General features: G+C 42.4%; 1 protein-coding gene across 2 annotated transcripts; it reads left to right on the forward strand.

The window, feature by feature from the left end:
• The first annotated feature begins 6,768 nt into the window (after window positions 1–6,768).
• LOC126191398 (uncharacterized) lies at window positions 6,769–59,644 on the forward strand. 2 transcript variants are annotated; one of them, XM_049932262.1, is made up of 4 exons: window positions 6,769–7,055; window positions 54,415–54,502; window positions 56,670–56,900; window positions 59,124–59,644. In XM_049932262.1, the coding sequence occupies exons 1-4, from the start codon at window positions 6,838–6,840 to the stop codon at window positions 59,238–59,240; spliced, it is 654 nt and encodes a 217-aa protein (XP_049788219.1). In that variant the 5' UTR covers window positions 6,769–6,837; the 3' UTR covers window positions 59,241–59,644. The 2 variants fall into 2 exon arrangements, with proteins under 2 accessions (XP_049788219.1, XP_049788220.1); XM_049932263.1 differs by having other exon boundaries at window positions 6,772–6,929.
• The last annotated feature ends 12,445 nt before the right edge of the window (window positions 59,645–72,089 follow it).

The raw sequence follows: 72,089 nt of genomic DNA on the forward strand, positions 1-72,089 counted from the left end.
CACTGTCGATCATGGCACAGCACATCAGATCAATTCAAGTCATGTGATTTCAACTCACCTGGCTGTCCTCAATTTTTTTTTTCAGGAACCGTGATATTCGCAGCATGATTTTCAACTCTTTTCATACATGAAGTGCACTTACACAATGCAGTAGTTTACATACGTTGTTGCTGGAGTCCACATTTGTATGAAAATGACATTTATTGTTCTCAAATGATATGTAGTTTACAGGGATAGCTTGTACGTTACCGAAGGAAAACAGAAGTGCAGAACAAAACACAAAAATAGTGTGGTTCCAAAAACATATCATTACATGGTACAGATGAGGAATTTCACACATTATATGAGGTGCTCAAAGAAGAAGAATCTGAATTTTATAAGTATTTTAGAAAGTTGAAGCATTAGTTTTTTATTTGTTATATCAAATTTCACCCAGAGTTACTAAATGGAACACAGTGTTATGAGCTGCCACTACACCACATGAAAAATGGTTAAGCTGCGAATCCAATACACATTTCTGTGCAATAGGCACATCTCCCTCAATACTTTTCCCTTTAAGGTTTATAGGTTTCCTTTGCGTCTAGTATTTCGCTTTTAATAGTTCAAGTGCCTTACTTGTTTTGGGGTTAGCTAGTGAAACCACATAAATATTGAGCACTGATGGTTGCAAAACTTTTCACACATACAGCCCATAGAGCTACTTAACAATAAATAAACCTGCCACAGAAACAAATTTACATAAACAATACTAATATATTACTTGATTACTTGATATACACATACACATAAAAATCATTTTCGCACTGTTGCAGAGTCTGCAGGTTTCTGTCCATTTGTTTTTGCAGCATTTACAAATGTCTGACAACATACAAATAAATTCCACTTACTAATCAATCTGATTCTACCCACAGTACTTTTTTCACTTCAAGTTGCAGCCATATTGCAGTCCATATCATCATAAAATATTAAATAGTCTATAAAAAACCACTTCATAAATGTAGCGGACTGCACGTAATTTAGTACACTCGTGTCATACAATTCAGACAGCTGCCTCACTGCTTCAGTTAATGTTTCGTCTCTCATTGTAAAATTAAAAATTTCAATGAAAGAAATAACGAAACGAAACAGTTTCTAATACATTTAAACGCCAATTCATAATGGCCATCATGTCATGTCACATCACATCCCATCAAAGCATTCTGCAATGCATTTCAAATGGTGACGTCCACACTGTCCATCCCATCACGTCACATCACATCACGTCACGCCAAGTCACCATCAGGTTTGCATGGAAAGAAAGTTCTGATGGCTGACATCATCTGTCTGTTGTTGAGCGTGTGACCCCCAAGCTCATTTACTCACAATAGATGGTTATGCGCACATTTCCATATTTCGTTTCATCATGGTTTTCGTAATTGATATAGTTGTTTGTTATTCAATACTTTTGTTATTCGTCAAAAATTGTTTCGTCTCGTTAAAATTTATAATCTTATAATAAAAGACAAAATTATAACGTGTGGGCTTTCACGGCTGGCGTCATCATTAGTTAAAACTTCTTAGCTGAGACGCCATTGTCGATCTGACATTTCGACGCCAACTGCAGGCAACATCTTCCAAGATGAGTCAAGGACTGGCTGCCGGCGGCGGAGTCATATCATGGTGGACATTTCTTGCTCAGTAGGATCTGAAGAGCAAGTGGACTTCACCAGTTTGCCTTCTGTCATGATCTAGGGCGCTTTGAAATGACGGTTTATTTGCTTGAGTTATTTGTGTTTGTGCATGTGTTGTTCAAAATGGTTCAAATGGCTCTGAGCTCTATGGGACTTAACAGCTGAGGTCATCAGTCCCCTAGAACTTAGAACTACTTACACCTAACTAACCTAAGGACATCACACACATCCATGCCCGAGGCAGGATTCGAAGCTGCGACCGTAGCAGTTGCGAGGTTCCAGACTGAAGCGCCTAGAACAACTCGGCCGCTCCGGCCGGCTGCATGTGTTGTGTTATGAGTGTGCTACACTCTGAAGTGTTTAGTTATCGTGTTTTTCGGATGTCTGTAGTTGACGTGAAAGGGATCTGACCTGAGTGAAGAAATGAGATGATGTGGAGAATTTTCATAACGTGTAGAATGGTTCAAATGGCTCTGAGCACTATGGGACTTAACATCTCAGGTCATCAGTCCCCTAGAACTTAGAACTACTTAACCTAACTAACCTAAAGACATCATACACATCCTCCCCCAAGGCAGGATTCGAACCTGTGACTGTAGCGGTCGCGCGGTTCCAGACTGAAGCGCATAGAACCGCTCGGCCACCAGCGGCCGGCAACATGTGTAGAATGACTGGGTTTTCTGTTGAATGAGTGTGTTGACTTCCATATCTTTAGTTTAGTCCTAGTGGTCAGGCCATTGCCTTTTAGCAGTGGATATAGGTTGTAAATGCTGCCCAAACCTCTATTATACGCATCAGTAATGTGGGAGTTCCACGGCAGTTTGGAATCTATTTTTAGGCGTAGGTACTTTAGCTCGATACACCAGAGAAGGTCACTATTGGCTGCCAGTCCATGGAAGTCCCGTTTATATACAGCTCGTAGCGAGCACTGCCATATGTCACGTAGGGCCGACTGTAAGTCTATCTCTGACTAACATCATTATTCTCGATTTACGGTAATCGATTGTGCAAAGTCGACCGTCATATCTTAAGGCCCGTCCACACGCAACGATCTGTCTGCGCAAATGTCTGCGCACATAACATCTGCGCAGACGGATCGTTGCGTGTGGACAGAAGATTTGCACCAACCTGAGGTGTGTGCAAACCTGGAAGTTGGAGTTGGAGGTTTGAGCTAAACCTCTCAAATCTGTGGGTTCAAACCACAACTGCGCAAACTAGTTGGAGCGTGTGGACAGGAGATCGCCGCAAATCTGGCGCGAAACAGCTATTTGCTCAGTCTAGTGTTTGTATTTGTGCGCACAGGGCATTAAAATGGCTGATACTCGTCAGTGTTCTCGAGAGTTTGTAAGTGAATTCATTGAAATATGTAGAAACCACCCATGTTTGTGGAAGATTAAAAGTAAAGAATATAGTGACCGGTGACCGAGACAAAAAGACAGCAGCACACAATGCTCTAATTGAAAAACCTGCGTGCAGTTGACGCCTTGGCAAACAGAGAAACAGTAATAAAAAAATCCTTGCGAACTGTTTACCGAAAAGAGTTATCCAAAGTTCAGAAATCTAGAAGATCTGGTGTAGGAATAGATCAAGTATACCAGCCAATGTTATGGTATTTTGATCTGCTTGGCTTTCTTAGTGATCAAGAAACGCCAAGACCAAGCAAGAGTACAATTGAAGATGAAATTGGAGTGTCAATGTTTCCGCCAGCCGTTCATGAGGGGAAATTGCCCTTCTCATACAAGCATTTTTCCTCATAATATGAAGGGTTACAAGCATTAAGAGATAATTATAAGTTTCGACATCGTTCCGCAAATAATTTCGCCAGTCGTTAGGTTCGCCCTGCAACTCTCGCAGTAAATTTACGTGAGAAAACTGCTTTCGCTTTAGCAGCCACTGTCTACACCATTTTGCCCGCTTTCTCTGTTTCCTGCGGTTATTCTGAATGTTTTTTGCAACACAAATTGCGAACACAGACCACAACAGAACTTCCTCCATTTCTATATTTCAAAATAACTAAATTAAATTTTTGACGTTTACAGGGAGCGTAGTCACTTGCCACTGATATTTCTTTTCAACACCGGCAGATGGCGGGCGAGTAGTAGTTTGGGGTTTGTGTCGTGTGAACACACCACATTTGCAGCGATCTTTTGCATGTACAGACATCTGCGCCGATGTCTGCGCAGACAGATCGTTGCGTGTAGACCGGGCTTATCTAAATTTAAGCCTTCCTCTTTTCTACAAAAATTATTGTGGTGTCTGAGTCTCTATAGTTTCTCTATACATACGTGCAAAATAATGCGACGGTGTGACACGCTCGTCTCTCCAAATTTTATTTCATGATCACCGTCTTTAAAAACATGTTCCGCTACAGCTGATTTGTCGGTATGTCCCAGTCGACACTTCCTTTGGGTTCGGTTAAGCAGGTATTGACACTTCTTTCTGTTGTTCCAATATAAACCTTCCCACAGCTACACGGAATTTTGTAAACACATGGAGTTGCTAAGAGGTCTTGAGCGTCTTTCGCCGATCTTAAACACTCACTCAACTTCTTGGTGGGTCTAAAGATCGTTTCAAACTGAAACTTGGCGAGAACTGACCCAGAATGATCCCTAATATTGTAAATAAATGGAAGAAAAACTTCTCAGCTGACAGTTGTTGTTGCTGAATGACTCTTTTCTTCTGGGGTGGAGTGCTCGATCTCTGCTAGAATGATAGTTCGAATCCTTATGGAGGTAATAGTCGGTGTGTGTATCTTTTCTATACACTTTCAATTTCACGTAACAGATAGAAAAACTGGTGTTTAGACTTTCTAAAATACTTACAAAACGCAGATTCCTCTTCCTCGAGCTCCTTACATAATGTGTGAAATTCTCCTTCTGTACTATGTAATGACATTTTTTGGATCCACACAGTTTTGTGTTGGTTTGCACTTCTGATTTCCTGTTCTTATACACGAACTATTCCTCGAAGCTGCAAATCATTTGAGTCAAATATATTTAATTTTCATACAAATTTCGACTCCAGCATCAATGTAAATAAGGTACTTAGTTGTGTATGTGGATTTAACAGGTGAAAGAAGTTGAAAATCATTTTGCATAGATCGCTGTTCCCGCGAAAACAACAGTTGGGGACAGATATAAGAGTTGAAATCAAGTGACTTGAACTGACATGACGTGCAGTGCTCTCGATGTGACAGTGCCGTGACAGCCAGAGTGAATTGTCCATGACAGCAAACTTGCCGCATATTTTTCAAATCTCGTTTTTGGATGATCGTTTGACCATCGATTAATCGACACGGTGAAGTAAGATTGATACACTGATTGCATAAATATATACTGAATACAAAACAATTTATATTTAACATGGCGTCGCGTCACAACTCACGTCGCCCTTCTCTCGTTGTTTCTTTCTAGAATGTGGTCGTATTCATTTTCGTTCCGCATAATCAGAATAAAATTTCCTTTGATGATAGCACAGTGGAAAAGTGGCGATCTGCGATGATTGTGGTTGAGCCCAAAGGTATTAAATCGCTGGAGATAAATAACATTCTTTGCTTTGTCCTTGGTGTACCAGCATCTACGAAAGAATTTTTTCTCTGCAAAGCAATAAGAGATCTGATGATAGGAACTGTTGTATGTGGACTTAATAAAAGCAAAGTTACAAATAAGTGTTAATTTTGGTTACACATGAGAATAATTTGTTAAATTTGTAAAGAATGATCTCCAAAAAATGTAATCAAATATAGCTTTAAGTAAAAAAAATGCTGTAGCCCGTCAGTTTGTAATTGTTATAAAGAACTTTTTTGATTGGGTGAGCAACAAACCTGTTTTTCAAATATTAAAATATTGCATTAGGCTTATTCATTCTGTCAGGCCGAAGTCTCCCTTATTTTGACAAAAACAAAAAAAGGTTGGCAACTTCCCCCATGCATATCACTCCCATAGGGATCATAACGATAAGATTAGGCTAATTACAGCCTGCACCAAGGCATTTAAATGATTATTTTTTCCTATTCTCCACATGTGATGGAACTAGAAAAAGACAGTGGATTGTTCCCTGTATCAAACACTTCACAGTGGTTCGCAGAATATAACTAGAGGTTCCTTAATGTGGTTGAAAGCATTTAAGTTTACAGTCCATCGAAATCCAATTCCTCTCTTGTAAACAATGCCCCAATAGTTTCCACAAGTTAATCCAAACAACAATGCCCGGACAACACGAAAGGTGACCACTAGATTTGTAATGTTGCTTAAAGACTTACTCACCTGATGCGAAGATAAAAAAAAACTAGTTGTATAATGGGCACAATGCTCTTTTTGCTCGACGCTAAACCATGACAGCTTTCAAAAACAAACGACAAAAGAAGCTATCCAAATTTGTGATAATCGTGAACATTCCAGGTCTGAAGATCAGGACTGATGAAGTAGAGTATTGTATTGTATTGTTTTTGTATTCGTCTCATAACATACATTTTACAGATCGTGTGATTGCATTGTACTGGAGACACATCAATTTTCTGCTCATAATATTCATAGTTACATACTTTTTAACTTTAATTTTACCTGCTCAGGCATTTGTTGAACACATTATTAGACTGAGAGATTGAAACTTTGTGTTGGGTAGTTACCTTGGCACTACAACAGAACCTCATGCCTTATCTACCGTAAAATTAACTTCCCTTGTATGCTTCAATTTTATTTACAATTATGAACAGTGCCAATAAGAAAAACTTTCTTCATAAAATTAATTATAAAAAAGTTATTTTGCACTAATAAAAAATTACATGTTATTGGAAATACTGCCAAATTACCTTATCTTACCCGACAATATCCCTCTAAGAGATGTCAAAAATGAATACAACTACGATGACTATAGAATAACTTAACAGGAAAATTGATTAAGTAAAAACGAGAACTTATATTTTGTTTATTACACATAGCTTCCTGTTTAAAGCGTGGATTTGCATGTTAGTCATTTCATGCTTTTAAATTCGTCACGTGCGTCTTGACCGATTACTTAGCTACTCAGAAACGGAAGGGAAAAATTGTAGAAGGATATTAGAGCTGTACAATAGTTCTATGTTGGCTAACCTGCGTGTCAAAATGTGGCATACATGCGCTTTCTTTAAATGTTCAGGCTAATCGATCGCCGGTGGTAGCTGTTACAGATGTCATCAGAAATTGAATTAATTTGGAAATGCGTGACGTCTTCCATGCCAAAATCTGTTGTGGATGAGTGGTGGAGCAAAATCATCAAACAGTTTAGTGAAGAACATAGATATTACCATAATTTTAAAAATATTCAAGAGAAATTCCGTCATTACGAGAAAGTTAAATCGATATTGAGAGACCCAGATGCTGTAGCGTTAGCACTGTTTTTCCAGTAGTAAGTCTCTTTAATAGATTTGTTTACATGTTTTGCTGGGCGCTGTTATTTTTGTTATTTTTGCGAGATTGGCTAGAAACCACGCAAAATTAAGTCTTTGTAGCAATTAGAATTTTGTATCTGGTAGTCGCGGCAGACCATACTTTTTTTTTTATTCATTTAGTTATGCCCGTTACAACACACACACATTTTTGTTCTATAAATTTAAAGGTTTTACAACGGTCTGCGAGATTCGGTACCTTGCGAACATCCAATTTATCACATGTCACTTTATGATAGATCATCGTCATTGCTATATTTTCTGTATATTTGAATGTATAGATGCAATTTGTTAATCTGTTAAATACAGTATCTGTTGCGAATAATATATATCGTCTACTTTCATTGAGGAAGTATAACAACGTTAAGTATTAGCTGTTAAATACCTTTAACTTTATTTTTGTTTTGTTGACAAACCATTTAAAAATGTTTACCGCAATATGCATCCATCAGAGTTGTAGGTTCACCACGTTTCTACGTTATTTTGTCTGATGAATTTTGTGATGGTTAATCAAGCTTCATGAATGTAGCGTAAATTTTGTGCACGCTGCTTCATAATAGATTGTCTTGTAATAAGATGAGAAACTATTTTCTAAATTTTGTACACAAATTAAACGATATATCTGAAAATGCTGCTTTGGTAACTACCAATGGGGGTGGACTATATAAAGCGAACAGTGAAGTCCTATACATTCACATGCTGTAACTGAATGAATTTTCAGTGTTGGAAAAATGTTTAGACGGTGTCTCCAAAACTGCGTTTTACTTAAACTTTGAGTGTGGCATTGATTATTCTTTCATTCTATTTCATTATCCAACTGTTTCTATATGGAACAATACTGATTTACATAATGTCACATGTCTATTGTTGCAAGTATTTATGGTATTTCTAGGCAATTTCAAACTAAACAGAAAACATTGAAAATAAAACACACCTGTGAATATGTTACAAGCAGTGTACACTGGCCGAAACAAAGGCAAAGTGATTGCCTTAATGTTATTATTACACTGTAAAATCACTTTGTGAGATATATTGTGTAAAAGACCTATTATAAAAGGTTTTGTGGTGTATTTTTATCATATATTGTAAAAGCTGGAGTGTCCTCCTAACTTTTAACAAAAGATTGGCAAAAGATATTTGATAGTGTAATAGAAACTTAAGAGGCCAGTTGGATACAACCATTTATTCATGCATTCATCACATTCTGTAGACAGCAACAAGTAGTGAACCACTCACGGATGTGAAATAAATCAAGGTACACATGGAAAAAGGCAAGTATATTACAGAAATTTAATCTTTCTCTGAAGTAAAAATAAATTATCACTGTACTGCTTTGTGCTGTCCACATTTATGCTAGCTAAATTTAAATGCCGAAGAAGTAGCTGCTGTCTCCTCACTTCTAGTAGATAGATGCTGTTTAGCTCCTGTTTGTTTCTTAGTACTTACATGAGTGCATTGGTACATTTAAAAAAAAAATCAGTACCTATCTCTATAAATACAGAGCACTGTATCCAATACATGACTAGCTTTTTATTTATTTATTTAGTGCCCATATTATCACATTCATGATATTGCACTTGTCAACGTACAGAACGGTATAAAATATTACATATTACATCATGTACAAAATCTTATCATTGGTACCAACACATCTTTATAACAAAAACATTATTTTGCTTGTGTACATACAGATAGAAGAAAAGCTTGTGAAACCCGTTGTTTGATTTTACTAAAACTATAAAATACTAGTACTTCAGTTAACTAAGCATAGTAACATACAGCACATAAGCTAGGTGTGTAATTACATACATATATTGATGAAAGAAGTTTGGTTTTATCTAGGTATGGTTGATAATTATGAATTTTTGTTTGGAGAGTTATGAAGTAGATCTACAGAGTTGAGCAAAATTCCAGGTATTTAATGCTGTAGAAGCTGTTGTTTAGTAGTAGATTTCTTTTAGTTCTTTTTTTTAAAATGTATTACTGTTTGATATTTTTCTGTGCTATATGACAATGCACTGCACAGAATTTTTGGTTTGTAAACAGCACTGTCCTGATATATTTTCTGTGCACATCCCTGTGATAGTCATCCCTCTTCCTTGTTTGATAATGGTGGATCTCACTATTCAGAAGTGAAACTTGATGGTTTTTAATGAAGCATATGCTTTCAAATATAAATGTAGATGGTAAAGTCACGATTTTTAATTCCTTAAAGATACCTCTACATGGAGCTCTGTAACCAACATCACTTATTAATCTTAAAGCTTTCTTTTGGAGCTTAAAAGACTGCTTTGCAAAAGAGGTATTTCCCCAGATCACTATTCCATACTTCAGTAAACTATGCAGCAATCTTAATGCACTCTTAATATGTAACAGTACTTGCTTAACTTTTTGTTAAGCAGTTCTACTTGTTTTTCTCATCTTAGATGCTCATCCACCCATAATCGTAAAAATTTTGTGTGATTCTTTTGCTGAATTTGGCTGTTCGATAATGTGAATTTTACGTTGGTCCTATTTTTGTTCCTTATATGGTTGAAGTTCATCTGTACAGTTTTCTTGTCATTGGCAAGTAGACAGTTATCTTTAAACAATTTTTCTGCAGTTTTGTCAATTTCTTGCTGCATCTCATCATTCTTCCGTTTTATAACGAAGCTGGTATCATCAGCAAATAATATGGTTTCAGCTGTTGAAAACTGTTGAGGTAGGTCATTAATAAAAATCAAGAATAACAATTCTCCCAATACCGAGCCCTGGAGCACCCCATAATTAACTTTTTTTATATTCAGAATGGTACACATTTCCATCCTGAGTAATTTGTACCCTTTGTTTCCTTTCAGTTAAATATGACTTGAACTACTCATAGGAAACACCACGGACATCATAATTATACAGTTTTAAGAGCAGTAGATTATAAGATCGAATGCTTTGGGAAGGTCCAAAAACAACCCACAAGTCAGTTCCTTGTCCTCAATACCTTTGTAAACAAGTTTTAGGAAACTGAAGAGAGCTGTTTGTGTGGATTTGCTTTTCCGAAACCATTCTGTGCATTTACAAGAATTTTATTTTTGTTTAGAAAGTCTAGCAATCTATCATACATTATTCTTTCAATTATTTTCGAAAATACAGATAATAATGATAGAGGTCCGAAATTTTTAGTGTCAGCCACCACTTTTGTAAACTGGTATTACTGTTGACTGCTTAAGTTTACTTGGAAACACACCAGTTTCAAAGGAGTCATTGATTATGTCCACAAGTTGAGAGATGACATTATTGGTACTATATTTAATAATTTTGTCAGGGATACCATCAAATCCACAGGTCATTTTACTCTTTAGTTTGCTGACAGCCAATTGTACTTCTTTGGGTCTTACAGGTTGTAGATACATTGTCCTTGCATTTATTGGAGTTGTTACCTTTGTCTTTGGGTTATATTTATTGGTGATCAGGTTTTGGGCTACATTAATATAATGACCATTAAATGTATTAGCTATTAGAAGTGGATCATCAACAGTTCCATGTTTGTGTTTTATAGTGATTTTATTACTTGCACTTTCGTGTTTGCCTGTGTGATTATTAATAAACTTTCCACACAGATTTCATTTTGTTGTTACCCTTTCTGATATATGAATCATTGTGCTTCCTTTTTGCAGCAATTATAGCTTCCCTGTGCTTTTTCCTATAACACTTAGCATATGGTTTCAAGATAGTATTTTGCTTTGCACACTTATATAGCATTCTAAGGCTTTCTGATGACTCTTTGATTTCCATGAATTTGATTTTTTTGTTTATTTTAATTCTCTTCAGAGGGTATGAAATATCATAGCAGTATTTATAATTTGACAAGAACTTGTTGAATTTTATATCTACGCAACTATTGCTTTTCATGTCCCAGTTTACATTTTTTAACATTAAAGACTCTAATGCTGTCATCATTAATTAATCTTCTCTCAATATATGTCCTGTTTTCACTTTTCTCATGAGATTTATCTAAAATCAATTTAACTGCTTGATGATCAGAGAAACCTGTATCCAATACCTCAGATTTAAAGCCACAGTTTGATTTGTCAATGAATATTTGGTCTATAACACTTGCACTTTTGCTGCTGTATCTGGTGGTGTCTTCTACACACATGTCCATATTGTATGGTTTTAGTAGATTAACAAGTTTTTTCCCTTTTTTTACAATTGTCCTTGAAATTAATATTGAAATTGCTAAGCACAATTAATGTAATTTGACTGACAGATTACATAGTTCAGAAGATTTTCCAAATTTTCAGAGAATAATTCATAATTGACAGAAGGGGATCTATGTAAACATGAAATTATAATTTTACTATCTGTTAGTTCACATAAACAATATTCGAAATCTTTTTCAATACAGCAGACTTTTTAAGCCTAATTTCCTTTGATTTAATAGATGCTCTTACACTTCTTAATACTTTACTACAGCTTTACAACTATTGCTATTACTTGCAATGTAGTGTATAGAGTTTATTAATCCTGTAATCTAAATATTTTGTTAATTTGTATAAAGTATGGCTGAAGGTGTGTTTTATAGTTTTTTTGTGAGCTGATTGTGATTCTCAATTTCTTACTTATGTTAGATGAATGCTTGTTGAATACCTTTGCTGCACTAGAGTACTATCAATACTGCTTGCTTTCGCTGAATAAGTACTTTATTTACTTTAGGAGCATTGCTCCAGGAGAAAATCCCATAAGACAACAGGAGATTAAATGATAGGTCAACACAGTGAGATGCCCCTACAGGCAAAACATGCTGAATTGTGAAATCATCCAAATCTACTGATAACAGATGTTGACTTCATCCCTGTACCGTAATGATGATGTGGCATATGCCATCACATATATGTCAACAGGAAGAGAACAGAACACTGACAATGCTACTTTTGCATCTTTCTTTTTAGCCAGTGAATGTGAATGTTAATCTTAGTTGCTGTGGCATACTGATCTGTAGTGTAGCTTAGGCCCAGGTTAGGGTCATAGATGACAGTTTGATTGTGGGTTGGCAGAACAGTATCAAAGGCTTCAGTTGATCCCAACTGAGCTTCTTGACTAGTTTACTATGTGTTAACTCCATTTTCATTTCTTGTCCAGTCACACACCAATGTACTTCAGACTCAATGTTTCAGTCAATGTGTGACCATTAATATTAGCATCTGGTGCCTACTCCTACCAGGTCATTTTTGCTTGTTTGAAATATGAGTCTTTGTGAGATTAAAACTCTGGACAAACACATCAAAGCCATTGCCAACCTGCCAGTATCCAGGAACCTAAAGGAGCTCCAGTCTATTTTGGGCAAGATTTCTTATTATGCAAATGTCATTCCTCAACCCACGCACGTCTGCCATCTTCCGGCTACACCAAAAGACCAAGAGGATGTGAAATTCATGTAAGCTGTGGATGGTCAATGGTCTTTTCAGTCTCTCAAGTAGTGTTTGTTCTCCATTCCCAGTTTGGATTCCCAGATGCCAGCTAGTGTTAATCCTGCCTGCCAATGCATCCCAGGTTGGCATTGATGAGGTTCTGTTGCATTGGAACTCAGCTGACACCGAGCAGCCCATCACTTACACTTTAAAGACACTTTCTGCAGCACAAAATAACTGCTTGCGGATAGAAATGGAGGTGCAACATTAAAAATTGTGTTATTTTGTATGGTGCAAAGTTTCTGCTCATTACCAAACACAAGCCTCTGGTTTCCTGGTATGGTCCATTGCTCTAAGATACTGCATCCACGTGCCCACCAGTTGCAGAAGTGGGCCCTCTTCCTCACTAATTATTGCAATGAAATTTGTTGTTGGTTCACTGCCCAGCATTCTCTAATGCAGACATGCAATCGTGGTTGCCGGCAGGATCCAATCTGGAGTTTGCATGAGAGGAGGCACTAGTTTTCACGTTGTGTGGTACCTTGCCATAGACAGCACTGGGTTTTCCTTTGACAGTGCAAAATGTTGGGGCCACGATGGCTGCCAACCTGCTTTTTCCTGAAAATGTTCTAGTATTCCAGACGGGAGGGGCAGAGTGTGCTCCTTTGGGAGCATATTCAGTGTAGCATATGGTTTTGCTGCTGCGGAATCTGCTCAGCTTTGTTTAGGGATCCTCATGCTGGCCATGGTGGGGAAAAGCTGCATGCGGCACAATGGAATATGCCCCATTTGGAGGTTTTGATGTGGCATCACGTCTACCGGTTGGCGATCAGTTGAGATATCGAACATCTTGTGTGGGTCTTGCATGGCCTTTGCACAGAACCTGTCTGTGCCACCGCATCAGTTTTCTCCTTGACCAGTAACCAAGCACCCTTGCGACAGGGTGCACATCACCTTTGTGGGCCCTTTTTTGCGAAGCAACTGGTTGTTGGCGGTCTATGCGTCATCCTCCATGAAGTCAACTGCAATTATTTGCACATTGTCAGTCATTTTTATACAAAGGGCTCTTCTCAGAGCCTCGTCTCTGGTAACAATTGGCGATTGGTCTCATGAGCATTTGAAGATTTTTGCATTTGTGGTGGTATCTGGCATCTGACTCTCTCCCTGTTTCACACAACTCCTAACTCAAAGGTAGAGCAATTCATGTGAATGTTCAAAACCCAAATGAAGAAATCCGTCTCTCTCATCCCATGACAATGTGCTGTCTTTTTTTTTTCTCTCTCCATATACATGCATTGCTGATTAATAATGTGTGCTGTCCAGCAGAACATTGGCATGGACACCAGGTGTGGTGTCTCTGGGTCCATTGCACCCAACTCACATGCTCTGGACCATCGCAGCCCCCGATGTTTTTCTTGCAGGACTGCAATTTGGTCCCAGTCCTTCATCCGGCAGCAGAGATGGCTGCCAGGTGCCATAGTTGGCCATAAAGGCCAGCTTTTGTTTGTAGTGGATGTTGGTCAGGAGCTGACCCATAATTTCAATCAGTTACGCCCAAGACCTGTCAGACCATCAATGCTGCCATTTCTGAGCCGAATGGGTGACGGGATTAGTCTTTCAGGTGGGAGGCTTTCAATTGCAATAGTGTGCTGTCACGCTACCATTCTCAGTGCAGCTTCTGCTGTCCTATCTTCAACTGTGGAATAGGGTACTCAGCTCTTATGATTACTGAAACTGGGTGCACAGAATTTGAACCAGCGCCCTTCTTCCCCCACTTGCTATTGGATAAGGGCTTGCAGTGGCCTATCCCAGCAGATGCAGCGTTACCCTGACCTTGGCAATCTTCTGTCCCTACAGCAGAACCAGCTGCATCAGCATTGTCTCCTTCGGGGGTCAGTGCGCTGTAGGAAAATCATGTGCCCTCTTCATTTATGTGCTGGAGGTTGTGGCACAAACCTGGCCATTTTCTGCCCCATGTGGCCTTTACAAGAGGGTGGGATCACTGCAAGGAGATATTGAGATGGATGCAGATGAGGTGGCACTGTTATTGCACAGGAATAGTGCAGAATGCTGTCGTGGGTGCACAGGCAGAGCCACTGACTAGGATGTTTGCCGGCTGATGGCAGTAGGCCTGGACCGGCAGTTGTCACGTGGATGCCGACTACCTTGGACCTGGTCTTCACTCCCCAGCATGCTCTGTTTTCCATGATGATGTTGTTGTTGTTGTTGTTGTTGTTGTTGTTGTCTTCAGTCCTGAGACTGGTTTGATGCAGCTCTCCATGCTGCCCTATCCTGTGCAAGCTTCTTCATCTCCCAGTACTTACTGCAACCCACATCCTTCTGAATCTGCTTAGTGTATTCATCTCTTGGTCTCCCTCTACGATTTTTACCCTCCACGCTGCCCTCCAATGCTAAATTTGTGATCCCTTGATGCCTCAGAACATGTCCTGCTAACCGGTCCCTTCTTTTTGTCAAGTTGTGCCACATACTCCTCTTCTCCCCAATTCTATTCAATACTTCATCATTAGTTATGTGATCTACCCATCTAGTCTTCAGCATTCTTCTGTATCACCGCATTTCGAAAGCTTCTATTCTCTTCTTGTCCAAACTATTTATCGTCCATGTTTCACTTCCATACATGGCTACACTACATACAAATACTTTCAGAAACTACTTCCTGACCCTTAAATCTATACCCGAAGTTAACAAATTTCTCTTATTCAGAAAGGCTTTCCTTGCCATTGCCAGTGTGCATTTTATATCCTTTCTACTTTGACCATCATCAGTTATTTTGCTCCCCAAATAGCAAAACTCCTTTACTACTTTAAGTGTCTCATTTCCTAATCTAATTCCCTCAGCATCACCTAATTTAATTCGACTACATTCCATTATCCTCATTTTGCTTTTGTTGATGTTCATCTGATATCCTCCTTTCAAGACATTGTCCATTCAGTTCAACTGCTCTTCCAAGTCCTTTGCTGTCTCTGACAGAATTACAATGTCATTGCCGAATCTCAAGGTTTTTATTTCTTCTCTGTGGATTTTAATACCTACTCCGAATTTTTCTTTTGTTTCCTTTACTGCTTGCTCAATATACAGATTGAATAACATCGGGGAGAGGCTACAACCCAGTCTCACTCCTTTCCCAACCACTGCTTCCCTTTCATGCCCCTCGACTCTTACAACTGCCATCTGGTTTCTGTACAAATTGTAAGTAGCCTTTCACTCCCTGTATTTTACCCCTGCCACCTTTAGAATTTGAAAGAGAGTATTCCAGTCAACATTGTCAAAAGCTTTCTCTAAGTCTACAAATACTATAAATGTAGGTTTGCCTTCCTTAATCTTCCTTCTAAGATAAGTCTTAAGGTCAGTATTTCCTCACGTGTTCCAATATTTCTATGGAATCCAAACTGATCTTCCCCAAGGTTGGCTTCTACCAGTTTTTCCATCAGTCTGTAAAGAATTCGCGTTAGTATTTTGCAGCTGTTCTCCATATGTGTAGTTTATTCTGTTGCTCGAAGAACCATGTCGGCCATTATTTAGAAAACTTAAAATATTAACTCTTCCATCTTTATACATGTAAGAGATTATTATATTTTTGTACACCAGACATGAATTATTTGAGAAAAACCATTTTGTCCATTCACATGATACTAGGAACAAAGAAAATTTTATGCTCCCCATCAACTGCCTCAGACGGTATGCCCAGGGACCTCAATACATGGGCATGGAAGTTTGTAATGAATTAAAAGAAAACAAGTTGATGCAGATGAATTGCGGTTCACTTAAAAGAAAGTTATATGAGGTACTGACACTGAAGTGTTATTACTCAGTGGATGAATTCATACAGGACAAACTGGAAATTTGAGCTGAATACTATATGTTACATATTCCAAGAAATATCCTTATAGTGTTATTATTTACTGTAGTGCTATTATTTATTAATGTAAAAATAATTGTAACTGTATTATAAATTATTGATATGTCTGCTGTATTCAAACCAAATGGATTGCAAATGTACGTCATGAGATGAATAAAATACAGTTCACAATTCATTGTGTTTGGACTCTCTGCTCCTTCATAGATTGAATCACATATTGAATTTCGTTCCCACTTCCCGGGCTCAGCTCCCTGGGCTTTTAGTCGAACCACCATCTGCTGGTATAGTAATATTTTAATATTTTGTGTTAATAGTGACAGTTTACAGCATTGTCATGCCTATGCAGATACAAATGTAGTGCACAGAAAGAATGTAATGTAGAGTATATGCCACAATCAGGCACAGCAAGCTTAGTTTATTCTCTGAGTTAGGAAAAAAATGAAAGTTGAGTGTAACATACATGCTACATAAAGGCAGAGAAAGTTAATCAAAACCACTAGAAAGTGGCAGATGTAGCAGGCAATGACAATTTCCAGTTTACAGCATTGTCATGCCTATGCAGATACAAATGTAGTGCACAGAAAGAATGTAATGTAGAGTATATGCCACAATCAGGCACAGCAAGCTTAGTTTATTCTCTGAGTTAGGAAAAAAATGAAAGTTGAGTGTAACATACATGCTACATAAAGGCAGAGAAAGTTAATCAAAACCACTAGAAAGTGGCAGATGTAGCAGGCAATGACAATTTTGATTGTTTCTTCTAATATAACCCCACTAATTGGCAATGTAAGACTGTTTCTTCCTGGTGAGAGAATTACTTTCCCATAATAGAGCCACTGTGTTCAACTTAATCTCTCTCTCTCTCTCTCTCTCTCTCTCTCTCTCTCTCTCTCTCTCTCTCTAGCTTTACTATTTATTAATGAAATGTAAACAATCATATCGTGGGCCAGTTCAACCTTACACAACCTGCTTGACTACAGTGGCTGCTCCACAACCTGTGCCTTCTTGATCCCAACCTCCTCCCTCCCTTCCCCACCTTTCTCCTCCCCTAATCTGTTCCTCTGTGCTACATGTGCAGCAACTGTCTTTACAACACATCCTTCGATCTAGCATTCCTCTCCTGATCTTAATCTCTGCTAACCCCCATCCCGCATCCACTGTTGTCCCAATCTCCTCTACCCTACTCCCCTACTTCACTCTTTTTTACAGTTATACTCTCGTCTCCATCGTCTCTCTCTTCCTCTGTTCTATCTCCACCCCCCCCCCCCCTCCCAACACTTCTTACCCCTCCTCCCCACAACTCTTCTCTCCCCTCCTCCCTGAAAGTGTGCATCAATTACAATGCAACCAGTCAAGCTGTAGTGTAGATAGGATCAATCCACCCCAACACTTCCTATTCCAATCCTATCATAGAGTTATCCTATCCCATCAGAGGCCAGGCCACCTGTGACAACAGCCATGTCATTTATTAGCTCTGCTGGAATCATTGCACAGCTTTTTATGTTGGTACTACTACAAACTAGTTGTCCAACAGGATTAACTGCCTCCTCCAAATTGTGACAAAGAGCAGAGTAGACCACCCTGTGACACAACATGCAGCTGAAAATTACATATTTGATTTCATTGGCTGCTTCACAATCTGGGCCATATTTATCCTCCCCTCCACAACCAGCTTTTCTGGACTGGGCATATGGGAGTTATCTGTAAAACATGTTACCCACTCCCGAAATTAACCCAGTCTTATCCTAAGGTAACCTAATGCCACCCGCCCCCCCCTCCCCCTGCCTTTGACCAATATTTTCCACCCCCTCTGTCCTATCACCTGCTCCCTATTCTCGACACCTACCCTCTTCATGCGTCACCATCTGCCAATGCACTCACCTCGTCTTTCCCCTTCCCTGCTCCTCCCCTTTCGCACAACCTGTTTCACCCCATCTCCCTACCCCATAGCCTCCTGGCGCTGTGCCTAGTGCCAGTCCCGTCATTCCGCCTCCTAGTCCCTGCATGTTCCACCAGACAATGCTCTTTTTTCCCGTCAAGTACCCTGCTATCCCTTTCCTTTCCCCCCCAGGGGGTCCACAACTCTTTTGTGGATACATGTGTGGCGAGCACGGGGCCCCAAGCCATTGCAGCCTTCTTTCTCTCCAGGGCTGCATTTCCTTTCCCTTCCCCTCCTTGCTCCTTTCCCCTCGCCCTCTCCTCTCCCTCTCTTGGTGTCCTTGCTTAAGTTGGCCCCGCTATCCTCCTGGTTCTGTTGGTTTTCTAATTCGGCTTTGTTGCATAATCATCTCCTCCTTTTGGCATTCCTTGGTCCCCCCTCTGGGGTTTGACCTCCATTACAAAATTTCTCCTCCGTAGTGTGAGCCATTTGGGGAAGAGCACCTTACCTAGTGCCTCCGACGTGCGTCCTCCTCATACATTCCATCTTTTCTTTCACGTCGTTGTCTGATGCTAGGGTGCATAGCCAGCACGGTAGCCAGCCCGTATGGTGGGGTCGCTATGTACCTTTTTGGTTGAGCCCCCTGAACACACAGGGATCACACTTCTGATACCTGAGCTGTGACCTCCTCATGCATGCCTTGGAGTGGTTGCTCGTCCTCCTGGAGCATCAGAACTCCCGGCAATGGCCGCCGTGCCAGACGGCCCTTGCTGTGGCTGGGTGGCGCCCGTGAGGAGAGCCCCTGATCGGAGTGGGTGGTATCAGGGCGGACGCTATGCAAATGAAACGCATACAGGTCCAGAACTCTGGCTGTTCTTCTGCGGCCGCCTCTCTGCGTGGAACTGATTCCTCAAGTGCTGCTTCTCTTGCCCCTTCGGCCTTCCCTTCCATGGCTACCCCCTGGGAAGAGGGTCAGGCCCGTCGGCTAGGGGCAAAACCTTTCCCTCGTTACCTAGTTTGCACCAGGACTGATGGAGATACTTTCACCAATGCCAAACCTTTATTCTTTGTGGAACACATTGAAGACAAGTTTGGCGAAGTGGACTCCCTGAGCAAGATGCTGTCGGGTTCGTTGCTGATAAAAACTGCTTCAGCTGCCCAATCTGCGGCCCTTCGTGCCTGTACCCATCTTGGCACAATACTTGTGTCCATTACCCCCACCAGTCTCTAAATATGGTACAAGTTGTGATTTTTCACAGGGACCTCATCCTTCAAACTGATGAGGAACTTTGGGACAATCTTGGACGGCGGGGTGTTCACTTTGTTCGGCGTGTTCAGAAGGGTCCTAAAGACAATCGTATTGATACTGGTGCCTTTATCCTGGCCTTTGAAGGGGATACCCTCCCTGAGAAAGTTAAGATTATGGTCTATTGTTGTGATGTGAAGCCGTACATCCCACCTCCTATGAGGTGTTTTAAGTGCTTGCATTTTGGACACAGTCTTCCCGCTGTTCACAGGCCCCTCTCTGTGGTGACTGTGGACGTCCACTCCAGGAGGGGAGTCCCTGTGTTTCCCCTCCTGTCTGTGTAAATTGTCATGGTAGTCATTCTCAACGTTCACCAGATTGCCCAGTATATAAGAAGGAAAAAAAGATACAGGAGTATAAGTCCCTCGATCGTTTAACCTAAACAGAGGCCCGTAAGAAATATGCAGGACTCCACCTTGTGTCCATGACATCTAGTTACGCCTTGGTTACATCTTCACCCCTTCCTCCCCCTTCCTTACCCCCATCCCGGACCCCTCTCCTCCCCCCCCCCCACCCCTGCGGCTCCCACACCTTCTCCTACGGGCGCTGCTCCCCCTCCCCAGCCGGAGAAGTGTCCCACTCCTTCGACGTCTGCCGGTCAAGGGCACCTATCCTGGGATGCACCTTCCAGGCCAAAGGTCTGCTGCCGCGCGACGACCGCGAGAGCCGCTGTCTGTCGGCCCCCAGGTCGCCCGGTCTCTTTCTGTTCCTGATCTTGCTGCAGCTGGCTCCTTCATGCCACACAGCCCCCCTCGATCGCAGCCTGAACGGAAGAAGAAACATAAGTCCCGGGACAAAGAGCCTCTGGTGTCACCGGAGGTCCCTTCCCCGACTTCACAACCGGATTCTGACCTGTCGTTCATGGATGTCGCCCCTCCTTGTTGGTGACGGGTGGGGACCCGGCGGTATGACTGGATTTAAAGTGTTCAGCCCCCATTTAAACCATCGTTCTGTGGTTCTCCAATGGAATTGTAATGGATACTATCGCCACCTTCCCGAATTGAAATCCCTTCTTTCGTCCTACTCTGCAGCTTGTGTGGTTCTCCGGGAATCTCATTTTACTGATGCTCACTCACCGACCCTCCGTGGTTTCCGTGTTTTCTGTCGAAATCGGGTCGGACCCCTGCGGGCTTCTGGTGGCGTTTGTACATTGGTCCGTACAGACATTGCTAGCACGTGGATTCCTCTTCAAACTACATTGGAAGCGGTTGCTGTTAGGGTCCACTTTGGCTCTGCAATCACAGTTTGCAATCTTTATCTCCCTCTTGACAGGACTCTTACACCTGCTACCTTAACCGCCCTTCTTCAGCAACTCCCTCCTCCCTTCCTCCTCCTCGGGGATTTTAATGCTCATCATCCTTTGTGGGGCAATGCCTTTCCATCTAGACGAGGTCTTCTTATAGACCAATTTATTGCAGACCACGACCTGTGCCTTCTTAATGATGGCTCCCCTACTCATTTCAGTGCCGGTCATGGTACCTTTTCTGCCATTGATCTTTCTCTTTCTTCTCCCTCTCTCCTCCCTTCATTACACTGGTCGCCACACGACAACCTTTGCGATAGTGACCATTTCCCATTGATTATCACGCTCCCTTCCCACTCCCCAATGGACAGGTTGCCTCGTTGGTCTTTCCAACGTGCCGATTGGCCTCTATACACTGCACAGGTCGCGTTTTCTCCCTCTTTGTCGGGTTTTATTGATGACGTCCTACGTGACGTGTCTGACGTGATTGTTCGCGCTGCTAGCCTTGCTGTCCCGCGCTCATCTGGACTATTTCGTTGCCGGCAAGTCCCGTGGTGGAGTACGGCTATTGCCATTGCCATCCGTGATCGCCGTCGAGCTTTGCAACACTTTAAGAGGCACCCATCCGTAACCAGCCTTACTACCTTTAAACGCCTTCGCGCTAAAGCCCGTTATTTAATCAAACAGAGCAAGCGGATATGTTGGGAACGATTCGTTTCTTCCCTTGGTTCTACTGTCCCTCTGTCACGGGTATGGGCGTGTTCGCTCTCTCCAAGGTTGCCATCGGCAGTCCACCCTCGCAGGCCTTCACCTCCCGGGTGGCATTTGTACGGACCCATTAGTTCTTGCAGCACATCTAGTGACCCATTTTGCAGTGGCATCAGTGTCAGCCTCCTATCCAGCTGCTTTCCTTCATCAAAAACAGCGGGCTGAAGCTTCCACCTTATGTTTCACCCCTTGTGAGTCAGAATCTTACAACGAACGTTTTACTGAATGGGAATTTCTTTCTGCTCTATCTTCTTCTCATGATACGGCCCCTGGCCCAGATTCCATTCATAACCAACTGCTTCAACATCTCAGTGCTCCACAACGGCAACATCTTCTTCGGGTGTTTAACCGTATCTGGCTCCAGGGTGACTTCCCTTCTCAGTGGAGGGATAGCATTGTGGTTCCTGTCCTTAAGCCTGGTAAGAACCCCCTATCTGTTGACAGCTATCGGCCAATTAGTTTGACCAATGTTGTTTGTAAGTTACTTGAACGGATGGTAGCCTGTCTGCTCAATTGGGTCCTCGAATCTCGGGATCTATTGTCCCCTTACCAATGTGGCTTTCGAGAGGGACGGTCTCCAATCGATCATTTACTCCGCTTGGAATCCGCAGTCCGGCAGGCTTTTTCCCAGTGCCGCCATTTGGTTGCAGTGTTTTTTGACCTTCGCAAGACCTGTGACACGGCCTGGCGCCATCACATCTTACTTACCCTTCATCAGTGGGGTCTTCGGGGCCCACTCCCGATTTTTATCCGCCAGTTCCTGATCCATCGGTCATTCAGAGTCAGAGTTGGTACTGCTTTTAGTTCTCCACGGACCCAGGAGACGGGCATCCCACAGGGTTCTGTCTAGAGTGTCCTTCTTTTCCTCATTGCTATCGATGGACTTGTGGCCTCTGTCGGTCCCTTGGTCGCCCCTGCCCTGTATGTGGATGATTTCTGCATTTGGGTTAGTTCCTCCTCGATGGCATCTGCAGAACGGCAGCTCCAGGTAGCTATACGGCGGTGCCTCTGCATGGACCCTCTCACATGGGTTTCAATTCTCTCCTTTAAAATTGCGAGTGGTCCACTTCTTTCGCTGTACTACGATCCACCCTGATCCAGAGCTCTATCTTGCTGCACAAAGATTGCCTGTGGTCCCACAGTTTTGTTTCTTGGGTCTTATTTTCGACAACAAGCTCACTTGGCTGCCCCATATCAGACTCCTGAAGGTAGGATGTTTCCGTAAACTCAATGTCCTTCGCTTCCTTGTCCACTCCTCTTGGGGTGCGGACCGTTCCCTCCTCCTCCGTCTTTATCGTGCTCTAGTTCTGTCTCGCTTGGACTATGGTTGTCAAGTTTATGGTTCAGCTGCTTCTTCCACACTGCACATGCTGGATCCAGTCCACCATCGTGGTATCCGTTTGGCCACCGGTGCCTTCCCTGTTGATAGTCTCCTGGTTGAAGCTGGGGTCCTCCCTCCCCCCTTTCTGTTCGGCGGTCCCAGCTTCTGGTGTCTTGTGCACTCAGTATCCGTTCCTCTCCCACTCATCCTTCCTATTCTATCCTGTTCCCAGACCATGGACGTCGCCCACCCGACTCCCACCCTCGGGCGGGTTTACCAGTTGGGCTGCGCCTTGCGTCTCTTTGCCACGATTTTCAGCTTCCTTCTTTGTCCTGTCTTCCTCGCTCCCTCCCCTCTACCCCTCCTTGGTTAGTTCCTCGGCCTCGAATTCGGATGGATCTCCGGCGAGGTCCGAAAGATTCCATCCCCCCGGTGGTGTTCTGTTCCTTTTTCCGCCAAATTTTATGGGAGTTTCGGGATGCTGTTGTTTTCTACACTGATGGCTCTAAATCTGCTGATCATGTGGGGTATGCCTTCACGTCCTCTGTCGGAACAGAAAATCATCTGCTACCACCTACATATGGGGTGTTTACTGCGGAATTGATGGCAATTTCCCAGGCCCTTACCTTTATTAAACAGTCCCAACACAACCGCGTTTTGTTATGTACGGACTCGATGAGTGGCCTTCTTGCTATTGACCGGTGTTTTTCGCGCCATCCCTTGGTCTCTGCCATCCATGACCATCTCGCTGATATTCACCGTGCTGCTTGTTCCATTGACTTCCTTTGGGTCCCTGGCCATGTGGGTATCCCGGGTAATGAGCTCGCTGATCGTTTGGCTGGGGGAGCAGTCACTTACCCCCCGTTTTCTGTAACCCCTCCTGCAGTGGATTTACGGCTTCACATCAAATCCCACTTCGCACAGTCATGGGCCACTTCTTGGGAGGCTACTCCCCCGTGTAATAAACTTCGTGCAATTAAGGTGACACCAGGCCCGTGGCATTCTTCCTTTCGCCTCTCCCGAAAGGACTCGACCACACTGTGTCGTCTCCGCATTGGCCATACCAGGCTGACCCATGGTTTTCTTTTGCGTGATGAGCCACCCCGACTATGTGGTTGTGGAGCCTTCCAGTCAGTAGCCCACATTTTGGTTGAATGCCCCCTTCTTTTGGCTCTGCGTGCTAAGTATAGGCTCCCCAACACTTTACCTTTTATGTTGGCTGACGATTCCCGGATGGTCTCTCTGGTTCTCGGTTTCCTCCAGGAAAGTGGTTTTTATTCTCAGTTTTAAGGTTTTTAATCTCTCTCTGGTGTTGGGGCAGGGCGGTGAGTGTTTGGGTGTCTCCCACTGTAAGCAGTGTTCGGAGATTCCCGATTCCCCTCCCTGACCGAAATCCTCTTTTCTTCCCCTTTTACTCTGTTTTTACCCCCTTTTTTTTTTAAGGCTTGGTTAGTCTTTCTATTCCCATACGTACTTTCTACATTCTAGCAGTTGTACCTTTTACGTCACAGGTGGTCTTGCCTATGCTGCTTCAGCATAGTGTTGGGTTCGTTCTCTTGTCGACTTCCCTCATTTTGTTTTTTACCAATGACAACATGACTGCCCTTTTACGTAGTTACCTTTTTCCGTTTTATTTCTCTGACTTTACTGCAAAGTCCCATTAGCAGAATGGAGCCTATTTGAAACAAGGGACTGATGACCTTGCTGTTTGGTCCCTTAAACCTCAACCAACCAACCAACCAACCAACCAACCAACCTTACCTTTCCCCACATCCTCCAGATTACTGCTTCTGTTCAATGTGACATTTGCATTCCAGTCTGAGCTGCTAGTGATGGCAGTGGTGTGCATGAAGTATGCTTGTGTGTGTGAATAAATGTGTGTGTGGCTTTCCTTTTCGGAAGGAGGCATTGGGTGGAAGCAAAATGTCTTTTCATTGTGTCTGTTTGCAAATAATGTGTCATCTGTATGGTGAGTATCAGTCTATCTTTCTCCTTATATTGTAGTAACGCTGGTAGGTTTTTGTGTGTATGCAGGGTGGGGGGTAATATGTCAGAAACTACCAAGAAAGTTTTGAGCCTTTTCTTGGTTCCTACCTCTTAAAAGTTCTTTAGTGAAAAACCTGCTCTGTTCCTCTACACACTACCACCCATCTAACTTTAGGGTTGTTTACGTATCCACAAAAGAGGCAATGCTGCAGTGTAGTTTATATAGCCTTGAAGACTAAGAGGCTTTGATAAATAGTTCCAGTTGTAATTGATCAAATGGATTTGTTGTTGTTGTGGTCTTCAGTCCTGAGACTGGTTTGATGCAGCTCTCCATGCTACCCTATCCTGTGCAAGCTTCTTCATCTCCCAGTACTTACTGCAACCACATCCTTCTGAATCTGCTTAGTGTATTAATCTCTTGGTCTCCCTCTACGATTCTTACCCTCCACGCTGCCCTCCAATACCAAATTGGTGATCCCTTGATGCCTCAGAACATGTCCTACCAACCGATCCCTTCTTCTAGTCAAGTTTTGCCACAAACTTCTCTTCTCCCTAATTCTATTCAATACCTCCTCATCAGTTATATGATCTACCCATCTAATCTTCAGCATTCTTCTGTAGCACCATATTTCGAAAGTTTCTATTCTCTTCTTGTCCAAAATATTTATCGTCCATGTTTCACTTCCATACATGGCTACACTCCATACAAATACTTTCAGAAACTACTTCCTGACCCTTAAATCTATACTCGAAGTTAACAAATTTCTCTTCTTCAGAAAGGCTTTCCTTGCCATTGCCAGTCTACATTTTATATCCTCTCTACTTCGACCACCATCAGTTATTTTGCTTCCCAAATAGCAAAACTCCTTTACTACTTTAAGTGTCTCATTTCCTAATCTAATTCCTTCAGCATCACATAACATAATTCGACTACATTCCATTATCCTCATTTTGCTTTTGTTGATGTTCATCTTATATCCTCCTTTCAAGACACTCTCCATTCCGTTCAACTGCTCTTCCAAGTCCTTTGCTGTCTCTGACAGAATTACAATGTCATTGCCGAATCTCAAGGTTTTTATTTCTTCTCTGTGGATTTTAATACCTACTCCGAATTTTTTTTTTTTTGTTTCCTTTACTGCTTGCTCAATATACAGATTGTATAACATCGGGGAGAGGCTACAACCCTGTCTCACTCCCTTCCCAACCACTGCTTCCCTTTCATGTCCCTCGACTCTTATAACTGCCATCTGATTTCTGTACAAATTGTAAATAGCCTTTTGTTCCCTGTATTTTACCCCTGCCACCTTCAGAATTTGAAAGAGAGTATTCCAGTCAACATTGTCAAAAGCTTTCCCTAAGTCTACAAGTGCTGGAAATGTAGGTTTGCCTTTCCTTAATCTAGCACCTAAGATAAGTCGTAGGGTCAGTATTGCTTCACGTGTTCCAATATTTCTATGGAATCCAAACTGATCTTCCCCGAGGTTGGCTTCTATCAGTTTTTCCATTCGTCTGTAAGGAATTCGCGATAGTATTTTGCATCCGTGACTTATTAAACTGATTGTTCGGTAATTTTCACATCTGTCAGCACCTGCTTTCTTTGGGATTGGAATTATTATATTCTTGTTGAAGTCTGAGGGTATTTCACCTGTCTCATACATCTTGCTCACCAGATGGTAGAGTTTTGTCAGGATTGGCTCTCCCAAGGCCGTCAGTAGTTCTGATAGAATGTTGTCTACTCCCAGGGCCTTGTTTCGACTAAGGTCTTTCAGTGCTCTATCAAACTCTTCACGCAGTATCGTATCTCCCATTTCATCTTCATCTACATCCTCTTCCATTTCCATAATATTGTCTTCAAGTACATCGCCCTTGTATAGACCCTCTATATACTCCTTCCACCTTTCTGCTTTCCCTTCTTTGCTTAGAACTGGGTTTCCATCTGCGCTCTTGATATTCATACAAGTGGTTCTCTTTTCTCCAAAGGTCTCTTTAATTTTCCTGTAGGCAGTATCTATCTTACCCCTAGTGAGATAAGCCTCTACATCCTTACATTTGTCCTTTAGCCGTCCCTGCTTAGCCATTTTGCACTTCATGTCAATCTCATTTTTGAGACGTTTGTATTCCTTTTTGCCTGCTTCATTTACTGCATTTTTATATTTTCTTCTTTCATCAATTAAATTGAATATTTCTTCTGTTGCCCAAGGATTTCTACTAGCCCTCGTCTCTCTACCTAATTGATCCTCTGCTGCCTTCACTACTACATCTCTCAAAGTTACCCATTCTTCTTCTACTGTATTTCTTTCCCCCATTCCTATCAATTGTTCCCTTTTGCTCTCCCTGAAACTCTGTAAAACCTCGGGTTTAGTCAATTTATCCAGGCCCCATCTCCTTAAATTCCAACCTTTTTGCAGTTTCTTCAGTTTTAAATTTACAGTTCAGTTCATAACCAATAGATTGTGGCCAGAGTCCACATCTGCCCCTGGAAATGTCTTGCAATTTAAAACCTGGTTCCTAAATCTCTGTCTTACCATTATGTAATCTATCTGAAACCTGTCAGTATCTCCAGGCTTCTTCCATGTATACAACCTTCTTTTATGATTCTTGAACCAAGTGTTAGCTATGATTAAGTTATGCTCTGTGCAAAATTCTACCAGGCGCCTTCCTCTTTCATTCCTTAACCCAGTTCCATATTCACCTACTATGTTTCCTTCTCTTCCTTTTCCTACTACCAAATTCCAGTCACCCATGGCTATTAAATTTTTGTCTTACTTCACTATCTGAATAATTTCTTTTATTTCATCACACATTTCTTCAGTTTCTTCGTCATCTGCAGAGCTAGTTGACATATAAACTTGTACTACTGTAGTAGGCGTGGGTTTTGTGTCTATCTTGGCCACAATAAGGCATTCACTATGCTGTTTGTAGTAGTTTACGCACACTCCTATTTTTTTTATTCATTATTAAACCATGTCCTGCATTACCCCTATTTGATTTTGTGTTTATAACCCTGTATTCACCTGACCAGATGTCTTGTTCCTCCTGCCACCGAACTTCAGTAATTCCTACTATATCTAACTTTAACCTATCCATTTTCCTTTTTAAATTTTCTGCTACGGTCGCAGGTTCGAATCCTACCTCGGGCATGGATGTGTGTGATGTCCTTAGGTTAGTTAGGTTTAAGTAGTTTTAAGTTCTAGGGGACTGATGACTACAGCTCTTAAGTCCCATAGTGCTCAGAGCCATTTGAACCATTTTTTTTAAATTTTCTAACCTACCTGCTCGATTAAGGGATATGACATTCCACACTCCAATCCGTAGAACGCCAGTTTTCATTCTCCTGATAACGACGTCCTCCTGAGAAGTCCCCGCCCGGAGATCCGAATTGGGGACTATTTTACCTCCAGAATATTTTACCCAAGAGGACACCATCATCATTTAACCATACAGTAAAGCTGCATGCCCTTGGGATAAATTATGGCTGTAGTTTCTCCTTGCTTTCAGCCGTTCGCAGTACCAGCACAGCAAAGCTGTTTCGGTTAGTGTTACAAGGCCAGATCAGTCAATCATCCAGACTGCAACTACTGAAAAGGCTGCTGCTTGCCCCTCTTCAGGAACCACACGTTTGTCTGGCCTCTCAACAGATACCCCTCCGTTGTGGTTACACCTCCTGTATGGCCATCTGTATTGCTGAGGCATGCAAGCCTCCCCAGTAACGGCAAGGTCCATGGTTCTTGGGGGGGGGGGGGGGGGGGGGGGGGGGGGGGGTAAATGGATTTAAGCCTTGTAATAAGAGTTTCATTTGAACTCTATGGCAAGATGCTAGCAGTAGTGTCCCTGTGAAACAGATCCAGCTAACAAGGAAAAATTCTGTTTACAACTACATAAATGCTAAGTCTCACTATTCACGGTGAATTTATGAGATTAACAAATTTAATTTTTTCATTAAAATATTCATAGGAACATTATGAATCCAGTTTTCCTTTACTCTGGATCACGGTGAAATGCAGTTAGGCACATGATATTCAGCACTTTGATGATAGCAGCAGAGAAATATAATTTTCGATTCAAATTTCTAGGCAGTAGATTATTCCTGACAGTAACTGAAAACAGTAGATAGATAGGGAGAGGGGTAGGGGGGAGATTGGCGCCATTGAAAACATGTCCATTAGCTTTGCTTAAGCAGACATTGTAGGCTCCACCGCGGTAGACATCAGTTTGCCAGATGAACTGAGAGATAGATAAAAAACGGTTATGTCACTGAAAAGTAGTAACTCTTCTGTGTATTTAAACAAAAGTACTAAATTCTTATGGTGATGTACTAGTGCACTTTTGATTTACCTTTGTAGCAGTCAATGAATCGAGGTTTAATTCCTAAAAGACTAAAATAAGCAGTAGTAACACCCATCTATACAAGCAAGCAACCTCTAATTCTAGACCTATCTCTTCTCTTCCCACATTTTCATTTTTTTTATTTTATTTATTTATATATTTTTTAATTTAGAAGTTAGCTCATAACATAATATCACATTTATGACAACAAAATTTAAACAGCATTTCAGTTCTACTTCCATAATAGCTTCTCTACACACAGAGCATTCTACACATTCACAAATTCCTTCATGGTAGATCTTAAGAAGGGATCTTCTCATGAAATTACAATCAGCAGTTTTCTCCTCCGATTGCGAAAACATTCTGTTGGAACCCACCTACCTAGGGAGAAATGATCATCACGATAAAATAAGAGAAATCAGGGCTCACACGAAAAAATTTAAGTGCTCGTTTTTCCCGTGTGCCATTCAAGAGTGGAATGGTAGAGACACAGCATGAAGATGGTTCATTGAACTCTCTGCCAGGCACTTCATTGTGAATAGCAGAGTAATCACATAGAAGAAGAAAAATTACTCTGTTAGTACTTTCTGTGATTTCTCGGGCTTTTGATTGTTCAGATCAGGAGAATCTGTGATAGTCATGTCCAGTTTTTCTCCTCCATTCTTGTCAAACAGAACATAGTGTTCAACCTGTAGTGGTCTCCATGACCACAGGAGATTAAATTTTAACCCTTTTTTCTGCTTCTGCTATGTTAGCTACCTAGTAACATTGATGACAGCTCTGCCTACGCAATATGGATGACTTATATTTCCTTTTCCCTAGGTATACTTGAAATGAAATGAGCCACAATTAATATCTTAGGCAGTTATAGAAAATATATTACCTTCAATTATGATGCTGCTTTTCCAGTTACTTTATTTACTTACTGTTCACATACAAGTGCACAATCGACGGGAATACATACATGTACACACACAAAAAAGGTTTAACCATACATTGTATGAAGATTTATTTTCCAAGTGTTTTTGTAGATACTGTACTAATAGGAGTATTTAATCTTATAATTTAGATATTTAGTTAATTTACGAAGGGCAAAGGCTGACAGTGATTCTTTTTTTTTAAGTTATTGTTAGTCACAATTTCTTGTATGCTCAGCAGCATTTTGCAACAATTCTTATGCTTCTTCCCCTCTTCCACAGATAAGGCACCATTGTCCCTTTAAATTCAGTACCGGTATTGAATTTTTAGTGTTGAATTCTTAGATGCACTATAAAAGCAGTCCTTATGCCAGTGCCTTTAAGATTTATTTGCATTGATGATGAGTTTTGCTTTTTGGTGCTATTATTTTTATTATCTGATTTGCAGCTTTGCATTGTAACAATTTCCCCAATGTATTCTAGATTACAGATATTTAAGCTTTTAACTGTTGATTTTTCTTTTGTTTTCCATGTGTTTGCATGTTAGTGTATCACAAAGGATGTATAAAAGGTGCTAAAGGAAAATAAGGTCAAGATTATCATCTCAAGGTGAGTACAGATTTAGGACTGCCGTACAAACAACATAATTGCTGAGTAGTAAAGGCATTCTTTCATGAAGTATTATGTATCTACTTACTGATGAGAAATGTGGCATGCTGGACAAGTTGCAGATGATGTCTTTAACATTAGTTTTGGGGTAGGAGGAAAGTGACTTCTTGAAAAAAATCAGCAGTCTAAGAAACTTAGATGGTTACATATGCTGTTTGTTATGAATAACTCTTCAAGTGCAAGTATTTACAGTTAAAATTATTGCTTCTGAGAAAGTTCATGCAACTAATGATGACAGGTGCATTGCATGGCATAGTGACATCTTGTTCGTGAATCTGCGTTAGGTCTGTTGTGTAATGATCATTGTGGAAGAAACAGAGGGCAATTATTGACTCAATTTGAAGATTTATTTGTATCTTCATTGATTTGTGTCGTCATTGATTTTTCTTCTTTTGGTTATTTTCAACTTCTTTGGCTTTATCTCTGTTGATACCCATGATTGCCTGCTCTGCAGTTCAGTTTCCACTGCGCCCTTACCTTAGGCCTAATATATTATCTTCTGTCTGTCACATTAACTTTTCAGAATTTAAAGTCTTGCTTGTTGGTGACATTTCACTAACCCTTTCATCACCCCATGTTCTTGATCAGGGATCATTTCCTTTATAATGCCTTAGTCTTCTCATTTACCCCAATCTGCTGCTCTCAAGTAAATTGATGGCAGAGTTCTGCTTTGTATGTTTTGGTATATTTTATGGATGACATGATTTCATAAATAGTTGACATGAAACATTGATATCAGCATTTCATTTATCGGGTATACTACCAATCATTGCTACTATAGCACCATTTCCATTGATTCCATTATGAATATGAACAACACCAAAAAGGATGCATCTGTCTGTCCCCAGTCAGTGCTGGCTCCTGAACAGTTTGTTTCAGACATCATTCAGACAGGAACTATTTTGAATGTAAGCTCCAGGAACTTATTTTTTGGTCCATTTATCACAGCTGTTTAATGTAACCAAGGAAGAAATGTGCTTTTTCAAGTAAGCAGCTTTCATTCTAACTTACTAAGCTACATTTAGTTAATATATGTGTAAATAGTACCAAGCAATGTAGGACAGTTTATTCTTAATATTGTGTACAGATTAATTCTTTGTAATTGGCTTCTCTCTCTTTTTAGATAATTCCTTTATGAAATCTGTGGCATACAGTAAATAAAAGAATGAATTAATGTTGATTAATGTGTCTCCAGTAGCTAGATCTGTTGACATACATGTGTAACACATATTTTGCAAAGATTTACAGGAATTTGAGGTAATGTGTGTGACTCATAAAAAATGTAGATTCAGATCAATCTAAATTTTTTGATAACAGGAGTGTAATATACACCCTCTTACATTCCCTCATGAGTAATTTAACTAGGTACATCTACAGTGTAGTGTGTAGCACTTTCTTACCTCATGACACCAGTGACACATAAAGTCAACCCTATCCACAACAATATAACTGCAGTCAACAACACACAGAGATTAGCAAGACTGGATCTAATGCATTCACATCTTGCTCAATGGCGTCAAGAGGATATAGGTCAGGTGACTTGCGAGGTCACACAAGCACCCCCCCCCCCCCCCCCCCCCCCCCCCCCCCGCCAGGGGGTCCACAACTCTTTTGTGGATACGTGCGTAGCGAGCACGGGACCCCGAGCTAATGTGGCCTTCCTTCCTTTCCGGGCTGCATACCTTCCCTTTCCGCAACCTTCCCCATCCCTATCTTCGCCCCTCCTCCCCTCACCTCTGGCTCTTTCCTTCCCTTTCTCCCCATCTGGGAGTATGGTTTGTGCCTACGTCCGGAGACGGACGCTCGTAAATGTAACGCATTCTTCGCCTTCTCTGCTTGTATGTCTTCATCCTTCCTTTGTCCTTCTCTTTTCCTTACCTCTTCTCTTTACCCTTTTCTCCGCTGCGGCGTTTGAGACCTCTCTTCTTTCCTTTCCCTTTCTCTTTCTTCCTCCCTGTGCGTGTCTGAAGGCCGACCCACGCCTTTTGTGCGTAGCCGGTGACGGGGTAACGCGTAATTCCCCGCCCCAGGTAGACAGGTAGGACACGTACGTACCCCCTGGTAACGGCCAGGCCCAGGGAGGGGTGATTACCCGAGATGATATCTTCCAAAAGTGCCGATTGGTCCCTCCGTCCGTTTGTCGGGAGGTGTGACCTGAGGTGTGAACAATCACCTAAGGCGGGAGTGCCCTCAGAGAGGGCCCCCACAAGGGAGGAGCGCGCCATCGGAGACGCCGGTAATCATGGGGGATTCTTCCGCAATGGTTTCCTCACCTTCCACTATGTCTGCTCACAAGCGTAAGTTCACTGAGTCTCAGCCACAGACAGTTCTTCCATCGTTGCCACAGTTCCTTAATGTTTCTCGGTCTGATGAAGGTCACGACTTCTCCACGGTAAACCCTTTCATTATTCAGAAAGGTGTCGACGCAATTGCAGGTCCTGTAAAGTCTTGTTCCAGATTACGGAATGGCACCCTGTTGTTAGAAACACACAGTGCCCTCCAGGCACAAAAATTGCTGCGTACTTCTCTGCTCCACACCTTCCCTGTCCGGGTGGAACTGCACCGTACCTTAAATTCCTTGTGTGGAGTCGTTTATACGCGCTCCGTCGATGGATTGTCTGACGAAGAAATTCAGCACTATCTGTCTGACCAGGGCGTAACGGCTGTTCATAGAGTTATGAAACGGGTTGACACGAACATCATCCCAACCCGCACTGTCTTCTTGACATTTGACAAAGTTCAACTCCCATCGAAAATCAAAGCAGGCTATGAGATAATTTCCGTTCGCCCTTACGTCCCAAACCCTACGCGTTGCTATCGATGTCAGCGGTTCAATCACACCAGCCAGTCCTGTTCCAATCCGGCCAAATGTGTTACGTGTGGCAAGGATGCCCATGAGGGTGCTTGTCCACCTCCATCCCCTCGCTGCATCAACTGTATGGGTGACCACCCTGCTTCCTCTCGAGATTGCCCCGTTTTTAAGGACGGAAAGCTCATCCAGGAAATAAGAGTGAAGGAAAAGGTGTCGACCTTTGCTGCTCGTAAATTATTCGCCAGTCGACAGCCCACCGTGCCTCAGACAGGAAAATACAGCACTGTCCTTGCTTCTCCTTGGCCAACAAAGGAGGCGGCCACGCAGACTTGTGACCTCACCTTTAGTACCACGGTCGTCAGATCAGCCAGCGCAAAGATCGCCCGTTCAACCTCACCACTTTCACCTGCCCACTCTATGGCTCACCCTTCGTCGGATTCTGCTAAATCTCAAGCCCAAAAGTCAGACGCGAAGTCTTCGAAAAAAGAGCATACTCGTGAAGAGTTTTTACATACCGCAACTTCACAACCATCGGTTCCTCCTTCATCTAAACATCATACTTCCAAGAAGGCTACAAAGAAACCCAGTTCCTCTCCTTCCATCTACAGCACCACCTGGCGGAAATCGCCCTCGGCCGTCTTCTGTGTCGCCGAGGCGCACTGCTGGTGGCCGGTCAACCGGCCGATCGCTGGCGGCAGGGGCTGCTCCTGACCAACCTTTGGATCAGGATCTTCTGCCTTCGGCTGAATGCCATTCCATGCTGTCGGTCGCAAGCTCTGAGCAGTCGTTGAGTTGACAGCACCCTTGGTCACATTCCTCTATTTTCTGTTCACCTTTTTTATGATCCTACTCGCCGGTCATCTTCTGTCTTCAGGAAACAAAGCTGCGTCCCCATGACCGCTTTGTTCTCCCTCATTTTCAGTCCGTCCGATATGACCTCCCCTCTGTTGAAGGCACTCCAGCCCATGGAGGACTCATGATTCTTCTCCATGATACTCTCCATTATCACCCAATCCCCTTAAACAGTTCCTTCCAAGCTGCCGCCGTCCGTCTTTCCCCTTTCTGGATACACGTTCTCTCTTTGTACTGTATACATTCCATCATCCACACCAATGGCACGAGCTGATCTCCTTCATCTTCTTGGTCAGCTTCCACCCCCCTATTTGCTGGTTGGGGACTTCAATGCCCACCACCCACTTTGGGGATCTCCACATCCTTGTCCACGTGGCTCTCTATTGCTAGACGTCTTCCACCAAGCGGATCTAGTTTGCCTCAACACTGGGGTCCCCACATTTTTGTCTGCCTCCACGACAAATTTATCTCATTTGGACATTGCGGTCGGTACTGTTCCGCTAGCTCGGCCCTTCGAATGGTTCGCCCTTGGTGATACACACTCGAGTGACCACTTTCCATGTGTCCTTAGACTGCAGCCTCCACTGCCATATATGCGCTCGTGACGCTGGAAATTTGCCCAAGCCGATTGGACACTTTTTTAGTCTCGAGCGACGTTCGATGACCGTCGCTTTCCCAGCGTCGACGATGAGGTCACACATATTACTGACGTTATTCTTACAGCTGCGGAACGTTCAATACCACGCACCTCCGAATTGCCCCGGCGCCCCCCAGTTCCTTGGTGGAACGAGGCATGCCGTGACGCAATACGTGAGCGGCGACGTGCTCTTCGCATTTTCCGTCACCATCCTACTTTGGCCAACTGTATCCGCTATAAGCAGCTCTGTGCGCGATGCCGTCGCGTCATCCGCGATAGCAAGAAGGGAAGCTGGAAATTCTTTATTAGCTCATTTAACACCTTCACTCCCTCCTCGGAAGTTTGGAGTCGTACTCGACGGTTCTCAGGCGCGCCTAGTTTCTCCCCGGTCTCTGGGCTCACTGTCGCGCATGATACCTTAGTGGACCCCGTCGCAATTTCTAACTCGTTGGGTCAGCACTTTGCTGAGATATCGAGCTCTTCAAATTACCCACCAGCGTTTCTCCCGAAGAAACGTGCAGCGGAAGTGCGACATCTTGCTTTCTCCTCTCAAAATCACGAAAGCTACAATACTGTTTTCTCCATGCGGGAACTCCAACATGCCCTCTCTTCTTCTCGCTCCTCCGCCCCAGGACCAGATGGTATCCATGTCCAAATGTTGCTGCAGTTACCAACCCATAGTCTGCGTTACCTCCTTCGCCTTTATAATCGAATTTGGACCGACAGTACCTTTCCCAGACGGTGGCGGGAAGCTGTTGTCGTTCCCGTTCCGAAACCTGGAAAGGACAAACATCTCCCCTCTAGCTATCGCCCCATTTCTCTCACGAGTAGTGTCTGTAAGGTTTTGGAGCGTATGGTGAATTACCGTTTAGCTTGGTGGCTGGAATCCCGCAGTCTTTTGACACCAGCCCAATGCGGATTTCGGAAGCATCGTTCTGCAGTTGACCATCTTGTTGTTCTCTCCACTTATATCATGAACAATTTTCTCCAGAAACGCCAAACGGTAGCAATATTTTTCGATCTGGAGAGAGCATACGATACCTGTTGGAGGACAGGCATCCTCCGCACACTGTTCTCTTGGGGCTTTCGAGGCCGGCTGCCCCTTTTTCTTCGCGAATTTATGGCAGAGCGCACTTTTAGGGTGCGGGTGAACACTACTCTCTCCCGAACTTTCTCCCAAGAAAACGGGGTACCCCAGGGATCCGTGGTGAGTGTTGTACTGTTTGCCATCGCCATAAATCCAATTATGGATTGTCTCCTTCCTGATGTCTCGGGCTCCCTCTTTGTGGACGATTTTGCGATCTACTACAGCTCTCAACGGACCAGCCTTCTTGAACGACGTCTTCAAGGATGTCTCGATCGCCTCCACTCGTGGAGCATCGAAACCGGCTTCCGTTTCTCACCCAGTAAGACCGTTTGTGTTAATTTTTGGCGACGTAAGGAGTTTCTTCCACCCTCCTTACATCTAGGTCCTGTCAACCTTCCGTTTTCAGACGTCGCTAAATTCTTGGGTCTTATGTTTGACAGAAAACTGTGCTGGTCCTCCCACGTTTCCTATCTTTCGGCTCGCTGTCTGCGATCGCTTAACACCCTCCGTGTCCTGAATGGTACCTCCTGGGGAGCGGACTGAGTGGTCCTTCTCCGCCTCTATCGCGCCTTAGTGCGCTCGAAATTGGATTATGGAAGCATAGTCTACTCCTCTGCTCGGCCGTCTATTCTTCGGCGTCTCGACTCTATCCACCACCGTGGATTACGTTTAGTGTCTGGAGCTTTTTACACTAGCCCTGTGGAAAGCCTTTATGCTGAGACTGCTGAACCTCCGCTGTCCAATCGGCGAGCAGTCCTCCTGAGTCGTTATGCTAGCCATATGTCTTCCATGCCTGCTAATCCAACCCATGACCTTTTTTTCGACGCCTCCTTTGATGTAGGGTATGCAGGCCGCTCCTCCTCCCTACTATCCCCGGGAGTCGGCTTCTGTCAACTGCTCCATTCTCTTTCCTTCCGCTTTCCTAAAACCTTCTTGACAACTTGGGGTACAGCACCGCCTTGGCTCCGTCCCCAGATCTGCCTGCTCCGTGACCTTTGTCAATTTCCCAAGGATGGTACCCCTACACTTGTTTATCGTCAGGCATTTGCTGCTCTATGTGCACAAATGACGGACGCCACATTTATTTACACCGACGGCTCGAAAACATCGTTAGGTGTAGGGAGTGCCTATATTGTTGGCGACACCCCAAACCGCTTTCGGCTTCCCGACCAGTGTTCGGTTTATACTGCGGAGCTTTACGCTGTTTTCCAGGCTGTCCACTACATCCGCCGCCATCAGCGGATACAGTACGTTATCTGCTCAGATTCTCTCAGCTCTCTCCTCAGTCTCCAAGCTCTTTACCCTGTGCACCCTCTGGTCCACCAGATTCAGGACTGTCTGCGCTTGCTCCACCTGGGGGGCGCCTCGGTGGAGTTCCTCTGGCTCCCGGGACACGCTGGTATCTGTGGGAATGAGGCGGCCGATATAGCGGCCAAGGCTGCAGTCTCTCTTCCTCGGCCAGCTATTCAGTCGCTTCCCTTCATCGATCTACGGAGCGGTTTATGTCGCAAAGTTGCTCATTTATGGCATGCGCATTGGTCAACACTTCCCCGTAATAAATTGCGGGAAGTGAAAGCTCTTCCTTGCGCTTGGACCTCTTCCTCCCGAACGCGTCGTCGGGAGGAGGTAATTTTAGCTAGACTCCGGACAGGGCACTGTCTTTTTAGCCATCGACATCTTTTAAGCGGCGATCCTCCCCCACTCTGTCCCCACTGCTTTCAGCTGTGGACGGTAAGACACCTTTTAATTGAATGCCCCTATTTTATTCCGTTACGCTCCCGTCTACAGCTATCGCCTGATCTATAGTCGATTTTAGCAGATGACTCGCGCTCAGCCGATCGCGTTCTCCAGTTTATTAGTGACAGTGAAATGACGTCAGTCATTTGAAGCTTTTTTTGGGGACAACCACCCCCTTTCTGTAGTGGATTTTTAAGCATTCCTTCTATTTTTAGTTTCTCCAATTTTATGACTTTGTTCCCATTGCTGCTGGTTTTCAATTTCGGTTTTTTACTGTCTTAAGTCACGGGCTGGGCGCTAATGACCATAGAAGTTTTGCGCCCTAAAACAAAAAAAAGAAAAAAAAAACACAAGCACTCCAATGTTGTTAACTGTTTCTCATGGAGTTCATGGAGTTGTCACCACTACGGTGGAATGGAGTATTTGCATTGTCTTTGCCAAACTGTAGGCAAAGAAACAGATTCAACTGCTTGGGCAGTGCATTCCTCTATCATTCACCAAAGTGATATAGTGTTATACCTATCAGCCGCCCATATATCATTTACTCCACACAAGAATACCTCCACCACTTTTCTTTATTGTGTCCTGTCAGCAAATGAGAGACACAGCCTCCTGCGATTTTTGACATACTCATATTTTGCCTTTGGTGTGCACTAATGTGTATAACTCATCAGACCAGGAGACCATTGTAGATGCTTAGAATATTCACTAGCATTGTTCGTGCACCCATTCCAATCTCAGTGGCCTTTGACATAATGGTGTCATCTGCACCCCCATAGTGATGATGTTGTGGATGTAGAACTGCTTAGTGGTGGTTGTTGTTATCCAAACTGATTGGTGAGGGCTTAATGTAATGGCAGCTGCTATCATCAACAGTCGTTGCAGATCAGAGTACTCGCAGCACATCTTTGACAAAGTGATATGTGAAAATTCTTGTGTTTCATGTCCTTGGAGTTTGGATGTTCTGCATAGACAGTCCCTCCCTCAAGCCCTCACCCCCACCCCACCAACACAACAGCTATAAACATAACAGGAATGTACTGTGTTTCATATTTCACATAAACAGATGAGCGATCAATAACATCTGCGTAAGTGAAATAGCACCTGTGTGATCTTCATTGTGATTACATTATTCTTAATGGAAAATTAAATTGTAACCAAATTAAAATAAAGAAAAGAAGATGCCATGATGGTTTCACATCTATGAATCCCTCCAACTTTGTGCTTAAGCTACTGTAGGAGTTATGGGATATGACAGTCATAACTCTTGTAAGATTTTTGCACCCAGTAGATTGGAAATGTGCACAGGCATGAACACCCCCCCCCCCTCACCCCCCACCCCCACCACTCCCATGTGCAACAAAAACACACCACACACACACACACACACACACAAAGATGATGTGACTTAACAAACGAAAGCGCTGGCAGGTCGATAGACACACAAACATACACACAAAATTCAAGCTTTCGCAACCAATGGTTGCTTCATCAGGAAAAGGAGAGGGAAAGACGAAAGGATGTGGGTTTTAAGGGAGAGGGTAAGGAGTCATTTCAATCCCGGGAGCGGAAAGACTTACCTTAGGGGAAAAAAGGACAGGTATACACTCGCACACACACCCATATCCAACCGCACATACACAGACACAAGCAGGCATTTGTAAAGCATACAAATGTCTGCTTGTGTCTGTGTATGTGCGGATGGATATGTGTGTGTGTGTGTGTGTGTGTGTGTGTGTGTGCGCGCGCGCGAGTGTATACCTGTCCTTTTTTCCCCCTAAGGTAAGTCTTTCCGCTCCCGGGATTGGAATGACTCCTTACCCTCTCCCTTAAAACCCACATCCTTTCGTCTTTCCCTCTCCTTCCCTCTTTCCTGATGAAGCAACCGTTGGTTGCGAAAGCTTGAATTTTGTGTGTATGTTTGTGTTTGTTTGTGTGTCTATCGACCTGCCAGTGCTTTCGTTTGGTAAGTCACATTATCTTTGTTTTTAGATATATTTTTCCCATGTGGAATGTTTCCCTCTATTGTATCTATATATATATAATGAGAGAGAGAATTTATGCTGCCACCGATACAGGTTTGAGCAGTGGCTTAGTTGCAGTGGATGGTGGGGAATTGGTAGGAGTGTTCTTAAGCAATAGGGACGTGGAGAGGGAACAGTGTGGGAGGAAGTAGGATAGATTATGGAGGGGTGGAAGTTTCAGAAGGTAATGAAGGGTGGAGCAGAAAACTAACAGAGATAGTGAGAGGTTTGCATGGGGGTAAGACTGTGGTGTGGGGTGGGAACAGGGGAGAGAGGGATGGTTGCATTTGGTGAACAGGTACTAAAAGTGCGCGTCATTTATGACGGCGGACAAGTTTAGGTTCGTTCTGCGCATCTGACGTCACGAAACACAGTCAGCCAATGAACAGAGAAAGACGTTGCCAGAGCTCGACTGCAGTGCAGAGCACGGACGAGTGTCTTCAGTTTTAGAAACATTCAGTCATAAATAAAGTAATAGAACAAAAGCAATGTCTTGATAGTAGAATTCCTTTTATAGAAAGTTTGGAAAAAGCATTCTTTATACCAATTGTTTCATATTCTATTAATTAATTAAACCAAACAAGCAATAAGCCTCCTAATTCAGGCGATAGCAAGGAAAGGTGTTTGTATCATTCTCACTAACCGCTTTCTCGCAATAAAGAACAGCGGTAATTGTTTATTTCCTATTGTACTTCGACGAAACGTGAGTAATTCATAATCGTACCAACAGTGTTTGTCGGTATTTTTAGAGATATTTTAAAGTCCTCCGGGAGATATGTTAATCGACGAGCTGAGTTAGCGTAATGGTTAAAGTCTATGGTTGCCGGCACGGTAGCTCAGCGTGTTGGGTCAGAGAGCCGGTTGACCTCTGTAATAAAAAAAACTGAGTGAAAGGATCAACAAAACGAACTTGACTGGATGTCATGTGACGTCCGCAACGACCAAACACAACGATCAACAACGAACAAAATGCAAAAAAAACACGCTGCTAAGTGAAAGGTTATGAGTTCAAACCTTGATCGGTGCTTAATATTTTCTTTATTTTAAAAACAATATCGAAGTGTCTTACTTCATGAATTTTATTCGTTTGAATGTAATTTTTTGAAATTTTTAGTGGCAACTAAAATCGACCATACGGAAAGTATACGCTACAGAATTTTACCTCTACAAACTCTTCAAAATTTCGTTCAGTGGTTTACTACATCTAATGCTGTACAATAACTGTGCTGAACATCGAAACAAAATTAAGTCATATATGGGAGGGAAGCTATCAGCCAAGAAGATGTGTAAAAATCAAATTTTCGGCCAAATAGTTTTTGTGAAATCAAATGACAGGTGTGTCAAAGCAGTCAAAACACCGTGTGTCTGCACAGGCGAGCAGTTCAATGATGACAAAATCGCGCACATCGCGGAATGCGGGGAGCATGTCTCTGTAGCAGCGAAATTGTCAATGCGGTCGTGGTGGCATTACTTCATAAACTGCGCACTCCCCCCTAGACGTAAGTTTGCGAACTGTACTATGGCGCTGCTTCTCTTGGCGCATACAACTGGCAACGCAGCCATCTCCCGCCTCTGGGCGGGCATGTGCGAACCGCCAAGATAAAAGAATTGAACTATAGTGGAGGCTGAGACTAGGCTGACTGTACGAGTGAAATATTATGTTGCCAGAACAGTGTCCAATCTTGTGTTGGGAAAGTGGAATGCCATCTAGACTGCTTGGAAGTTTAACAGTTACCTGTCTCTTCATGTGCCTATCCACTACTCGTCACCTTTTCGTTTGATGGATAATGACCTATCTTCATAAACTTGGTGTTGTTCTCTTCAGTCTGAAGAGTGGTTTGATACAACTCTCAATGCTCTTCTATCCTGTGCAAGTTGTTTCATTTCTGCCTAACTATTGCAACTTACATTCACTTGAAGCTGCTTACTGTAATCACACTTTCGTAATGTAAATTTTTGCCCCATACACTTCCCTCCTTAACCATACTGACTATCCTTTGAGGCCTTAGGATGTGTTCTGTCAACAAGTCCCTTCTTTTAACCAGGTTGTGCCCTAGTATTCTTTTCTCCCCAGTTCAATTCAGTCACAAGAAGTAATGAATACTGTCGACAGGGGATCTTGAGTTGATTCCATATTTCTACATTTCAAGAAGGCTTTTGACACTGTTCATCATAAGTAGCTTCTGATGTGTTCTCCACTGGTGGACACAAGTAAACAGCCCAGGTATAGGGAACAAACAACAGTTCATAGAGTACAGTTTCCACTAAAATATTCTCCACAGTGGAACAAAAGAAAGGGTGGGTCTTCAATAAGTGAACTTCCAGCAAATGAAGCAAAATAAGAGACGAGTCATAAATAATGGAGTCACTTAGGATTCTACTCACAGAGAAAGTAAATTAAGTTCCAGGATACTTGAAAAGAGTCACATACTTAAATGAAAATCTTAAATTCTTAGCAGCTTCACATTAAAAACAGTAATTTAAGGTTCCATAATCAGACACTCTATAACGAGCAGAGTCTTAAAGTCCTAATAACTGTAAGTTAAAATCGAAAAATAAGTTTCTCAATTCAAGTTTTAAACCGAAGTCCAAATACAAATTTAAATCAAGATAAACAAACAGTTTACAACTATCATGATTTACTTCACTGAAGTATTATTGAGAGTCGACAGTAATTGAATATTTAGGTATGACAAGGATAGAAACTTCCAGTCTGACACTATCTTGTCAGCTAGAACAACAACAGTACAATTATATTAAGTCCCAATGAGCATGTCACTGATCACTTAAGAATCCCAACTGAGAATGTGGCGCGCTGTCCATAAGTCGACGGTCCAGTCCTTGGCTGCAACAGAACTGATCTCCAGAGGTCATGCCCTGGTCTAAATGGCTGTCTCATTTTGTGATATGTGTGGGCATATTTTTGGTATGTGGCATGGCAGATGCATGAAGAGGTGTGGTTTGTCAACGACGTCTATCATCGCCGCGTACGTCGCCTGATGACCTGGTTGGAGTGCTGTTGATTCCCTCTGTCGGTCTGGCCACGAAGATGTGGGGCTGCAAAGTTCCATGTCATATGCACTGTAGGGGCTGACCTTGCTGCATCCTGTACGATGAATAAGTTGTGCATGGTGCTGTCAGCGCCTGATGTGTAGAGCACCATGGTTGCTTCTAACCAAATTGTCTGTCTATGGAGTACCGTCAGTTGTGCGACTGGATTTATGATTTCTTGTCAAAAAGATAACAGTTTGTAGCAACTGACAGTATATTATGTAGTGAAACAGAAGTGATACCTTAGGTTCCCCAAGTACTAATAAAATTCAGTTCAATTTCAGTTTCATGATAAATGATATAAATTTAAAGGTAATAGTTTCAGCTGATTAACTAGGTATTATAATTACAAAAAAACTTAAAGTGGAACCATCATGTAGAAAATGAGGGGATGGTGAACCAAAGACTGTGTTTATTGGTAGAACACTTAGAAGATGCAATAAATCTGCTAAAGAGACTTCCTACATTATACTTATCCATTCTCTTATGAAATTTTGCTGTGCAGAATGGGATCATTACCAGATAAGAAAGTGAAGGGCATTGAAAACGTTCAAAGGAGGGCAGCTCATTGTGCATTATCATGAAATTGGGAAAAGAGTCGTGAATATGATGAACAACTTGTGGTGGCAATCTTTAAAATAAAAGTATGTATCATTGCAGCAAAATTCTTTAACGAAATTTCATTCACCTACTTTCTCCTCTGTATGCGAAACTATTTTGTTGACTCGCATCTACATAGGGAGAAATGACCACCATAATAAAATTAGTCAGAGCTTGCATGAAAATATTTACATTTTCATTTTTCTTACACATTATTTGAGAGTGGAGCATTAAGTGGTTCCCTGAACGCTTTGACAAACATTTAAGTGTGAGTATCAGAATAATGATGTAAAATTATATGTGCCTCCTCAGTAGTTATTTCCCCCCTGCGGGTCTGGGGGTAAGAATAGGCCCGCGGTATTCGTGCCTGTCATAAGAGGCGACTAAAAGGAGTCTCAAACTTTTCGGCCTTATGTGATGGTCCCCTGTTGGGTTTGACCTCCATCTCTCAAAATTTTCCGAAGAGCGAGCCGATTGGGGAAGTGCGCCTTACTTGGTGCATTGTGTCCATCTTGCGATCAGACCTTTTACCAGCTTATTTGCCGTTGAATTGCAGTCCTGCCCACTCTCCATCTCTTGGGCATGACTACACTACGTTTCTGCGTGCAGATTATACCTTGCACTGTGTGGTGCCTCTTTCTGCACTGACGGCAACCATGGACCACATGTTACCTAACATCCAGCACGGTAGCCAGTCCGTTGTGGTGGGGCCGCCATGTACCCTGTTGGTTGTAGCCCCCCTGACAACACAGGGATCGCTCTGCTGATGCCTGCGCCGTTAACTCCCCACGTATGCCAAGGAGTAGATGCCTATCCTCCTGGGGTATCGGGACTCCCGGCAACGGCCATCCTGCCAGATGGCTCTTGCTGCGGCTAGGTGGCGCCTGTGGGGAGGGCCCTTGGTCGGAGAAGGTGGCATCAGGGCGGATGGATGATGATGTTTGGTTTGTGGGGCGCTCAACTGCGTGGTTATCAGCACCCGTACAATTTCCCAACCTTTGCTCAGTCCAATTTCGCCACTTTCCTGGATGATGATGAAATGATGAGGACAACACAAACACCCAGTCATCTCGAGGCAGGTGAAAATCCCTGACCCCGCCGGGAATCGAACCCGGGACCCCGTGCTCGGGAAGCGAGAACGCTACCGCGAGACCACGAGCGGCGGACATCAGGGCGGATGACCTGCAATGAAATGTGGTACATCGTCTCTCGCTGGTGGCCAGCCGCCAGCAGTCTCTAAGCATTCTCGGACTCAATTTAATGCTCAGAAGTACGATTCGAAAACGTTCCCCTCCCTGGCCACACTGTGGGAGAAACGTAAGTCTCAGGATGGCAGTAGCAGTTATTCGCCCCGATTCTTAGTTTGCACGAGAGCGGATGGGGAGTCTTTTCTCTCCACAAAGCCTCAGTTCTTCGTCGAGCATTTAGAGGACGAGTTTGGGGAGGTGGAGGACTTGTCCAAAATGCGCTGTGGGTCAGTCCTGATACAAACGGCATCCTCTGCCCAGTCACGACGGTTACTTGCTTGTGACAAGTTGGGGGATGTTGCCGTTACGATCACACCCCATAAGAGTTTAAATATGGTCCAGGGAGTTATTTACCGTAGGGATCTTCTTTTGCAGTCTGATGACGAGCTGCGCGCCAATTTAGAGCGCCGAGGTGTACATTTCGTCTGGTGCGTTCTTCGGGGTCCGAAGGAAAATCAGATTGCTACCGGTGCCTTCATCTTGGCCTTCAAGGGGGATACATTACTGGAAAAGGTCAAGGTGATGGTCTACCGATGTGACGTCAAGCCCTATATCCCTCCCCCGATGCGGTGCTTTAAGTGCTGGAAGTTCGGCCATATGTTTTCCCGCTGCACTTTCAGCCTCACATGTCGAGATTGCGGACGCCCATCACATCCCAATACTCCATGTGCCCCCCCTCCCATCTGTGTCAACTGTGGGGAGCACAATTCACCTTGCTTGCCAGACTGCCAAATCTTCCAGAAAGAGCATAAAATCATGGAATACAAGACCCTGGACCGACTGACCTGTACTGAGGCCAAAAGGAAATAAGACCTACTCCATCCTGTGAGAATGACATCTTCCTACGCCGCTGCTACAACACCTGTGCTAGCCCCATCAATTTCTCGAATTCCGGCCAGATTGACGAGTAGTACAACTCCTCCTGCCCCCTCGCCAGTGGGGGGCTCTACCCACCGGGTTGCTCCTGCACCACCTACCTCAGGAGCAACACCATCCCACCCATTGGGGACGTCCGTCCCCGCTTCTAAGCCGTAGAAGTGTCCAACTTCTTCGGCTTCTCACGCTCGCAAGGGGTCCCTTGGGTCCCTCCATTCCCAGGTTTCCACCAGCGGGAAGGCTGACGACCAACAGTGGCGTAAGTGCCCACAATCAGCTGGTTGTAGGGCTTCACGATCCTCCTCCGTCCCAGAGACTGAATCGGTGAAGCCCTCCCGGCCAGTGAAGCCCAAGGAGCAGCGTGAGAAACCCAAGAAGAAGAGCTCTAAGCCCAAGGAACTCGCGGTGGCAGCCACACCACTGCAACCTTCCAGCTCTGCGTCTGAGGACGAGGTGGAGATTCTGGCGTCCGCTGAGGACCTTGATCTCGCCGGTCCCTTAGACACCATGGACAGCACTAGCACAGGTGCTCAATCGGAGGCAGCAGGTGACCCAGCAGCATAATCTGCCTTCCAAGTCCCGTCACGCCTTTCTCAGTCATGGACAATACCATCCTCCAGTGGAACTGCAGCGGTTTCTTCCACCATGTAGCTGAGCTCCGACAACTTATCAGCCTTCACCCTTTCTTCTGCATTGCTCTTCAGGAAACTTGGTTTCCCGCAATGTGAACCCCCGCTCTCCGTGGCTATCGGGGTTATTATAAGAACCGGGCAGCTTATGAAAGGGTGTCTGGTGGCGTCTGCATATATGTCCTTAACTCTCTTCACAGCGAGCCTGTCCCTCTACAAACAGCTTTAGAGGCTGTCGCTGTTCGGGTGTGGACGCCACAGGCTGTTACCATCTGCAGTCTTTACCTCCCACCGGATGGTGATGTTGCGCAGCATGTCCTGGCTGCGCTGATAGCCCAATTGCCGCCACCTTTCTTGCTACTGGGCGACTTCAACGCCCAGAACCCTCTGTGGGGTGGGTCGGTGGCGACAGGTTGAGGCGCCACCATTGAGCATTTCTTGGCACAGCTTTTAAATGATGGTTCCTTCACACATTTCAGCATGGCGCATGGCACGTACTCCGCCATCGACCTTTCGATCTGCAGCCCTAGCCTCTTACCATCTGCCCAATGGAGAGTGCATGATGACCTGTGTGGTAGTGACCACTTTCCGATCTTTCTGTCACTGCCATGGCGACACTCTTCTGGGCGCCCTAGCAGATGGGCTATGAATAAGGCTGACAGGGACTTGTTCTCCTCCACTGCCGCTATTGAGCCTCTCTCTAATGATGACATTGATGCGGTGGTTCAATCAGTCACCACCGGCAACGTTACTGCCGCCGAATCTGCCATTCCCGGTTCTTCTGGGTCCCCTCAGCGGCGGACTGTGCCTTGGTGGTCGCCTGAGATCGCTGAAGCGATTAAAGATCGCCGGCGGGTGCTCCAGCATCATAAGCGACATCCCTCCATAGACGACCTTATCGCCTTCAAACGGCTGCGTGCGCGAGCCCGCCTCCTTATCCGCCAAGGCAAGCAGGAGTGCTGGGAGTGGTATGTGACCGCCATTGACCTCCATGTCACTCCATCGCAGGTCTGGGCCAATATTCGACGTGTCTACGGCTATCGGACCCCTGTCAGCGTCCCTGCTCTCACTGAATGGAGCAGTTTGTACTGACTCCGACGTCATTGCAAACCTCTTGGCAGAGCATTTTGCTATGAGTTCCGCTTCTGCGAATTACCCCCTGGCCTTCTGCTCCATTAAAGAGCGGATGGAACGTCGGAGCCTTTCGTTTCGCGCCCACCATCCAGAATCGTACAATGTTCCATTCAGTGAGTGGGAATTTCGCAGTGCCCTAGCCGCTTGCCCTGATACCGCTCCTGGGCCAGATGGTATCCACTGTCAGATGCTGAAACACCTTTCAGTGGACTGCCAGCAACGGCTCCTCGACCTTTACAACCGTATTTGGGTCGAGGGTGAGTTTCCGTCGCAGTGGCAGGAAAGTATTTTTATCCCCATTCTGAAACCGGACAAGAACCCTTTGGAGGTCGACAGCTACCGTCCCATTAGCCTCACCAACGTTCTTTGCAAGTTGCTTGAATGGATGGTGAGCCGGTGCTTGAATTGGGTACTGGAGTCTCGGGGCCTTCTGGCTCCGTCTCAGGGTGGGTTCCGTAAAGGCCGCTCTGCCGCTGACAATCTGGTGAGCCTGAAGTCGGCCATCCGTACTGCCTTTGCCCGCCGTCAGCACCTGGTCGCTGTCTTTTTCGACATGCAGAAGGCGTACGATATGACATGACATCATCACATCCTTTCTACGCTTCATGAATGGGGTCTTCAGGGCCCTCTTTATCAGAAATTTTCTGTCGTATCGTACCTTCCGAGTGCAAGTCGCAGCCTCCCATAGTTCCTCCCGAGTTCAGGAGAACGGTGTGCCACAGGGATCTGTTTTAAGTGTCTGCCTGTTTTTAATAGCCATTAACGGGCTCGCTGCGGCCGTGGGAACGTTGTCTCAGCGTCCTTGTAGGCTGATGACTTCTGCGTTTACTACAGCTCTATTGGCATTGCAGCTGCTGAACGTCAGCTACAGGGTGCTATCCGTAAGGCGCAGTCTTGGGCTGTAGCTCATGGGGTTCCAATTTTCGGCAGCCAAGACCTGCGTTATGCATTTCTGCCGGCGATGCACTGTTCACCCGGAGCCGCGGCTTTATCTTGACGGTGAGCTTCTTGCACTGGTGGAGTCACATAGGTTTTTGGGGGTGGTTTTTGATGCTCGGTTGACTTGGCTGCCACATATTCGGCAGCTTAAACAGATGTGTTGGCGGCATCTAAATGCTCTTCGATGCTTGAGCCACACCTGCTGGGGCGCCGACCAATCTACCCTGTTAAGGCTCTACCAGGCGTTAAACCAGTCTCGTCTGGATTATGGGAGCCTGGCTTATGGCTCAGCATCCCCATTTGCGCTGTGGGTGCTGGACCCAATTCTCCACAGCAGGATATACCTTGCCACTGGTGCTTTCCAGACCAGCCCTGTGGACAGCATACTTGTGGAGGCGGGTGTCCCTCCACTGCGGTTACGGCACCAATGTTTGCTGGCCGCTTATGCTGCCCATGTTTTCAGCTTGCCTGGGCATCCTAACTATCGTCTACTGTTCCCACAGTCGCACGTCCATCTTCCAGAACGTCGGCCCAGGGCTGGATATTCAATCGCGGTCCGCGTCCGAGAGTTTCTCTCCGGGCTTGGGGCTTTACCTCTTCCGCCTCCTTTCCGGGCACCTCTGCGTACATCCCCGTGGTGTGTGCCTCGCCCTCGCCTTCAGCTGGAATTGGCACAGGGCCCGAAGGATTCAGTCCCTCTGGAGGCCTTCTGCCGCCGCTTTTTTTCCATCCTCGCAACGTATCAGGGCTCTGGCATTGTTTACACTGACGGCTCGATGGTTGCTGGTCGTGTCGGTTATGCGCTACCTCTAGGGGACCATTCCGAACAATGTTCCTTGCCGGCTGGCTGCAGTGTTTACACTGCTGAGCTGGTCGCCATCTTTTGAGCCCTAGAGTATATCCGCTCCTGCTCAGGTGAGTCCTTCGTTATCTGTAGTGATTCCCTGAGCAGTTTACGAGCTATAGACCAGTGTTTCCCGCGCTCTCGTCTGGTGCTGGCTGTCCAGGAGTCCCTGCATACTCTTGCCCGTTGCGGTCGCTCTGTGGTCTTTGTGTGGACCCCAGACCATGTTGGGATACCCGGCAATGAAAATGTTGACCGCCTGGCGAAAGAGGCCATCAATAAACCATCTCTGGACAATGGCCTCCCAGAGACTGATTTGCGAGCAGTCCTCCGCCGAAAAGTTTTTGCGCTTTGGGACGCTGAATGGTGCGATCGGACCACACCCCATAAACTCCGTGCCATAAAGGAGATGACGACTGTGTGGCGGTCATCCATGTGAGCCAACTGCAGGGACTCAGTCGTCCTTTGTCGGCTCCGCATTGGGCACACCCGACTGACACAGTTATTTACTGTGTCGTGAGGACCCACCTCTATGTCGATGCGGGTCGGCTTTGACGGTGGTAAACATTTTGTTGGACTGCCCACTTTTAACCGTGCTCAGGCAGACGTTTGGGCTGCCTGATATGCTCCCTGCCCTTTTATCTGATGACCCTGCTATGGCTGAATTAGTTTTACATTTTATTCGGGCAGGGGGTTTTTATCGTTTAATCTTGGGTGTTTGTTATGTTCTTTTGTGTTGATTCTGGCCTTTGGCCTACGATTTTAATCTGAGTTTTTAATGTGTTTCTCGGTGTTGGCTTTTCCTTTTTTTGTTTCTATGGTCGGCCAACCACCATCACACTCTGTGTGATTTTAGTTTGTCTTGTCTGGTCTTTGTCTAAGTTTCTCTTGTTCTGTGTCGTCGGTGATCTATTTTGTTAAGCGTTTTTATTCTCTGTGGGTGTTTTTAGTATTTGGAAAAAGGGACCGATGACCGTAGCAGTCTGGTCCCTTCAATCCCACAAACCAACCAACCTCAGTAGTTGTTTGATTATCCAGCTAATTTTCTGCAATTATTATTATTATTATTATTATTATTATTGTTGTTGTTGTTGTTATTTTAGCACCACAATTCAAAAGTTTCTACACTCTTCTTGTCTAAACTGCTTATTGTCCACATTTCGTTCCCATATAAGCCTACAATCCACGTAATTAATTTCAGAAAGCATTTCATAGTGCAAAAAATTTACATTACATGTTAAAATATTTCCTTTTCATAAATACTTTTCTTGCATTTTGTATCCTCTCTTCTTCAACCATCATAAGTTTTTTTTCTGCTCATATAATAACTCTCACTCCTGCTTATAGCATCTTACTTCTTAATATAATTCTTTTAGCATCACGTAACTTAATTTTACTCCATTCAATTACACTTGTTTCTCTTTTGTTGATCATCTTCTAACCTGTTGTTAAGACATTGCCCATTCCATCTGACAGAACTACAAAGTCGTCAGCAAACGTCAAAGTTTTTATTTCCGATTGTTTCCATATTTCTCCTTTGTTTTCTTTACTGCTTGCTTAGTGTACAGATTGAGTAATGTGGGGTAGACTACAACTGTCTCTCACTACCTTCCCAACTACTGCTTCCCTTTCACAACCTTTGCCTCTTTTCAATTGCACAGGTACAATCTGCATAAAACGATTCTCCATATTTTATCCCTGTTACCTTCAGTATATCATAGTGTATTCCAGTCATTATCAGATCAGTTTCACTTCACATGCTGCTACGTTTCCCCAGAACCCAAACTGATCTTCCCCAGCTTTAGCTTATATCAGTCTATCCATGCTTGTGTAAATAATTTGCCTCATTCTTTTGCAACCATGATGTATTAAACTGATTACTGTGTAATATTCGAATCTCTAAGCACCTTCCCTCATTTGAACTGCAATTATAACATTTATCTTAAAGTCTGGGGGTTTGTCACCTGTTTTATATGTCTTGCATACTAGGTGGAATAGTTTTGTCATGGTGTGTTCTCCCAAGCATCTCAGTAATTTTGAGATAATGTTGTTTACTCCAAATACCTTGTTTCAGTTTAGAAATTTCAGTGTTCTGTCAAATTCCTCCTACTTTATAACATCTGCAGTGTCACCTTCATCTTCTTCCTCTTCCCTTTCCATAATATTGTGTTCAAATTTCTTTCCTTTATGTAGCCTGTCTATAAATTCCTTCCACATTTCAGACTTCCCCTGCTTAGTACTTACTTGCCATCTAAGCTTGATATTCCCACAGCTGGTTCTCATTCCTTGAAAAGTTTCTTTAATTCTTTTGACATCTGTTTTGCCCATAGTCATTCATCATTCTTCATATTTGTGTTTGTCCTTTACCTATGCCTGCATTGCCATTTTTCGCTTTGTCAATCTCATTTTTTAGCTGTCTGTATCATGTTTGGCCTTGTCTTATTGCTTATTTCATCCTCTGTTGCATTCACAGGTTTTTATCTCAAAGCCACCCATTAGTCTTCTGTTGTACGTCTTTCCCTTGTTTCAGTCTATGGCTGCCACATGCACCCTCCGAAACACTAAACAACTCTGGTTGTTTCAGTGTGACTGGACCATATCTCCTTAATTTAGTACCCATCTGCGATTTATTTAGTTTTAATTTGCAATTTATAATCAATAAATAATGGCCAGAGTCCACATCTGTGTTCTGGAATTTAAAATCTATGTCCATCTGAAACTGTCTGGTGTCTCCAGTCTCTTTCATGGTTCTTGCACCAAATGTTTGCAATGATTAAACTGAGCTCTGTGTAAAGTTCTACTAGGCAGTTTACTTTTTCATTCCTTTCCTTCAGTCCGAATTCTCCTAGTATGTTTCATTCTCTTCCTTTTTCTACTATCAAATGTCACTCACCCATCATGTATAAATTATCATCTTTTTTAACAGTCCAAGTAATTTTCATTATCCCATCATGTATTGTTTCAATCTCTCCATCTGCAGAGCTGTGGTACAATTGGCGGGAGAGGGTACCTGACAATTGACAGTGATGTTGCCAGCTTTCAACTGCGAAGCACAGATGGTTGCTGGCCATTGGAAATATCAGGGGTCTTCTCTTGCTTAAATCAACCACAGCAATCGGGCACTCTAACTGTATCTTATCTGCAGTTTATGTATCTGAAAGGCATAATTTATTGTGAAATTTTGGTAAGATTTAATGTCCTGTATGTAGAGAAGCATGTGATTTCTTCTTTGTTGTAAAGGGTGACAGCTCTGTGATGTCTACTTAATTTTAGAGTTTAGTTTCAGGTTTTAACTTTGGCATTTAAGTGCATGAGAATGACCAAAATGCTAGGAGGTGATGACTCTAGGTAATTTTCTTGATAACCTATCATCAAGTAAACCAAATATAACTGTCACTGCTGAGCGGCATAGAACTTCAATATAATGTTCAGAATTATTAATCCACTCTTTTCCTCTTGTACATGAAACTTGACCCCATTCAAAAGTTATCGTTCTCTCTCCTCTGCTGCTAAACTAAAGTTCTGTAGCATAAAATTACTTCATTTAAATATTAGTAAATTGTTTCAGTACTTTTTAATAGAATATGGAATAATATTTCCAGCTCTCTTTCTACCTTGTTGTTAGTATAAAACTGTATAACATCTCTAGAACATCAGAACAGATACATGGAGCACACAGGGACAGTGCATAAACATCGATGAGTGTTGGGCCTCAGCATGTGGTGGCTAGCGATGAGCTGTATATGGTAGTGTGGCCCATCTTCTAACTCATTCACAGTCTCCCGCATTCACCTGTCACTTGATAGGGAAATAATACTATTTTTGTAGTAACATGATACACGCATACTGTGAAACATAACACACTTTATTAAATTATCTTTATGCGTGTGTTAGACTGGTGATGACAGGCAGTGAGTGCCGTTAATAATCTCAAGACACTACAATAGCAGAAAATTCTAAATAAAATTGTGAACCTAAGTTGATGCCTTGCGTAGTCTCAGCTGAAAAATTAATGCAATATGGTTAATTAAATTGGTATCATAATATTTATTTGGAATTAATTTTATCATGTAGGAAGATGTATAAAGGGTAGTCAAATGAAAACAAAACAGATGGGAAAAAGTAATTAAAAGAATCACCACAACTGTTAATACATTTATTCCACTGTGAGACAAGATGATTAATGGCTTCATGGAAAAATGTTTGCCTTTCCCACAGAGCCGTGGCTGCTCCCAGGTGTGCACCTCTTCATCTGAAGCAAATTGATGGCCACAAATCTCTGTCTTCAGGTCTAAAAAATATGTAAATCACATGGGGAGAGATATGGACTGTTTGGAGGATGCGTAAGGACTTCCCAGAAAAACTTCTGCAACTTACTTGAAACAACCTTGGCAACCCGTGAGCCTGCCCACATTTTGCAAAAGTTGTTTTGAGTATAAAAAAGCTTCTCATCAGGCTGTGAAGCCCAAGGGATGTCTACCAGCTTCTGTGTCATCTGCCTTATGGCTCATGCTGATGCAGTGTAGAGGGGCATGGGATCAGTACGCCTCTCTCCTGGCTGTTTTCAGAATTTCCAGGCTGTGGAGCCACTATTGTTCAGTTAAGCAGCTCCTCAATGTCATCACGAGGCTGAGTGAACCCTGACCAGTACTCCCAATGAGGAAAATTCTTGGCAGTACTGGGAATCAAACCCTGGTCCTCCAAATGGCAGCCATCTACTCTGACCACTCAGCTTCAGAGACGGGCTGTTTTGATGCTGTGGAAGTTTTGAGTATGCTGAGAAGTCCTTACACATTCTACATACAGTTCTAATCTCTCTCCATGAAGAAAGACATCCACAGTTGTTGATTTCATTCAGCTGCAGATGTGCACGCGTCAGTACAATCACGGTTATGTAGGCAATCGCAAATGTTTTTCCATGAAGGCATTGACCATCTTGTCTCACAGTGGTATAAATGTATTAACAGTTATTATGACAGCTGCTTTTGAAACAGTAAACAGCTCCTTGTTTTCATTTGACTACCCCTTATAGTAACAGTATCACATAAATTTTGAAAAAATGTTTTTTAAGTATTGTATGTATCACTCTAGATTCAATATTGAGATGTGTTTTCTGTGTGTTCAGATGGGTTGTAACCCCAAGTTACTTATAAAATTTTAACTTTTTTCAGCTTTGAATACAACCCAAAATCAGTAGATGCTGCCGAAAAAAATGTGGAACATTTTCAGAATTTTGCAGATCAAGGTGAAATACCAAAAGTGAGTATTTTGTGGTGGATGACACAGTAATACTCAGTTATACATTTCTAGACCATAATATGAGTTTATCTGTATTTTTTGAATGGTCTGGTAGAATTTGAACAATAATTAAGAATGGATAGTCAATTTAATGTGTTTGAAAAAAATTACTTCTTATTTCATCATTAGATTTTGCGTAATGTCATTTATAATGGATTGACAGTGTTGCGACTGGGTTACTTTCATTGTAGGTTTATAATCAGAATATTTATTTCTTAGATCTTAAAGATAAAAAAGCAACTCTGAGCAGATAGTAACTTTTGAGTCACAAGGAACACTCTTTGGTTCCAAATGTTTTGCAAACTGCCATGATCAGGTGATTCAGTACATTAAAACTTGGTGAATTTTAAGCTGTTTTTGCATTTAAAACATTAAAATAGAAGAATGGAAGAAGATGAGCATATTAAGAAGGATGGAGGTAATGAAGACAGACAGTAAAAATGCTAATAGTAATAGTTTGCTGAAGTATGTACAACAGTTTCCTCTATCTGTAATGACTTTCATTGCTTTTAGTGACAATGCAGGAAGTCAGAACAAGAACAAAAACATCAGTATGTTGTAGATGTATACCATGAAACACATCTCACTGAAGACTACTGGCCACAAGTTCCTCGCTTCAGGCCACTCCTGTATGTTTCCTAAGACTATCGTCAATGATGACACGAATGTTGAGTCCATTGACTTAACACATTCAAACCAAAGATACCCAATCTCAGAGATAATACAATTAATTGTGCTGTTACCACCTGCCATATCAACAGAGAAATATGAGAATATGCAGCAGTTAATACCATTTGTGCCTCCAATTTACCATTCTACATTTACAAATATCAAGCACAAATCAAAAACATCTGTTTCCAAACAATAGAGTAGATCACCAGCTAGTGGACGGCCAAGTGCACAATCTACTAATGTGGTGCTTTCTGATGATGCTATATGGGACTCAGATTATACATTATGGTTACAAAGCTTTTTGCAGCGAATCTTTGCATAAAAATTTCTCGGTTCACTTGCTGCATCAGATTCGGATAAAAGTTCAGGATTTGTTAATATCCTCCATTGTCTTCATCAGGGACCAAAACTGACAAAGCTAATGTAGGATATCATCAAAATCTGGGAATTTTATCAGAATTTGACATGAGAAGTGAACCGAGAAACTTTTATACCGAAATAGACATTTCCTGTAATAAAATCAAATAGGAGTCTTTGTATATGTATGACCTAAGACTTTCCTTGGATATTTATGTTTCTGCATGTAACAACATTGTTTATTCATTTGTGTTATCCTCCCCATTATACGTATAATCAATAAAAGTTATGTGTATGTATTAATGTAATACATGAAAATTGTTGTGGTTCATTTTATACCCAATATTAATGAGGTTCAAAGGAATGCAAGTGATGTCCTTGGAGGCAGAGGGGTGTAACTGCTACTGGGAAAAACATTACTGAGCACAACATTCTGAATTTAATTCATTTATATTGTATGTGTGTAGCTTCATTAATAATCACTCCAGGTGATGGTTATTGTAGACAGTGTAAAAAATAGACATAAATTCTAATTTAGATACAAACTTTGGAACTCATTTACTCAGAATCATGGTTTCGTCACTTACACTTTTTTGCTTTTAACAACCTCAAATATTTCCATCATTATAGTCACAAAAAGTCATGTAATATAAACTAGTCTTTCAAATTTATCTCTCAAGTGCTACTTTAATTGCATTATGGAAGCAACATGAATGATCTTTTGTTGGGCACATGCTTTTAATCTGCCAGGAAGTTTCAAGAATCAAGACATCGGTCTTAGTCTATGTTAACCTGGCAACTATATTGTACCTTATTTTATTGGTGACAAACAAAAAACAATTTTACTTTATTTAAGTATCCTTTAAAATAATTAAAAGTATTAAAAATTGGACCTATATCACCATGCTTTACTATTTGACAGAAAGTGAAGCAAGCAATATTCATAATGTGATACTGAAAATAGCATTGTAATGTCAAACTGAATTATTTTTCAGAACTGCCTAATTTATTTGAATAATTTGTAAACAAGGTTTTATAGCTATAGGTATGCAAATGAAATATTCAGTGGTGTGGTTCGATAACCTATACTTTATTTCAGGATGCTCCTTTGAGAGCCAAAGTGTTGAATTTGTTAGAAGCTGCCGCAACCCACAGCACAGAAGTGCATAAAACAGGTGGCACCTATGGTAATGAGGATTGTCACTATTTTCTGGACATAGATGTAGCTGTTCTTGGCACAGATCCAGAAAGTTATGCAGAGTATGCGAGTCTCATTCGCAAAGAGTATGAATTTTTACCAGACAATACATACAAAAGTTTGCGACTGAAGGTATGAATTATTCACTGTATATAATTCCTTTTTTGTCATTTACAGTTCATATTTCATTGTCTTTTGTGGCAAGTATGTTTTCTCAGTTAACAAAACATGTTAAATACTTGTAAGTGACTTAAAAGGTACAGAAAAGCAGGTTATATTCATATTTACTATCATTATGGGTGACAACTTGGCCAGTAAGAACTTAGATATCTCAACACGAACAATCAGGATTTAGGGATGTTAGTTTTCCTTCAGAGATGAGGCAGGAATAATTAATGGTTGCTGAATAACAGTCTTTAGGCCCTATACCTCATACATTTCTATTGACAACTTAGTAGTTCTCAAAATGTTTGACATAAATAATAAGTGGTTGAGTACTGGTGATCATCTACTAATCTCTGTCTTCCTATGCATTTTGGTGAAATAAGTCTTTCTAGTATTCCAGCAGGGATGTGCATAGGGCAAGTGTGACTCAAAGAGTGTAAACCATGTGATGAGGAAGTAGCTCTACATTTTGGGGATGGAACTGACAGAAGAGAAGCATTCCAAATAGGGACATAAATATTAAAACTGACTTGTTCACAAATGATGATATGTCATATTGAAAGCTGTATTTACTAAGAAACTATCCTGAGGCTACCAGAATGAAACCATGGGTCACTAAAGGCATCACAGTATCCTGTAGGATGAAAAAGGAATTTTCTGCATCATCATGGTTATCTGAAAATCCTGTAAAAAGTAGTGCTGTAGAGTATATTGTATTGTTTTAAAATGAGTTTTTAAATCTTCAAAACCTTATACACCATATATTAAATAGACAACTCTTGACAACAATGGAGAAATGCCTGGGGATTTTAAAAGGGAAACTGGGACAAGAATAGAGTGTGATTGTAATAAAGAAATAAGTTGTTGCTATATAGTACAATGCTGACACAGTTTCAAATTTCAGCAATTATTTTATTGACAGTATGAGAAAAAAATTACTGTAAGGGTACTGTAAAGGAGGCCATAGATCTTCCAGAGAAGTCAGGTTGCAATAAAATAATTCTACTGCACATAACTACTCTAAAAATCTGTTCCCTCCATTTTTCATGGTTCTGTTTGTAGACCAAATTGGGGTGTATTATACCAGTACTTCAGAAATTATTTAAATAGGTTTATTTCACAAATTTTATACTAACATAATTTACACACATTTCCTCATACTTCTTAGCTATACATATGTCTTTAAATGTTAATTAACCACATCCTTTTAGAACAGTATTTAAGCATAATTTGTTACTCTGAGTATATGTAAACAATAAAATCTCTTATCTTATCTTAAATAACTTTCAAATTATATCATGTTAGATAATATCAAATACATTCCTTTAATCTGGAAGCTTAGTAATGTAACCCTCTGACTGCTTTAAACATGTTTGCTATTTGCCTTGTTGTCACTGCATCATTATCAGTAATCTGCCTGTTCACTTGCTAAATGCCTTGTGCTTCATCTGCTGCCTGTACTTCTGTTATACACCCAGCCTGCCCTGCTCTGTCCTGAATATTTCATGGAGTACCCATCAGTGATTCCTTCTATTGCTTGTAGTTTAGTCAATGCCGATACAACATAAGTACAATGAATGTGTAAGTTATTCAGGTGTTTAAAGTTTCTGACTTCAAAGCTTCTTTGCAGATGAATTTGGGTGCAAACTCACAGTACTGTTAAAACTACTTTATCACCTAAGAATTACATATTTCCAGTAGTATTCACTACAATTTTAGTAGTATATGATGAAAGTGACAGTCTTTAGATTCATCTAAGTAGTTATGGTGTTTTTATTGATCAGAATGTTCTATTACATAATTTACAGGTCAAGAGGTGAAACACAGGTTTCTCTTACTGGATCTCTGTTACTGCATACCACCATGAAATACAGTCTTTTTAATTTCCTATTGCTGCATGACAAGGCCATTTTGCCTTACATTACGAGTCCAGGTCAGCCAGCCATCCAGGCTGTTGCTCCTCCATCTACTGGAAACAGTTTTTTATAATTCAGAAATAACACATTTTCTTACTTTGGAGTTACGGTTGCACCTTGAACTGTTATCGATTACCGATAACAGTACCATTGCAAGCCTGATTGCAGAAATTATATATATATATTAGGAGTGTGTCCTGAAATGTTAATTATATATTCATTTGTTCCTAATTAAATATGATTATATTGCTAATAGTACTTTTACTATTTCTAGATTCTGCAGAGTTTCTTGCTGATCCCAAATATATATGCCACAAAGGAGTTTCGTGAAAAATTTGAAGCACAGGCAAAAGAAAATATTCGTAAAGAGGTTGAAAACTTGAAAAGCTGAGCATATTGTTAAAGAAATGTGTGTGCTATTTCTCATGTTGTTAAAAGTATCCCTTAGTTTTCTAAATAACAAGATATCTGGGAAATAGAATATATACAGTTGAGTATATATCTTTTGTATTGAACTAGAGATGTAATGTTGCTTTGTTATTCTAAACAATTATTAGTTTCTTTGGTCAATGTAAAATAAAAATTAATCATTACAAAGAAAAAAGAAAGTAACAAAAGACTGCTATAATGTGACATTTATAGTTAATAGACATTTTCTCCAAATATTTGCAGTCTATTAACTGAGTTTATATCATACCTCTCTATACAACTTGTCACTGAACTGTGCTTGTGAAAAACTTATACAGAATGTCATTATCATTTAGAATATGCTTAATAAAAAAGGAAAGAAAACACTGATTTTGATCATGTCATTGATGACATTTATTCTTAAATGGCCCCTCTCTTGTAAGTATTTATATCCATCCAATCCATCTCCAAATCTTAGTGAGTGTTTCTAATTAATTAAATTGTGTTTGTTATTACTGTTAATAGAAACCTTTGTCAATGTTGATGTCAACTTGAAGGATGACTGTATCACTTCCTCTGTCCACATCAGACGTACCAACAATACTTCAACTGTCACAGCTGGAAGCAGTCCCTCTCCAAATATACTAAGGGTCTCACTGAAGTTTTCACAGTCTGAAATTACCTTGCAAACCTTGTCCAGAAATAGATCTTCCACACCTTGTCTCCCCAGTTACTTACCCTCCTCCATATACCCACTGTCCACTCACAAAGAAGCGTTCCTCCCATAACTGACTTCTATGCAGGACTGGAGCAACTGAATCATTTCCTCTGCATGGGTTTTGACTACCTCTCATTGTTCCCTGAAATGAGCAATACCCTACCCACCATCCTCCCCATGACTCACACAATGGTATTATGCCATCCACTCAACCTGCACAGTATCCTTGTCCATCTGTACTCAACCTCTGTCCCAACCCCTTGCCTCGTGGCTCATATCCCTGCAATAGTCTTAGATGAAAGACATGTTCTGTACATACTCCCACTATCACATACTCCAGTCCTGTCTCAGGTATCTCCTAGCCCATCAAAGGTAGGCCACCTCTGAAAGCAGTCATGTGATCTACCAGCTTAGCTGCAACACTGTGCTGTATTTCACATGGGCGTCACAACTAACAGTTTGTCTGTGTGCAAGAGTGGCAACCACCAAACTGTGTCCAAGAGATAGCTGGACTACACAGTTGTTAGGCATGCTGCCCAATAGAGTGCTGCAACGCTCCGTGTTTGACCGGTCACGGCTCGCCTGTTGACGGGGGGACCGAGCCGCTCGTGTCCGGCCCCATACGACTCGGCTCGGTCACGTACTCGCGCCATGTCTGATGTCCGGATTCCGGACACGCGGATAACCGAGCATGGCCGGTCTCCGCTGACGCCTCACCTCGCCGCGCCCCGGCTCGCTGCTCTGTACTTTACTGTACAAATCCAACGCCTCTCTCTCTCTCTCTCTCTCTCTCTCTCTCTCTCTCTCTCTCTCTCTCTCTCTCTCTCTCTCTCTTTTAATACAAAAGTAACGCTTCCAAGAACGGGTATGTTACACAGCTAAATTCATAGAGCACTTTCTTTTATAATATTTACTCCCGTCTTCCTAACGTCCACGAATTTTGTTGTAAATAAAACATTGATCACAAGAGACCAATCTGTGTTAATGTAATGAAATGTAAGCGTCAAATAGTGCGCCTGATTATGCGAATCAGTCCACATATCAACTGTCGCAGCACGTTTTATTAATAACTTCCGCAATAACAGAAGGCATTATACTGTTTCGTATTGCATCAGCTTGTTCTTTGACATGTCTGCTTATAGTAGAGGGATGTGGCATGGCACCTGCCACGTTAACTTTTCCATAATGCGCACCTAGATGTATTAATTCTTGGCCTAGTTCTCTGAAACCTTCACTGCAAACAGCATTAAAAGGTCACATATCTTTAGCACACATTGCAACACACTTTGCTGTAATACTATTTTTTATTACTGCCGGTATTCCTGAAGGAGTTGTATCTTTGTGAGGTTTCTTGCAACTGTGTTTCTTTAAAAGAGTGGTTCGCGATTGGAAACACAATAATGTGGAGCAGTTTATGCACGATACGTACCCACTAGACGCACTGTTTTCGTCTACAACCACCAAAAATATGCTCCGTACTTGGCTTTTTAGACCTTCCCGTCTCTTCAACGTGTAAACATTGATTTCAATCTTACGTCTTACTGCACTGGTTTCCTCGCACTGCATGATTGCAGAGAGAGAGAGAGAGAGAGAGAGAGAGAGAGAGAGAGACCACAAATGAGAAGCCCGTACTGGCTGCAGTCTCACACGGATAATGACACGTGTAATGTGTTTGAAGCTGCGTGCTACGTATTCGGTCACGGCTTCTATGCTCGGTCACTAGAACTAGTGCAGGCAGCCTATCCAGTTAGGGTGTGCTCGCCCCATCTCGTATTTTGTGCTCGCTTACTCGGTCATGCAGGACTCTACTGCCCAACTCAGTATGCTTCACTTTGACAACTGCTACACAGCCTGTGCCATGTAGATTCTTCCACCCAGCACCTGCTTGTCTGAACTGTGCACGTGGGAACTCTCCCCACAACATATCATTAGTTCCCATATCTCCTTAGGTCCCACCCTCCACTGACGCCTGTCATCCACCTGGGCTATCTTCTTCCCTGTTCCCACTCCAATATTGCACACATCTTCTATGCTGCCAAAGCACCTGCATATATATTTCCACTTTTCTCCTCTCCCCTTTCCCCCCCCTCACTCTTCTCTCCCACTTCATCACATCCTTCCGATGCTGCACCTAGCAAGCTTATCCTGTGTCCACCACATTCCTGCATGCTCCCACCTCTACTTTCCTGTCCCCCCTCTCCGTGCCCCCGCCTCTTCTATATCCCTAGTACCCACCCCAGCAAAGGTTGTTGATCACTGCAGATGCAGCCACACTTGGGCCTTAGAGTCTGGAGACGACAATGGCCATATGTGTGTAAGTTGAGTTTGTGAATGTAGGTTTTTTTTTCTACATCTGGTGAAAGACTTAGTCCGATATCTGAATATTTCTGGCATTGTTTCTCATTGTACCTGTCTGCGACTCAATGCCTCCTGCGTGGTGAGCAACAGTCTATCGTTTCCACTTTCCATATTGTCATTATTCCATCCATGATTTTCCATTGTTGCCTTTACTAACCTCATGTACGGTAAGACAATATGTGGGTTGGAGAGAGAGAGAGAGAGAGAGAGAGAGAGAGAGAGAGAGAGAGAGAGAGAGAGAGAGAGAGAGAGAGAGAGAGAGGGGGGGGGGGGGGAGGAGAAGAAGAAAAAGAAGGAGGACGAAAGATTGAATATCTTTATGCAAGATTGACTTTTGTAACCCTCCCCAAACCCACCCCATCCCCACCCTCCACCCACGCCTGAACAAAGATTGCCTGTAGTTTCCACTAAATCGTACCTACAAAGATTGATGTTGAAATATCAAGATATAAATGTGCACCTAACAAAATTGTGAAGTTAATGTAAAGATAGTTTCTGACAGGTTGGAAATTAAAAGAACTTTTACCCTCTTGTTTTCCTTAATCAATGACTGCTCTTCATGTAAAGGCATCATCAACCCAAAGATTGGTTTGGACACCACAGTACTTAACTCCACATTTTCCTACTGGAGGTTGTATGCCATTGTCTTCTTACAACTTTGAAATGACTTACCTACCCAGTTATAGGCTGACCTACAGTTTAAAAGTGAACTACAAACCTCAGTGCAATTTGATATTTTTATCTTTAACGCAAATATTGCCAGAGGTGAAGGAAGTGATCAGTATTTGATGAAAATCTTAGAAATGACCTTGGATTTTACACAAGACATTAGGATCCATAGTCTGCACTGTACCAGTGAGACACCAAGTCACATATTCTTCGTTTATGGGGTTACATATACAGAGTTATTCACAAGTAGATCTGGGGATTCAGAAGACTTCCATGTTAGAACTACAAGACAAACTGTGATGTTTCTTTGGCTGGTTATCATGATATAGAGTGGCAATGTAAAATGTACTTGGCAGCTACAGTTTCCTATTGTTCAATTCCTCACCTTGTTATTTTTTTCATACTTGCCAAGATATCTCACTCGGACTTCATTTTTTTGAAGTACTGCAGTATTGTTAGAAGTCAAGAGTACAAATATACAAATTCTTGAAATAAATATGATGCTTTTCAGTCCCTTGACCCTGAGCATGCCCTGACCATGTCCATCTCATTGCTTTCTTTCTCTCTAGTTGTCCATTCTTTGTTGCATGGTATCCCGACAATGTTTTCTCTCCATTCCTATATATCTGTAAACTATCAACGTGGATAAATTTCCTACTTTCCATCTCCTCCAGTATGCTGATGACACCACATTCGTAGTCCCCTACCATATGCTGCAGTTGTCCCTCAGTCCCTATAGCTCTGTACTAACCAGTTCACCTATCACCACTGTGACTTTTACTTAACCATCAATTAATAAAATATATAATTAATTAACACACTAAAATACAAAGAACTAATCCTCAAATGTCAAATAACATGGCAACCACACATACTAATCATATAACAGAAAGCCGGCCGTTGTGGCCGAGCGGTTCTAGGCGCTTCAGTCCGGAACCGCGTTGCTGCTACGGTCGCAGGTTCAAATCCTGCCTCGGGCATGGATGTGTGTGCTGTCCTTAGGTTAGTTAGGTTTAAGTAGTTCTAAGTTCTAGGGGACTGATGACCTCAGATGTTAAGTCCCATAGTGCTCAGAGCCATTTGAACCATATAACAGAATATCTAAAATAGGCTATCAGCTCTCTAATAATCAGTGTCACCGCAGCTCTGGTAGTGTGCATTTGGGTGGCTGTGTATGAATGTTTGTCTTCATGCCAAAGGAAGAGCCAGAGCTCCAAAACTAGTTAATACTATGTTCTTTTACTTGTCTCTATGTGTCACACATCAGTCATTCAAGGATTAGGAAGGAGTGATAGATTTAGGAGGAGGAGGTATTCAGGTGACATTGGAATAAGTGAAGATGCATCCAAGAAAGGCATTGTAAGGGTGAAGACTGGTAGAGGGGTACAGTTTCCATTGTGGGCTGTTAGCAGTGTAGACAGTTTTCACCTATTTCGGTTTTGCGTTGCATAGTTAGTAGGTGGGTTTCCATGTTATTTGCCATGTAAGGATTAGGCCTAGGTTTTTGTAGCGTGTTAATTAATTAGATATTTTGTACATTGGTGGTTAAGTAAAAGCTACAGTTGATATATCGTATAATAATTGCCCCTGTTTTGGAAGATTTATCTTGGGAAGCCACTGATTGCACTAGTAGGTTAACTGGTTGGCATGCAACTGTAAGGAGTGTGGGATATCTGCCGGGTAGGTGGTGTCACCAGCTTACTGTGGAATGGGAAAGGAGGAGATTTAGACATGTTGATAGTTTAAAGATGTATAGGAACGGAGAGAGAACACCGTCAGGACACACTTGGAGCAGGGTGAAAAATACAGGAATTTGTGTTGTTGACATTGACAAAAGATAGACAGTTAGGTAGAAAGGAAGTAATAAGATGAATGTAGTTAACTGGAAGCACATAGATGTGGGCACTGAAGAGGAAACGGTAAAAGCCAGAGGCTTACTCAAGGCCATGACTAATGTATGACAGCCCTGTCAAGGCTGGGGATGTGATATTTCCTGTGGCAGAGGAAACAGCTATGTGATGGTCAGGAAGTAAAGCCACCACCTTTGCCAGGGCGCAGGTTGAGTATGTTGGTGGTGACTGGAAGCAATTGGCGGACCATTAATAAGACATCCCTGACTGAATCAGACTTTTATTCGTGGTTGATACAGAATTGTGGTCACTGCTGGAGGAGAATCCGTCAAGACTTGTGTAATGTTAGAGGGCTACAGAACTCGGCAGGTACACCTGGGTAGCAATGTGCATCTGTCAGGTGGACAATCATAGTCGGTAGGAGTATGTGCCATGACTAATGTACGACAGCACTGTCCAGGCTGCTGGCCCACCTTGAGCTGCTGAATACAGCACAGGAAATATGATAATCAGACCGTTAGCTTGCAGCACAATTCATGTTGAGCCATATTCTCACCTTGTATGGTCATGAGCATCAACGGAAGCCTTCAAACACAAGTGCACGGCAACAGAGAGAACAGTTCACCCCACGTCAGGCTTGAACAGGTGTCCTGCTAGAGGGATGGTCACTAGCAGTATGTAGTCACCCAACCAGAGAGGTCGCCACTAGCACTATGTATCAGCCAGATGAGACCCAGTGGTATGAAGGTGCTAAGTCCTGTGCGTACTGACCCTAGCACAGGTGATTGCCTGCTGCTACTTGAGATGAGGTCCTTTGGTAGATAATTGGATACTTCTTATAGCTGGGGACTGATGACCATAGATGTTAAGTCCCATAGAGCTCAGAGCCACTTCTTATAGCTGTGCAGTAGTCCCATCTCAAAATCAGCAGCTGATGGAGACTGTGGTGGCTGGTGCCATGAACACATGTTGATATGGTTGTGCACAGATATCATAAGCAAACACCTGAGAATGAGTGTCTGATGTGGAGTGGTAATTATGAGTGTCTCCTGGCCAGTACTTCTCCAGTATCAGCACCCCACCCTGAAAGACACAACAGGCCTTAGAAGCTGGGTCTCCTCATTGGGTGACGATGACTTCATATGTTGTTAAGCCAGCCCCTGAAGCAGTTCAGCCAGAGCTGTAGTGTTCTCCAACTTTGCCCTTAAGATGCGTTGACTAGCTTTGTCAGCTTCCTGAATGAGTGCTCTTGTACTCTGAATATGTCTTCTTACTTCATAGTGCATGGTCACCACTGGGATGGCACCTCTCTCCCAATGATGTCATTTCGCTGATTTGGTGCCAGGCAGTTCAGTGCTCCAGTGTAGGGGTGTGGCACTACTCTCTGAAGAAATCTCACCTCCGGATTTGTACCTTTCTATATGCCTGGACAAAAACACTGAAGTTAACAAGTTGACATAATAATACAAAAGTATAGAAGTTTCCTCCTCTCAGTCTTACTCTAATGGCCACATGGTACATTGGCTGTTCCTTAGTGTATGTTACGTTGTGTAAACCACTAATACAATAAAATTACCAAAACTCTTCTTTCTCGGCAAATTCCTTAACAAATCATGTAACAGAAAATAGTTCCACTCAATTGTTCCTCATACTTCATATACCTTCTTGTTTACCAAGTAGCTTATTAAATTCTATTTCATTTCCTATGGGTTACCCAGTCCATTGGTAGATGATGAAGTGGGAGTTCACGGGGCTGTGTAGTTTTCTTCCAGAGGTAAGTGAAGGTCACACAAAGCAAAATCAGAGTCACTACCATACCAGAGAGTGAGACACTTGAGATCTTAATTTTACTGTGCTGCTTATCATGATACTATTGTACATGCTGAAATCTTTGCTCAGCACTAGTATGTCCATTCTGCAAAGCTGTAAAATCCGAGTTTAGGAGATCTGATTTCAAGGTGTCATGTAAATAGGGCAGATTCTGGGTTGTATGTGTGCCTAATGGCATTTGTTACCAATATAACAAAGGTTGTATCAGGTTTATTATGTTTTTTCGAGTGTAGGCGAGGGGGAGATGGAATGTCATACCTGCTGTCACAGGTCATAGCATTGACTATCATCCAACTATTCTGCGATTCTAACCTTGTCATTCCTTCAGGTTATCCCTGTCTGCAACAGTTTACTGTCACTACCTCCAGAATAAACACAGTAAACCCAATGTACACCAACACTTTGCAGGTGTGTGTGTGTGTGTGTGTGTGTGTGTGTGTGTGTGTGAGAGAGAGAGAGAGAGAGAGAGAGAGAGCGAGCTACCACTTCTGTTTTACCCACGAATAACTGCATTTCACATGTTCATGTGCCAGTCTGGACCATCCTAGATGGGCATTTCGTGATTCTCCCCAACACAAGTATAGCTCATCTGTTGGCATCAATAAATAGTTTCCCGTCTCTCTTTGGAGACTATCAGCAGGTCCTGCATTTTCACTTGTAAAAATTTGCCCATGGTTCTCCATTTCACCAGATGAGAGTGGATTATGAAGTGCTAGTAATGTGCATTCACACTTGTCATGTGGAACTGAACCAGTACGTGAAACTTAGCTCTGTCAGTATTAATCTTGATGATTGACATGTGATACAACAGTGAGAAACTGTGTTCTGTTGGTTTTACTACGTGCTGCAGCTCTGCCATTAATTCCTGCTACACCTTCTGCAGGCCTGTGGTGCAAAGGGACTAAGTTGTCTACATGCAGTTCCCAGCACAGGCCATTGCCTGCCACTAGGAATGTAATGGAGGTAGCAACATGGGACTTAGTTGTCCATGTATCACATGATGTATTGCCTCCTGCAATGCTGTCACCTCTACCTTTGCATCACCTAGGCCGTCTGTCAAGGATCACACAACTTTGCTACAGCCATTCTCCCATCCAGTAAGTTACATAGAGTTTGTGCTTTGTCCAGATTTCAATTAACTATTCCCATACTCACCTTCATGTATCCTGTTAGCTCTGTGGTCAATTCCTGTATCACTCTGGTGTTAAGGAACACATTTTTCTTCAACTGTGTGGTGTGCCGTTCCACAGATGCTCTGTCAGTATCTGTTACTCCTCTTACTTCTACCAGTGTATTATTTAGTACCTGAATGTCATCATCACTTGCTGTACCAAACACTGCCTTCAACAAATTTTTGCCTCCATCTAACCATCCCCTATTCTATAGTAACAATGCATGTGGTGCTAAATCCGTCACTTGACACAATGGATTCCCAAGTTGCTTATATCAGAGTCACAACCCTGATACTCTGAGACGCAGCTCAGTGCGATATGATGATTGTTGACACATAAGTTAACATTTTACTGGTAGTAAAATGGACATGTTCTGTTATTCCATTTAATTTAGAGTCAAAGGGACTAGTTTTTAGCTTCCAAATTTGCAGTATGTGGCATAACTGCTTAATCAACTAGGACATAAAGTTGGTGCCTTGATCTGTAACTATTGTGTTGGGAAGGCCAACCTTTAATAACCAATTGTTCACCATGGCCTGTGCCACAATACTTGCTTGTTGATTTGGGATTGCAAAGATTGTGAAATAATGGAAAAAGTGGTCTTTGATGGTTAACACACAGTGCCTACCTGTCAGTGTTAAGTTGAATGGACCCAAAGTGACCATTGCATTATTTAAATGGCTTAGATGCCTCTGGTAATCTTTGGAGTGATTTATTTTTGTTTATTTATTTTTTCCCTAAAAGTTGCTTTTTCAGTACATACATCGTACGCAGACTATCAGACAGGAAACCTTTTTAGCTATTGATTTTACAAACATCAAACATACATTCTTTAAATTTTTATAACAAACTGGATCTACAAAGTTAATAATTACAAATTTGATTAAGTACTGTATATTTATAACTTATTTATACAATTAAAGATACGAATTACATTTTTCGTAGCATAAGATACTGTGAGACTGAATAGTAGCAGTTTTGCAGAAGATAGACTGTCACAGACTTTTTAAAGTTCTGTAGTTCAGGAAGAGATTTTATATGTCTTGGTAATCTGCATGATAGACACCTCTTTGGCATATTGTGATGTTAAATTGACTAACAAGTATGTCACACTCTGACCTCATACTGTAATCATAGACACTTGTTTTGAGGAAAAAGGTTTCCTTTTCTCAGTATCCTTTTTTTGACATATATGACTACTTCCATTACATAAATGCATGGAAGGGGTAAAATCTTTAAAGAAAGATTTGTATGATTTTATGCTGCTAACTTTTTTCATTATTCTTATAACTGCTATTTGTTTGCTGAAAACTGTTATGGCCTGGTGTACATTACCCAGAATATAATACAACACTTCTGTATTGAATGTACATGAGCAAATTATACAGCCTAACTGTTTCTGCACAAGTATTGTTGCAAAGAATTCTTACTAAATAGATCATTTTTGCTAGTTTTGAATTTAGGAATGTGTTATAGAGCTGGATATGAATCCCAAGAAATTTAGTTTCAGCGACAGCACTAATGTTTTGATTATCTATACATGTTACTGGTTGTGGTGCATTTCTATCTTGTTCTGTGTGGAAATTCATGAGTAATGTTTTTCGGGATTAATTATTAGCCTGTTTCTGGTAAACCATTGACACTTCTTTCGTAATATCTTTTGCAGATGCAGTAAGATTTTCTTCTTTACTTCCTTCAATCAATAGACTGGTGTCATCTGCGATCAATACTGGTTCTGAACCCCTAACGTGTAATGGGAAATGATTAATGTATACCATAAAAAGAAAGGGACCTAAAATAGAGCCCCGTGGAACACCATGACTTAGTCTACATCATTCTGAAATGTGTACCTGAAGTTCATTTCCTTCCATGCACTTAATTTCAGTTACCTGAGAGTGATATTCCAAATATGATTTATTCCACTGATTTGGTACATGTCTTACACCATACTGTTCAAGTTTTCCAGTCTTTGGGGCTATCTTCTTCCTCTTTTTCGATCTTAGCAATCATTTCTATTTATACCCTTTCTTACTTCTCATTTGAGGACCTATCTATTTTTTTCCTCTTTCCATATTCACAAACTTCTATTGCTGATGTCCTTCCTGGTTTCTGTGGTTTCCAATAACCTACATATTATCTTCAGATAAGAAGGCCGAAGAATCGCACTACATAAACACACATCCACATACACACAGGATCCCTACCTTGCAGGTATTTGACTGAGACGCCGGAGGCAGTTTGGTGTTAAATCGTCTCCTACAGAATGGATATTCCCACCTTCACCCTTGAGTTCCCCGAAGGAAATCTTAGCAACCCTATGGAAATGGCAAGTGATGAAGAATCAGGCACACTTGTTTGTGAGGGTTGTCTGAAAGGTGTGATGTGTGTCTTGCGTTAGCAATGATTTATCGTTTGGTGCAAATCATCCTTTACAATACCCACCCCTTTCAAAATTGATACAAACCCTCCCATTTACATCACATCTCATAAAATGTATAAAATATCCTATACAAAATAGAAAATTATACACTATAGTACAATAGTCATTTAGTTCATCACATTATATTTTTCACAAACATAATATTTTTATTCCATTTATTTCGTCTAAATCGGTATTTGTTTTACTGTCATATCCCATTTTCCAAGTAAAGATTACAGTATAGTTTAAGATTTTTGAAATAGATGACAGAATAGTTTAAGATTTGAAGGGAATTTGGTGTGGGAAAACAATTTTGGAAGAAACACCGAAAACAAGTTGGGATCTGATCGTCATAACTCTGCCTGTCAACTCAGAATGTTAACATCCCTGGGGGATAGATGACTGTGCCCAGATCACATGGATCTGACATTAACATCACTTGAGCAAGTGCAGACCAGTACTTCTTGTTAAATTTTGTTTGAATGTTTCCCCACTGCAAAACAATCACCACTTCACTAGTCAACAGCACATTAGGTGAATTTATTCTATATTCTGGTTTATCCTGGATAAGTTTGAAGTCTTCCCACAAATCATCTTAACCTTCCTGGTATCATTATGTTTGTAAGAAGCAGTAGTCGAAACGTTTCCAGAGGTTATTCTCTCGGTAACTTCTCGATATATTCTGGTTTATCCTGGATAAGTTTGAAGTCTTCCCACAAGTCATCTTAACCTTCCTGGTATCATTATGTTTGTAAGAAGCAGTAGTCGAAACGTTTCCAGAGGTTATTCTCTCGGTAACTTCTCGATTTATAATCCCTTCAAATTGTTCCTTCAAACTACTTATATTCACTATATAAGAGTTTGTTATCTTCTCTTGGAATCTTCTTTCTACAGTATCCACTCGCTTACTTACAGCTGTAATTTACAATTCAATGACAGGCACTAACTAGCTCTGCTTATCTACACTTTCTTTTAAAGCACTAAGTCCCTGCTTTACAGCATTAAATTTAATGTTACACACATTTTCGAAAGATCCTAATTTTTCATTGATTTTAGATTCTACATTATGCATCTGTCCTCAATCTCAAATTTTAACTTTTTTTGCTAAATCTTATAACTGATCATTCTGTTTCAAACTAAAGTCAGTGAACAGTTCCCCCCAGGGGGTCCACAATTCTTTTGTGGATACGTGCGTAGCGAGCACGGGACCCCGAGCTAATGTGGCCCTCCTTCCTTTCCGGGCTGCATACCTTCCCTTTCCGCATCCTTCCCTATCCCCCATCTTTGCCCCACCTCCCCTCACCTCTGGCTCTTTCCTTCCCTTTCTCCCCCTCTGGGAGTATGGTTTGTGCCTACGTCCGGAGACGGACGCTTGTAAATGTAACGCATTCTTCGCCTTCTGTGCTTGTATGTCTTCATCCTTCCTTTGTCCTTCTCTTTTCCTTACCTCTTCTCTTTACCCTTTTCTCCGCTGCGGCGTTTGAGACCTCTCTTCTTTCCTTTCCCTTTCTTTGTTTTTCCCTTTCTCTTTCTTCCTCCCTGTGCGTGTCTGAAGGCGTACCCACGCATTTTGTGCGTAGCCGGTGACGGGGTAACGCGTAATTCCCTGCCCCGGGTAGACAGGTAGGACACGTACGTACCCCCTGGTAACGGCCAGGCCCAGGGAGGGGTGATTACTCGAGATGATACCTTCCAAAAGTGCTGATTGGTCCCTCCGTCTGTTTGTCGGGAGGTGTGACCTGAGGTGTGAACAATCACCTAAGGCGGGAGTGCCCTCAGAGAGGGCCCCCACAAGGGAGGAGCGCGCCATCGGAGA

The sequence above is a fragment of the Schistocerca cancellata genome, chromosome 6 (assembly GCF_023864275.1).
Source record: "Schistocerca cancellata isolate TAMUIC-IGC-003103 chromosome 6, iqSchCanc2.1, whole genome shotgun sequence".
Lineage (NCBI taxonomy): Eukaryota > Metazoa > Arthropoda > Insecta > Orthoptera > Acrididae > Schistocerca > Schistocerca cancellata.

Bases quoted from the DNA above. Each gene is read 5' to 3' on its own strand.
- LOC126191398 (XM_049932262.1), top strand. From the start codon at position 6,838: ATGTCATCAGAAATTGAATTAATTTGGAAATGCGTGACGTCTTCCATG. The intron at 7,056-54,414 runs GTAAGTCTCTTT...AACTTTTTTCAG, and splicing joins TTAGCACTGTTTTTCCAGTA to CTTTGAATACAACCCAAAAT. The intron at 56,901-59,123 runs GTATGAATTATT...TACTATTTCTAG, and splicing joins ACAAAAGTTTGCGACTGAAG to ATTCTGCAGAGTTTCTTGCT.